Raw genomic sequence first — 72,089 nt, forward strand, 5'->3', positions numbered from 1 at the left:
CCTTTGGGACAACGACTCCCATTGTTAGGTCGGAGACGAGACCATCTCGCCATTATATATATATATATATATATATATATATATATATATATATATATATATATATATATATATATATATATATATATATATATAGAGTATCTCTTTTCCAGTCCATTAGGTTGCCACACTGATTAAAGGCAGGTGAGGCTACTTGAGGTGTGTTGGAGGAAGTCCCACCTCTATAGAGGTAGATTGGATTGGGCTAGGCCAGAGATCTGTATATAAAGACTAGATGCTCATGTCTCCGCCCAATGGGAGTCATTGTCCCAAAGGCGGGAAGGCAGGCGACAAGCTTAGGTCCAAAATAAGCCCATAGAAACACATTGGGCTTATTTTGGCGATGGGAAACCTCTCGCTTCCCCTCTTCCTCTCAGGACAGGCTAAGGGGAAATTCAGTCAGGAGGTGTACAGGGAATCTAATCAGTTGTTTGTTTTCCATCTCAGGGCATCACATACGACCATGTGGAGCTGAATCTCTATCTGAATGGGAAGAATATGCACTGTCCAGCTTCAGGGATCAGAGGCACCGTGTTCCCTGTGGTTTATGGTGAGTGTGTGTGTGTACACAGCTTCATGCGCAGGGACATACTTACTTTCTCAGGAGGGAAAACCACCAATATCAAACATGAGCAATTCTTATTTTATTCATATTTTCTTATTTCTCTTAACCTGTATCAACATAATATATGTTAACCCTTGCTCTCCCTTTTGTTAATTCCCAGTGGAAAAAACAGGCGCAAACGCCTAGTAAATCTGGGCCAATTTCTTTGGGGGTGGTTCTATTTTTCTGCCACAAGAGGGCAGTACGTACAAAGCTGAAACGGACAGCCTTCCTTTTGGTAGCATAAGATGTAATGGCAATTAAACACTACTGTTTTTTTGTTGTTGCTTGCACACCAGATTTCCCATGTGGTTACTAACGATGAAGTGCTAAATTGAGATCCAGTCAGTGAGTTATACCTGCTAAAGTACCCTCATGAAACACTGACTTGAACCCATGTTGATTTGATCTCTCTCTTCTGTTCCAGTGGATGACAGTGCCATCTTAGACTGCCAGTTCAGTGACTTCTACCATACGGCGCCGCAAGGCTTCGAGAAGATTCTGTTTGAGCAGCAGATTTTCTGAGCAGCACCTCCTTATACCTCCAGGCCTTTACACACACACACACACACAACCCTCAGCTCACAGTGCTCCTTGTTGCTCCGCAGAGATCTGTGACCCCCGCCCTTGTTCCGTCTGGTTTGAGTGTCCCTCTGTGTGTGTTATGTCCTGGTTACTCTCGCTTTAAAGCTGTTCTGGGTCCAGTTGGGTAGTTTAGCTCTTGGTTGATGCCAGCACTGGAGCAGTAAGAAAACGGATCCCAAGTCAGCGGTGAAGGGCATAGAGTTGCCAGTGTGGTGTGTGTGTGTGTGTGTGTGTGTGTGTGGTGTGCATTTGCAGCTGAAAGACAGTCAATTAGTCAATATTGCTTTGCTTCAGTTGTAATCATCCTGCATTGCCACGATCTGTTATGGTTGCTGCTGCTTTCTGAAAAGAGAGTTTAAACAATGTGTAGGTGTTGAGTCTGACAGTATCGTTGTGCAATCGCTACACATGTCCATTGGTCTGGACCAGAAGCCATGTTGAGTGTTCTTTACTGCTACCTATGTATGGTTTGATTATGGAATCTCAATAAACTCTTAATGCCATATTGATATATGGGGGCAAACACACCCATATATATATATATATATATATATATATATATATATATATATATAATTTCTCATTTTATTTGTTTATAGCTGACACTAATGTTCAATGTTTTGTTTCCCTGATAATTTACTTATAATTCTTGAGTTAGTTATTCATATTTTGATTTTTCTTATTTTGATTATGATATGTCATTTAAAGTAATTTGTCACAGCGCTGATGGTTATTCCAAATGTCAGCAAATTTGCGAAGCTCTTTGGTTTTATTCGGGTTGGGTAGGTTACTTTCTGAATGTAATCCGTTAGTTACTAGTTACCTGTCCAAAATTCTAATCAGTAGCATAACTTTTGTATTGCCCAAACTCAGTAACGTAATCTGATTACATTCCCCTAAAGAGGCGTTAGAAAGCAAAAATGATCCATTAAATACATGCATTTGGTTATTCATCATAATGGTCTCTGACTTGTGGTCAGAATCGCTCAGGTGGAACAAACTTAAACTTGCGCATTTTTTCCATGCTGAATTGAATGTCATTGAGAAAACAAAGGTGTCATAATGTATTTTTTTTCCCGCAAACACCCTTTCTAAATTGTAAAAGTAATCCAAGAAGGAATCTAGTTTTTCAAAAGTATCTGTAATCTTATTTTGCTGTTAACGTAACTGATTAGTATTTTTTTGGGTAATCAGATTACACGAAACTGATTACACGTAATCACTTACTCCCCAACCCTGTATTTGTGGATGTGACATTTTCCAACCCTACTGTATTTCAACTGTCAGATGAACACATATCTCCTTTTGAAGCGTGAAAACTGTCTTCAATTGTAAATGTTTTGTTTTGTTTGCACTAATGACATGTATGTTGAATATTAAACCAAATCGGAATACTTATTGTTGAATACAATAAAGAAACTGGAGTCTCTAGAAGCATTTAACTCTTTTGGAACTCATTGCTTTAATAGTATGTGGGTTTATTTGTGTTTGTTTTAGAAAAGGTTCAAAACATTTGGCTTAAACAAATTATGGCTAAGCTTTTCGCACAACAGGTAAGGGTGTTTTCACACTTGGTCCCTTTCAGACAATTTTTGTGAACTCAGTGCGGTTCGCTTATTTCTTTGTGCAGTGTGAACACTCCAAAGGAACTCAGACCCCTCAAAAGAGCCCCCGAAGCTAACCGAACTGAGACCATCACAAGAGGTGGTCTGAGTTCGGTTCGCTTGAATTCCGGGGTCCAGTTCCCTTTTTTTTTTTTTTGGAACAATGTGAACTCAAAGCTCCCCAAGTTCACTTGTCATTATTCCCGTACTACACACTAGACTACTGCAACACCGTTTCCCCTGCCATAAACCCTCACATTAGTGCCACAAACGAGAGAAGATGATGTGCAGGTTCGCAGATAAAAATGTGTGCTTTTATTGATTAGCAATTGTCAAGGCTTCAGATTATTTGTTTGCAATATGTGATCTATAGGTTAAGAGAGCTTCATAAGCTGTTTATTGATTGTAAGGTTAGAATAGTGTGAGAAGACAACATATTTGGTGAGAATCACAACAGGGTACAAAATCGATTCTAGCTCTTAAAGGGGCAGTAGCCTACCTTGGGTGTACAATTTTCAATTACAACATTATTTGTTCTGCAGTTATTCTATTGCTATTTATTCTGTTACCAATCAAATGTACATGTTAATTGTATCTTCTGATTACAATTATTATGACTCATATTTTAACTAAGTGCAATCTATTAGCTTCCAAAATGTAAGTAGGTGTATCGAGCTGTCCGATAATGCATTCTGATTGAATGGCTTGTCCTGCACTTTGTAAAAGAGGACTTGGTCCACAAAATAGTTGAAGTGAACTGGCAAAAGAGTAGAGTCCTCATTCAAAGGCAAGGTCAGTGTTAATACAAAGAGAACAGAGTTATTTTGCTTTTTCTTTACCCCAGAGTTCACTTTAAAGAGGACTATATGTGAAAACGCCCTAAGACTAAGTCATGCTTTGATAAAGGAATCATATAATTATAGAAACTACATATAGTAGACAAATATTTTCTATTGTTTTCCCCTTTTGACAATGTGATGTGAATAGTAAGCGAACAAACATTTCACAGGCCTCTCTTTCTGATGCCGTTTATGACACTCTTGATGGGAAAATCTTTATTGGTTAAGCCAAGGTACATGATTTGCTGAGGTGTCTGCAGATTTTCAAAATGTTTTAAATGAATGATATTTTTTAAATGTTTATTGACATGAACTTGAAGTGACATGTTGACATCTACTAGTAGCAAGCTAATGGTTTTAATAAGAACCATGGTGATGGCCATTGCTAAAACATCCCTTAAAAAATAGGACAGCCCGTCACGGAGCTCCTCCCTCATACTACCCCCTCTGCGTACGTCTAGCCGGCCCTTTCTGTACTCGGCAGTATATTTACCGTGGTCTGCCTTTCACCGGAGATCGAACGCCGGAGTACTCTCGAACCAAGCAAACAGCCATGGCAGAAAACGCCGGCTTGGATAACCACCGTATTAAGAGCTTCAAAAACAAGGGACGCGATGTCGAGGTAGGATGCATTTATGTAGGGTGATTTACCAATGATCCGTGTTGGATTTACTTTAGACACCGGCTATCTTCACCGGCCTTGTCTGACAATCTTTTGATGAAGCCTTGCTAGCTAGCCAACTAGCTTGCAAGCAAAGAATGGAACGTTAGCTAGCTAAGTGCTCAGCCGGCTTCGCTAACAACGAAAAACCGTTAGCTAGCTACGTTTGGTAGCTGATTACCTAACTAAGCTAACGACGTTAGCAGCTAATTTAGCTACGCTACCACCTGCTTTGAAAGCAGAATAGAGTTGACAGCCCAACTGGCCAAATCCAGAGACGGTAGTTAGCAAGAACATGTATTAACTACATAGATTCTCTATCTAACAAATTGAACCCTGTTCATGACTTACAGTAGCTCGCTATCTTTTAAGCTAGTACCCTTGTCCAACCATAATGAGCTAGCTAGCTAACTGAACAGCTAAAATAGGCATTTTTGAAGGACAGCCTGTGCAAAAAATATTCTTATAGCTAGTTATCTATATAAGCTAGTTAGCTGCTCGGTGAATATGTTGATTGAATTATTCTGTTAGGACTGCATGCTAACGTTAGCTTGAACCGCTTTCAAGGAGCGGGACTCTAACCCGGACGCTTCTAAGAAATCCCGCTATGCCCTCTGACAAACCATCAAACAGGCAAGAGTCAATATAGGACTAAGATTGAATCGTACTACACCGGCTCTGACGCCCGTCGGATGTGGCAGGGCTTGAAAACGATTACAGACTACAAAGGGAAGCACAGCCACGAGCTGCCCAGTGACACAAGCCTACCAGATGAGCTAAACCACTTCTATGCTCGCTTCGAGGCAAGCAACACTGAAGCATGCATGAGAGCACCAGCTGTTCCGGATGACTGTGATCACTGATTGTGGACTACAGGAAAAAAAAAAAAAAAAAAAGAGGACTGAGCACGCCCCCATTCTCATCGACGGGGCTGTAGTGGAACAGGTTGAGAGCTTCAAGTTCCTTGGTGTCCACATCCCCAACAAACTATCATGGTCCAAACACACCAAGACAGTTGTGAAGAGGGCACGACAAAGCCTATTCCCCCTCAGGAGACTGAAAAGATTTGGCATGGGTCCTCAGATCCTCAAAAAATTCTACAGCTGCACCATCGAGAGCATCCTGACTGGTTGCGTCACTGCCTGGTATGGCAACTGCTCGGCCTCCGACCGCAAGACACTACAAATGGTAGTGCGTACGGCCCAGTACATCACTGGGGCCAAGCTTCCTGCCATCCAGAACCTCTATACCAGGCGGTGTCAGAGGAAGGCCCTCAAAATTGTCAGACTCCAGCCACCCTAGTCATAGACTGTTCTCTCTGCTACCGCACGGCAAGCAGTACCGTAGCGCCAAGTCTAGGTCAAATTTGATTTGATTTGATTTACTTGCTAGTTCCACCACACCAGCTTGTTATCCGCTTGTTATTATATTAAGGTCGGTATCTTGTGGTGGAGTTGTCAATGTTAAACTATGGCATACTGACCTCAAATGTATTTATAGTGGTTAGCTGTGCTATCTTTGACAATAACGCGCACACACAGTTCTATGTCTTTACAGAGTTGTACAAAGATTCATCTTGCGGATATCCCCACTGTATGAAGGCTCCCCTTGGAATGGGTTTTCTAAATAGTAGATGAAGATAAGAGTTGATTTATCTTTGGAAGCCATCTAAAACCGTGGGATGTGGACCAGTCCCATAAGTGGTTGTTTTGAAACCGAGAACTAACGTTACAAACACATGGCTACTATGATGGACAGGCAGACATTGCAAAGTGCATTACTAGGGCTATTTCTGGCATCCTGGATGTCTAGCTTGGGTTCTCCCTGGAGGTACAACCCGATCTGGGGCATAGTGGAGGGGCCAGGAGGTAGAATAAGCCCTAAGCAGTACTGATCTGGGACCAGAGAGTTGTGTTCCAGAAACAATCTGGCGCCCACTCTATAGTAGTAGGGTGGGCAGTGGGAAAATCATTCATTGGGGTTTGGTCGAAGGTTAAAGTTTCCCATAGCCACAGATCTAGGATGAGTTTGGTTAACCCTGACCTTAACCGCTAGGATGATCTGACCCTGCCTCAGCAGAAGGGGCAACTTTGGCCAATTCCCCCCAGTTCAACCGTCTCTCACTAAACAGCCTTATGGGACATTATGTGAGATGCAGCCAGCATTATTTATCAGATATACAGTACCAGTCAAATGTTTGGACACATCTACTCATTCCAGGGTGTTCTCTATTTTTTTTACTATTTTCTACATTGTAGAATAATAGTGAAGACATCATTTGTGAAATTGCTTTCCTTAATGCGTTTGAGCCAATCAGTTGGGTTGTGACAAGGTGGGGGGGGGGGTGGTATACAGAAGATAGCCCTATTTGGTAAAAGACCAAGTCCATATTATGGCAAGAACAGCTCAAATAAGCAAAGAGAAACGACAGTCCATCATAACTTTAAGAAATGAAGGTCTGTCAATAAGGAACATTTCAAGAACTTTGAAAGATTCTTCAAGTGCAGTCGCAAAAACCATCAAGCGCTATGATGAAACTGGCTCTCATGAGGACCGCCACAGGAATGGAAGACCCAGAGTTACCTCTGCTGCAGAGGATAAGTTCATTAGAGTTACCAGCCTAAGAAATTGCAGCCCAAATAAATGCTTCACTGAGTTCAAGTAACAGACACATCTCAACATCAACTGAGGAATAGTCCCATGTAGCTCAGTTGGTAGAGCATGGCGCTTGCAACGCCAGGGTTGTGGGTTCGTTTCCCATGGGGGGCCAGTATGAAAATGTATGCACTCACTAACTGTAAGTCGCTCTGGATAAGAGCGTCTGCTAAATGACTAAAATGTAAATTAATGTCTGAGTCAGGCCTTCATGATCGAATTGCTGCAAAGAAACCACTACTAAAGGACACCAATACGAAGAAGAGACTTGCTTAGGCCAAGAAACACGAGCAATGGACATTAGACCGGTGGAAATTTGTCCTTTGGTCTGGAGTCCAAATTGGAGATTTTTAGTTCCAACCGCCGTGTCTCTGTGAGACGCGGTGTGTGTGTGAACGGATGATCTCCGCATGTGTATTTCCCACCGTAAAGCATGGAGGAGGGGGTGTGATGGTTTGGGGGTGCTATGCTGGTGACACTGTCTCTGATTTGATTTAGAATTCAAGGCACACTTAACCAGCATGGCTACCACAGCATTCTGTAGCAATACGCCATCCCATATTGTTTGCACTTAGTGGGACTATCATGTTTTTCAACAGGACAATGACCCAACACACCTCCAGGCTGTGTAAGGGCTATTTGACCAAGAAGGAGAGTGATGGAGTGCTGCATCAGATGACCTGGCCTCCACAATACCCCGACCTCAACCCAATTGAGATGGTTTAGGATGAGTTGGACCGCAGAGTGAAGGAAAAGCAGCCAACAAGTGCTGAGCATATGTGGGAACTCATTCAAGACTGTTGGAAAAGCATTCCTTATGAAGCTGATTTGAGAGAATGCCAAGAGTGTGCAAAGCTGTCATCAAGGCAAAAGGTGGCTATTTGAAGAATCTCAAATATAAAATATATTTTGATGTAACTTTTTTTTTTTTTTTTTTTTTTTTTTACATGATTCCATATGTGTTATTTCATAGTCTTCACTATTATTCTACAATGTAAAAATAAAGAAACCCTTGAATGATTAGGTGAGTCCAAACTTTTGACTGGTAGTGTATGTTTTGCTCTGTAAAGTCTACCGTGTTTGGACTTGCTCAGACAGTGTTCTGGCCTGGGACTTAATTGTTCATTCCAGGTCACCGTATCCAGGGGGAAACACTCACTGTTGGCTCAGGACACTGCCCGCTGGTCAAGCTATGTTTAGGCTACCGTCAAATATATGTATCAACTAATCATTGTCTTCAATCTGAATCAAGGTTAGATGAATCAGATGTTAGTGCTTGGCTAGAACAAAAGCCTGCACCGAACCACACCGGCCCTCTGCTGATTTAGTTGGTGCTCACACCGATGCTCTGACTTGGTCACTGTCTGGTTGTTAGAGAGAGGAGAGGGGGTCTCACTCAGGTTCTCTGCACCTCAGCCTCCCTAGACAGGGGCAAGACCAAACCAAGGCTGTGGATGATGTTACTGACCCACATGACGTAAGGGGCTATTTAGGATGGCAATATGAACCGCAGCGCACAGTCACCAGATCTGAGACCAGCTCACAGTCATGAGTGGACTACGAACACACCGGTTAGGGCTGAGAATTACCTGGGACCTCGCAATATGATATTATCACGATACTTAGGTGCCGAGACGATTCTATTTGTATTCCGATTCAATGTTTCGAACATATTGCTCCCCATATCTCTGCTGCAGAGGGACAAGATCACTAATACTGGTACACAAATGGATGAAACTGAACCGTAACCATATCCAGTGGTGTTACTGTTATGCTGTTAGCCTATAGCTTACATACGAGTCCCCTCAATTCCTAGTCCAGAGAGATGTTATGAATAACTCTACTTAAAAATGTGTTTATGAATGATTCTCTTTCTCATATTGCTTCCTCTGTGTTTGTGTTCCAGACTATGAGAAGACATCGAAATGACGTGACAGTCGAGCTGAGAAAGGTGAGCGAAGAAGCCTCATTTTAATTTGTGATGCAGGACTTTGCAGCGGTGCTTCTACCTCTCCCTATATTAATGTATTAGTATTCACCTCCCTGCTTACCGACACACACAGACCTGTAAACAGGCTGTTTCTTTCTCACCCTGTGTCTTGCCCCAGACAGACTGACTGGGTATTCCTCTCCATCCATACAGAATGACCCCCCTCTCTATAGAGCCTCTAACACCCTCTGTCTCCAACCATGACCTTTCACCTTTGGATTTACCTCTGACCCATGTAAACTGCCTCCTCACCGTGACCTCATAGGCGTGTCTTTGTTTGACCTACTGCAGTGATGTGCTGCAGGTAGAAATTGCTCTTAGGCACAGATCTAGGATCAGTTTACCCTCCCTAGATCCCATCCAATATTGGGATAATGCTAAACTGACCGTTAGACCAATCTAAGAGCAATTTAACCCCATTTCCAGTAGGGCTGGGAATTGCCAGGGACCTCACGATTTATATATGTATTGCGATTCGATACTGTGATTTTATTGCTATTCGATGTTGCAAACATATTGCTCACCATATGTCTGCTGCAGAGGGACTTGAGGGAGCCATGAGAAAACAAGTTTTGATCAGTCATGGAAATAAAAGTGAGAAAAAAAAAAGATTCCTATTTAAAAAGAAGATGGGGAACAAGCTATGAAGGTAAACGTTTTGGTGCAGGTACAGCAAACTAGCGCTAAAATAATATTACAATATTTTCAAAATGTATGATATATCGTCAAAAAATATCCTGATATGTAACTGTATACATCCCCATCACTAACTCCCAGGGATTTCATGGGAATCCCAGTTTGGATGGAGCCCTTGACCAAAACTGACCCCTGAAACTGTTAGCCCAATTCTTATTCACCTTAGTCATTCAGCCACTCCCTCCACATGCCACTACACTTCACCTTGATCTGCAGACCTGTGTACTGTATCTGTATCCTCTATCAGACTAACAGACTACCTCCTAGGGATTAACAGAGATTTAAAAGTATATTCAGATGTAATCTATCCTGAGATGCGTGGTGTGCTTGTCTGCTAAAAGGTGCTACATGGTCAATCCGACGCCTGCATTGGCCTTGCAGCGTTTACGGTGATACGGCCTCTGCAGAAGTCAGGGCATTCATACACTACATGACCAAAAGTATGTGGACACCTGCTTGTCGAACATCTAATTCCAAAATCACGGACATTAATATGGAGTTGCCCCCCCCCCCTTTGCTGCTATAACAGGCTCCACTCATCTGCTAAGGCTTTCCACCAGAACATCTGCTGCAGGGACTTGCTTCCATTCAGCCACAAGCATTTGTGAGGTCGGGCACTGATGTTGGGCGATTAGGCCTGGCTCGCAGTCTGCGTTTCAATTCATCCCGAAGGTATTCGATGTGGTTGTGGTCAGGGCTCTGTGCAGGCCAGTCAAGTTCTTTCACACCGGTCTCGACAAACCATTTCATGCTGAAACAGGAAAGGGCCTTCCCCAAACTGTTGCCACAAAGTTGGAAGCACAGAATCATCTAGGATGTCATTGTATGCTGTAGCGTTAAAGATTTCCATTCACTGGAACTAAGGTGCCTTGCCCAAACCATGAAAAACTGCCCCAGACCATTAATCCTCCTCCACCAAACTTTACAGTTGGCACTATGCATTCGGGCAGGTAGCGTTCTCCTGGCGTCCGCCAAACCCAGATTAGTCCGTCAGACTGCCAGATGGTGAGGCGTGATTCATCACTCCAGAGAACGCGTTTCCACTGCCCCAGAGTCCAATGGCGGTGAGCTTTACACCTCTCCAGTCGACGCTTGGCATTGTGTATGGCTTGTGTGTGGCTGCTCGGCCATCGAAACCCATTTCATGAAGCTCCCGACGAACAGTTCTTGTGCTGACGTTGCTTCCAGGGGCAGTTTGGAAGTCGGTCATGAGTGTTGCAACAGAAGACAGACAATTGTTACGCGCTTCAGCACTCGGTGGTCACGTTCTGTGAGCTTGTGTGGCCTACCACTTCGAGGCTGAGCCATTGTTGCTCCTAGACATTTCCACTTGACAATAACAGCACTTACAGTTGACCGTGACCGCTCTAGCAGGGCAGAAATTTGACAAACTGACTTGTTGGAAAGGTGGCATCCTATGACGGTGCCACGTTGAAAGTCACTGAGCTCTTCAGTAAAGCCATTCTACTGCCAATGTTTGTCTATGGAGATTGCTTGGCTGTGTGCTCGATTTTATACACCTGTCAGCAATGGGTGTGACTGAAGTAGCTGAAGCCACTAATTTGAGGTGGTGTCCACATACTTTTGTGTGTGTGTACATACTACTTGCGCTTCGCGGAGCAGTGCAGAGCTGTTGTAAAGGAAGTTGTCAAGGAAGTGAGTTTTTGTTTATAAAGGACTTACTGCCCCCACCTACCCGTCAACCAATCATGTCAATGCGGTGCTATACGGAGCCCTCCGCATTGTTAAAATATTTGGTACAGAGCTCAATTTGGCCTCTGCAGGCCTCCAGAGGCTCCGCAATTGCGTCAGACCCTCTATACGGTGATTCTGACCACGATTACGGATCAAGCATAAATTGGCTTTAATCTGAGTTGGATACAGTACACCCAATTAGTATGGTAGTCATGCAGCTGCTCTGCTTACACCTTTTGTAAAAGCCAGAGACTGAAGGGTTGCTCTGACCCTCTCCTGTGATTGGCAGCTATCCCTTTTCACTCAAACATCTAACAATCCGCTGCTCTCATGTTGACTCGGTGATCTGACGCAAAATAGTCTCGGCAGGTAGCCTGGCGAGTAGGGCTGTTGGGCCAGTAACTGAAAGGTTACTGGCTGACAAGGTAAAAATCTGTCGCCCCAGGCGCCGAAGACGTGGATTTCGATTTAAGGCAGCCCCCCGCACATCTCTGATTCAGAGGGGTTGGGTTAAATGCGGAAGACACATTTCAGTTTAATGCATTCAGTTGTACAACGGACTAGGTATCCCCCTTTCCTTACTGTTTGTAGGTCCATCTGAACACAGACATTATGACTCAACAACCACTCCTGGACCTGAATCCAAAAGGACAGTACCAAAAGAAATGATCTTTTGATTCTGTTTCTGCATAGTCTGCACAGGGCTGACTGTTCAATGCCCCATAAATTGAGCTTATTTTTATGGTGAGAATTTTATATAATAGCTTAAATTGAAAATAATGGATTGACGTGTCAATTGTTTTGTATATCAGCTCATAAACCCAATGCCATGGTATTGGGACATCAAAAATCTGTTCCCTTATAAATCTGTCCCCTTGTAAATTATGTGCACCCATTGATTCTTAAAGAATATAACATATAAATGCCCCCTGAGCTTAGTTCAACTGTCATACCCCATCAGAACCCAAAATATAAGCTTGTTTTATTCCAGTGTTTAGAAAGCAACATTATAATAATATTATTATTATTATTAACCCCTTTCCTTATTAAATCTTACTTCCTCCCCTCCCCCTGCTAGACCCCCTTCTGGGCTTTGACACACTTCACATTTATTTTCTTTCTCTGACATTAAAACAATCCCTTCAAGGCTTTTGAGTCTCCCACTCTGTCGTTCTACTTCATTTTTTTTTTATTTATGAAAGAGACTTCCTACACATGATGCTGATTGGGATTTGCTGAGTCACATGGTTGAGGGAGAGGGAGAGAAACTGAGGGAGAGAAACGAATGAAATTAGCTCTGGAAGTGAGTGTAGGGATTGCTAAGTTACCGCTGATACAGAGAGTGAGACATGGATAGAAATTGAGAGTTTAGGGTCTAATTCAGTGAGGGATCATAAAGTATGGAGGGATGGAAAGAGTGATGGAGACAGTAGGGCATGTTGGTATTCCGTTGTGCCAGAGCAGAGCGCAGAACAGGGCTGGTTAGTCACCAGCAGCGAGTCACAGCCCAGCACTGCAACACACACTAGAATGTAGGCCAAGGGAATCTCCTCCCTCCCTCCCTCCTACCACTGACTCACATGCCGACCGGCTGTGTGTGTGTCTTTCCCACTCTTGTCAACACCAGTGTGTCCGTCTGCTCCTCATCTTTGTGTGTTTCAATGTAGCCTAGGTGCGTTACAGTTGGTGTGTCTCTTAGTGCTTTTTGAGGTCGGTTCGATTATAAAAATAAAAAAAATTGCGGTGTTGTGTTTCAATATCATTTTAAAAAACATTAAATGCACTGTGCATCATGTGGGTTGAATTCTGTAACAACACATAATAAAACAATGAAAGTCCCATGATGGTAGTGACTGCCCATTACTGCTTATCACTTATTAACTGTAATTTATTTACATTACTTTAATAAAATATTTCAGTTGTGTACATTGCATTTTACTTTCATTCCAAGTCATCTCAATAGAGCTGCTGCCTATGCAGTCTGACAAAATCACTATTTTAGTAGTTCTTCAAAGTAAAAAGGCATACTTTTATGACTGCCGAATACCAACTATCAATCATTTAGATAATCTATTTTCAGGTAGAGATACCTCGCGAAGCAACTGCTCTCTATCCCTGTCGATCGTGCATTCTTCTCTCTCTGTGTCGGCCCCACGCTAAAATAACATGGCAGGCATAAAATAAAGAAGTAATTGAACCGACATGTTATAAAAAGCCTAAATACACTATATATACAAAAGTATATGGACACCCCTTCAATTAGTGGATTAGGCTGTTTTCAGCCACACCCATTGCTGACGGGTGTATAAAATCGAGCACACAGCCCTGCAGTCTCATAGATAAACATTGGCAGTAGAATGGCCTTACTGAAGAGCTCAGTGACTTTTAACATGACACCGTCATAGGATGCTACCTTTCCAACAAATCAGTTCATCAAATTTCTGCCCTGCTGGAGCTGCCCTGGTCAACTGTAAGTGCTGTTGTTGTGAAGTGGAAACGTCTAGGCGCAACAACGGCTCAGCCGCGAAGTGGTAGGCCACACAAGCTCACAGAACGGGACCGCTGAAGCGTGTAAAAATCGTCTGTCCTCGGTTTCAACACTCCCTATCGAGTTCCAAAAGGCCTCCGGAAGCAACGTCAGCACAATAACTGTTTGTTGGGAGCTTTTATGAAATGGGTTTCCATGGCCGAGCAGCCGCACACAAACCTAAGATCACCATGCACCAATGCCAAGCGTCGGCTGGAGTGGTGTAAAGCTCGCCGCCATTGGACTGGAGCAGTGGAAACGCGTTCTCGATGCGACGGCGCACGCAGAGACCTGGCCGTGTGGTGCCAAGACAACAACCTCCCCCCTCAACGTGATCAAGACAAAGGAGATGATTGTGGACTACAGGAAAAAGAAGAGGACCGAGCACGGGGCTGTAGTGGAACAGGTTGAGAGCTTCAAGTTCCTTGGTGTCCACATCACCAACAAACTAACATGGTCCAAGCACACCAAGACAGTCGTGAAGAGGGCACGACGAAACCTATTCCCCCTAAGGAGACTGAAAAGATTTGGCATGGGTCCTCAGATCCTCAAAAGGTTCTACAGCTGCACCATCGAGAGCATCCTGACTGGTTGCGTCACTGCCTGGTATGGCAACTGCTCGGCCTCCGACCGCAAGACACTACAAATGGTAGTGCGTACGGCCCAGTACATCACTGGGGCCAAGCTTCCTACCATCCAGGACCTCCATACCAGGCGGTGTCAGAGGAAGACCCTAAAAATTGTCAGACTCCAGCCACCCTAGTCATAGACTGTTCTCTCTGCTACCGCACGGCAAGCGGTACCGGAGCGCCAAGTCTAGGTCCAAGAGGCTTCTAAACAGCTTCTACCCCCAAGCCATAAGACTCCTGAACATCTTATCAAATGGCTACCCAGACTATTTGCATTGCCCCCCCACCCCTCTTTTACACTGCTGCTACTCTGTTTATTATCTATCACTTTAATAACTCTACCTACATTTTACATTTTAGTCATTTAGCAGACGCTCTTATCCAGAGCGACTTAGTTAGTGAGTGCATACAATTGTTTAAAAAAATAAATAAATGTATACTACATATTTCCTCGACTGACCGGTGCCCCCACACATTGACTTGGTACCGGTACCCCCTGTATATAGCATCGCTATTGTTATTTTTACTGCTGCTATTTAATTATTTGTTACTTTTTTTATTTTCGTATTATTTTATATATTGTGTATATGTATAAAACATTTTTTTGGGGGGGTATTCTTAACTGCATTGTTGGTTAAGGGCTTGTAAGTAAGCATTTCACTGTAAGGTCTACACCTGTTGTATTCGGCGCATGTGACAAATAACATTTGATTTGATGAATCACGCTTCACCATCTGGCAGTCCGTCGGACGAATCTGGGGTTTGCGGATGCCAGGAGAACACTACCTGCCCCAATGCATAGTGCCAACTGTAAAGTTTGGTGGAGGAGGAATAATGGTCTGGGGCTGTTTTTCATGGTTTGGGCTAGGCCCCTTAGTTCCAGTGAAGTGAAATCTTTAACACTACAGCATACAATAATATTCTAGACGATTCTGTGCTTCCAACTTTGTGGCAACAGTTTGGGGAAGGCCCTTTCCTGTTTCAGCATGGCAACGCCCCCCCGTGCACAAAGCGAGGTCCATACAGAAATTGTTTTTCGAGATCGGTGTGTAAGAACTTGAGTGGCCTGCACAGAGCCCTGACCTCAACCCCATCGAACACCTTTGGGATGAGTTGGCATTGTTCCAACATCTAGTGGAACGCCTTCACAGAAGAGTGGAGGCTGTTATAGCAGCGAAGGGGGGACCAACTCCATATTAATGCCCATGATTTTGGAATGAGATGTTTGACGAGCAGGTGTCGACGTACTTTTGGTAATGAAAGTTCAGGATTAAAAATGTGCTTTACAAGTCACATAAGTTGCATGGACTCACTCAGTGTGCTATAATAGTGTTTACCATGATTTTTAAATGACTACCTCATCTCTGCACCCCACACATCTGTCAGGTCTCTCAGTCGAGCAGTGAATTTCAAGCACAGACGCAAGGCTCTTAGACTCACAGCTGTAATCACTGCCTAAGGTGATTCTAACATGTATTGACTCAGGGGGTTGAATACTGATCTAATCAAGATGCAGTATATTAGTGTTAAAAACATTAATCCACTTTGACATAGTATTTTGTGTAGATAGTGGACAACAAATCCATTTTAATCTCACTTTGTAACAACAAAATGTGGAAAAGGTCAACGGGTGTGGATACTTTATGAAGGCACTGTAGGTTAAGTTGAGTAACCTTTATAGGGGACATCTCCATAGCGACACAGGGTTTGTACTTTGTACCCCAGATGTCTCTGGACAGACAGACTCAGGTCCCAGAGATGACACTGACACATGTACACACACATTCTAGGGATGCGAGGGTCAGCCGTTTTCCGACCGATATCCAGCTTGCAGTTAAGTGTTGGTGTTGTATGAGTTAGTGCTACTCTGTCGCATATTTCAGGATTCATCAATGTGTTAGTTTATTCTTTAATCTCTCTTTCTCTTCCGTCAGAACAAACGAGACGAGCATCTACTGAAGAAGAGGAACGTCCCACCGGAGGAGAGTCTGGAGGACTCAGACTTAGACTCAGACTTCAAAGGGGTGTGTGTGAGATGTCACTTTAGCAACTCATTTGCCATTGCGCTGGGCTGGCTATCTCTGAGACGAGAGACTTGTTCCAGATGGAAATGTACTGCCTAGATTATCTGTCAGGTAGGACCAGCCGGACAGGTGTGGCCAACCCTCCTGGAGTTGGATTGACATTAGACATTGTGTCCGCTCTATACAATACATTTCTATGTGTGATGTTGTAATCTAGACATGCGTCTTAACCCCCTGGTCTCCCCATGGCCTCCCTATGGTTTGTATGATGTATGGGGCTCCACAGTGGGATTTTAATGGTGAATTCAGAGAAGCATTTTCACCCTGCTGACTGGAGACCTGTCACTGAGCTAATGAAATGAGATGAGGAATAGGGTCTGGCTGGGATTAGCTGCTACCAGGTGATGTGTAAGCATGACATTCTCAGCCTGTGAGCTCACACGGCCTCAACCAGCCGGTCAACACACCAACTTGGCAGCAGCCACAGAGAAAACAGCACTCTAAAAACACTGCCGTGTAGAGGGAGCCAGAGAGTGTGTGTCTCCTCAGAATGATCCTGCTGCCATTCAATATTCAGTTAAATCGATGTGTATATGTGAATTGTATCCCCTCCCCCATTTTGTTTATCTGTAACCTGGTACTGATGTTGTCCCTTCCCTCTCTTTACAGCAAAACATCACACTAGAAGCCATCTTACAGGTAAGCCTCAACTTCAAGTACGCACATGTTGTCTACTCCTTAACTAAAAAAAACATTATCTCGTTCCTTCTCTCCCTCATCCTCTGTGAGAGTGTGGTGCTGTAATGTGCTCTCTCATTCTCTCTCTATCGCTGAAGAATGCCACCAGTGATAACGCCGTGGTCCAGCTCAATGCCGTACAGGCTGCCAGGTAAGAGTGTGTACACATTTTACTATACTTGTGAGTATCAGAAGTCCTCACAAGATTACTAAACCAACTACAACTCAGAAGTGAGGACATTCTGCCGGTCCTCACTTGTAAAAATGGCTACTTAAGGAGTAGGGATTAAGTGTTAAAATTGAGGTTAGGGTAAATAGGATTTTGAATGGGAATCGATTGTTGGTTCCCAGAAAGTCCTCAAGTGTAGTAAGACGTGTGATCACCATGTCCTTCTCTCTGCTTTGTATCTCTCAAACCCTGTTTTCTATTCCATGACTGAAACATAACACTTCCTGTTTTTGTGTCCGTCAGAAAACTCCTCTCCAGTGACAGAAATCCTCCCATTGATGACTTGATAAAGTCAGGCATCCTGCCCATCCTAGTCAAATGCCTGGAGAGAGATGACAAGTGAGTCTGCTGCTGCATCAGCCCAATGTCCTCCCTTGGACTATCTCTACTATTGCACTGTTGGGACATTTACTGGGAGGGAATCCTGTAGTCTGACATGTGTAATGGCTTGGAGATATGATGCAGATAAGCTGTGTGTGTGGCAGGCACAGGACAGTCCCTTGGCCCTTTTGTCTGGAGCCAACCCAAATAAAAAAAAATCCCCATTCCCAGGACCTTGTGTTCCGGGCAACACACACACACACACACACACACACAGGACCTTGTGGTCAGGAAGGGAGACAGACAAACACCCAGGACAGTAGGGGGCTTGAGGGGAGTTTGGGTGGTCGCCATAGTGATGTGTTGTGGCTGCACAGCTGTAAGGGTGACCACCACTGCAGTCTGTCAGGAGGAAGATATTAGTGGAAGGCCTCTCATTCTTTCTCACTCTCTCCCCCTCCTTTCTCTCCTCTAGTCCATCTCTCCAGTTCGAGGCAGCCTGGGCCCTGACCAACATAGCGTCTGGCACCTCACAACAGACCCAGGCTGTGGTCAAATCCAGTAAGTTCAACAGCTCACCCAGCGGTCGGTCACTCTGCCCTGCTCTTATTCTGACTGTCTGGGGTCGGTCGGTCACTCTGCCCTGCTCTTATTCTGACTGTCTGGGGTCGGTCACTGTTTCTGTTATGTTATATTTGTGTGTGAAATTGATCTGTCAATTTCTAACTCTGTGTGTGTACGTACAGATGCTGTTCCCCTGTTCCTGCGGCTTCTTCACTCTCCCCATCAGAATGTTTGTGAGCAGGCTGTATGGGCTGTAGGTAACATCATAGGTGAGTAAAGAGAGACTCACATGCTGACCACACCGGGCATGCGCATGTTGATTTTGTCCAATCACACCAGACGCAATCAGGACACGCAGGTTGAAATATCAAAACGAACTCTGAACCATCTATATTAATTTGGGGACAAGTTGAAATGCATGAAACATTCATGGACATTTAGCTTGCTGTTGCTAGCTAATTTGTCCTGGGATATAAACATTGGGTTGTTATTTTACCTGAAATGCACAAGGTCCTTTTTTTTCTGGATCTTTGTAGAATTTTGACCCATTTTGAGTCACAAAATCGTGTGTTCTCCACTCCGACAATTAATCCACCGATAAAAGGAGAAACCTAGTTAATTTCTAGTAATCTCTCCTCCTTCAGTCGTCTTCTGTGGACTTTAGATTGTGGTTGGTAACCAACTTTAAGGTGCATTACCACCACCAACTGGACTGGAGTGTGGACTTCAGTTCATCTTTCAATCACCCATGTGGGTGTATGCTCCTAAAAACCAATGAGGAGATGGGAGAGGCGGGACTTGCAGTGCGTCAAGCGTCACAAATAGAACCAAGTTCTATTTTAGCACCTGGCTACGCAGACGCTCGTTGACGCACGAGCAGTTTGGATGAAATGATTGAATAACATGTGTACATTTATTTAGCCACACTCTTGCACGTAACGCGAGTGGTGTGGTCAGCATGTCAGCGAAATGACGTTGCCATGACCTAATCAGTTGACTTGACCAGGAAAAACGCTGTACCCTAATGATGACCCCTGACCTTTAACCTGTGACGCTCCTCCCGCAGGAGATGGGCCACAGTGCAGGGATTATGTCATCTCCCTGGGTGTGGTCAAGCCCCTGCTGTCCTTTATCAACCCCTCCATCCCCATCACTTTCCTCCGCAACGTCACCTGGGTCATCGTCAACCTCTGTCGCAACAAGGACCCACCACCCCCCATGGATACAGTACAGGAGGTAGGTAGGTGTGGGTACCGTGTGTGTTTTGTGTGAGCAGTGTTCTAGTGGGCCTCTCCAGCCAGTCAGCCAAATGACACTTATCACTAGGAGGAATGTTTAGCTACAGAACTTACATGGCCACATTTTCCAGTCTGCTTTTGAAGCCTCATCTTTTCCTCTCCACCTCAAACTGTTTTCTCCTTCCCAGATTCTCCCAGCGCTGTGTGTTCTTCTATACCACACAGATATAAATGTAAGTATATGTTCATTACCCCTAAATGGTACAGTTGGCAGACCATCATTTTGACATCAGCAGCTCAAATAAAACAACACTTATTGGACTCCTTGATGACGTGTGTGTGTGTGTGTAGATCCTGGTGGACACGGTGTGGGCTCTGTCCTACCTGACAGACGGTGGGAACGAGCAAATTCAGATGGTGATAGACTCTGGCGTGGTCCCCTTCCTCGTCCCTCTGCTCAGCCACCAGGAGGTCAAAGTTCAGGTAAGAGGGCTCAACAGGGGGCACCATAGAATTGGGAACAATTACCATGGTAACTGATACAATTCAGACTTGGACCCGAACACACTGTGGTACAGATGGTGTGCATCATTTCCCTCTTTCCTTGAAAGAATCATTGATTGGATTGGTAAAAGCAACAAGTATGGAAACCTTGGCTTTACTGATCACGAGGGCTAGGAGTATTTTAGTAAAACTGCAGCCATATGTTCAAGAAAAAGTCCTAGCTCTACTTACAACATACAGATCAATGATCATTTCAAGGATGGGAGAAAACAATGCATTTTATAAGTAGTAAATCAGGGTGTTTTTTGTATTTTCTGATGTGTTGACATTGTGGGTCTTGACTTGCTGTGACATCACTTCCTGCAGACTGCTGCTCTGAGGGCAGTGGGGAACATTGTGACGGGGACAGACGAGCAGACGCAAGGGGTTCTCAACTGTGACGTCCTCTCCCACTTCCCCAACCTGCTTACACACCCCAAAGAGAAGATCAACAAGGTAGCACACACACACTCTCCCGGAGAGGGAACAGGAAGGGCAAGGGACATGGGGAGGAGGAGGGGAGAAGCTAATGTCCAGGCTTTTCTATGATTGGCCTGCTAATAGGAAACTTTTTGGTTTGACTGTGTGTGATTGGACTGTTAATAGGAAGTGTTGTGGCATAACTGTCTGTGATTGGTTCGTCTACAGGAAGCAGTGTGGTTCCTGTCCAATATCACGGCTGGTAACCAGCAGCAGGTTCAGGCTGTGATCGATGCAGGACTCATCCCCCTGATTATCCACCAGCTGGCCAAGGTGAGAGAGCTGTGGTGTGTGTCGGCATCCGTCTGTAGCGTAGCCAGACGTGTTATTTGGGTGGGCCATCAAAAAAAAAAACTTTCTACACTAACTGCACATTTTGCCATGGGGCAAAGAGAAAAATGTGCTGTTATCTAGCTAATCTCATGCTATTCTACACCTTTTGCCATGAGGCTGAGAGAAAATGTTACTGTTTTTAAAGCAGATTTCTGGCAATTCTACACTTTGTCATGGGGCAGAGAGGAAAAACTGTAGTTGTGTAGCTAATCTCATTAGTGTTGCACGGTACCACGGTACTCTCGCCTGTTATAAAATGTTTATTAAGTCAGTTTTGTTTATAAACTATTTGAATTTTTTAAGCAACAGTAACAATTCGCTTGTATGCGCCAGTCCAATAATGTCAGCGGATCACGTGTGGCAGCTGTAATCAGCCAGCCATATCCAATTCCAGCCATCACTCACCTGCTTCTCTCTGTCTGCTCATCCTGCATCAGTTTATAAAATGTAATTTAGCCATGATGTCGAGGGGGGATGCAGACCCTAATCAGTATTCTGTTACATTTGTAATAATAATTTGTACATTTGATACATTGGAGCAGCGTGCAGAGTGAGCAAAGTTGATACACTGAATCATTTCATCCCTGGTATAACCAAGAGCACAGGCCAGTCTGAGTAGGCCTTGCAAGTTCGCTGTCACGCAGCAGTGCCAGAGAGGAAAAATTGTTTCGCAACAAGCATGCAGCTTTACAGCAAAGAAACCGGCTTGTCTCTAGCTCAAACGGGTTTAAAAAAATGTTTTTTTTTCTGCGCGATGTCGCGCACATTTGATATAATTTCACAAACCATGTCACTGGCCGATTTAAACTAATACCGGATTTTGCATTTTTAAAGCTTCTTTTTTTGTGTGTGTGTATTAGGGGAGAGGCGTTGTGCCGTGAGGTGTTGCTTTATGTTTTTTTTAAACCAGGTTTGCTGTTCATTTGAACAATATGAGATGGAACGAAATTCCATGCAATAATGGCTCTATATAATACTGTACGCTTTCTTGAATTTGTTCTGGATTTGGGGACTGTGAAAAGACATCTGGTGGGGTAAGTTTGTAAGTTGCAAACAATTTAGAATTTTCAATACATTGTTTCTTATAAAAATAAGTGATGCAGTCAGTCTCTCCTAAACTCTCAGCCAAGAGAGACTGGCATGCATAGTATTTATATCAGCCCTCTGATTACAATGAAGAGCAAGACGTGCCCCTCTGTTTTGGGCCAGCTGTGGCTTAACTAGGTCTTTCTTTGCAGCACTGGACCACACGACTGGACAATAATCAAGATTAGACTAAACTAGAGCCTGCAGGACTTGCTTTTTGGAGTGTGGTGTCAAAAAAGTAGAGCATCTCTTTATTACGGACAGACCTCTCCCCATCTTTTACAACTGTTTAACTTTTTTGTTTGGATCCCGCGACATAGTTGGCATCAGTTGCTGGGATTGCTAGTCTCTGTCCAGTGATCCTGCCGACCAAGGACGGGTCTGAGGAGCTATTTGGCGTTGCAGCTAGCCTAGCTGCTAGCTAGCAGCATATCAAGCTAGCAGGGTTTTCTAGTTGAGGGCTTAAACGCAGCCCGCGACGCTGTAAGCCATTGTGGCTGAGACCGCGGATTGTCCTGGGTTTGTGGCTGTCTAGATCCCTGCTGTTTGTTGTTTTCAATCTTCCCTGTGACCTGCCCTGTCGAACTGCGAGGAGTAACAACGTAACCTACGTTGCTAGCTACCATGACAAAGACCAAAGCTGGCGGGAGTACCGTTGTCGAGGACAGTGGTATCTCTATCACACGTGAAGGATCTTTTAAACGAACAAAAATAGTTCTACAAGCAGTTGTTACAACAAGAAAATAGCTTCAAGTGCTTTGTCCAAATACTGGTGGATTCGACTAATAAAAGAATGGACGACCTGACCAGAGAGGTCCAGGGCCTAAAGAACAGTTTGCAGTTCTCCCAAGGTCAGCTCGATGAGTTGAAACAGGAGAACGGCAAGATTACAGCAATCTGTAAGTCATTGAGAGAGGACATCAGTTCTGTGTGTGAATCCATGATAACAATGATGGATAAATCTCAAGGGACATTCAAGGTGTAACAACATGGTTGTGGACGGAATTGCAGAATCTCCACATTACATTTTACATTTACGTCATTTAGCAGACGCTCTTATCCAGAGCGACTTACAAATTGGTGCATTCACCTTATAGCCAGTGGGATAACCACTTTTATATATATATAGATAGATAGATAATATTTTTTTTCTTTCTTTGTGGTGGGGTAAGGGGGGGTAGAAGGATTACTTTATCCTATCCCAGGTATTCCTTAAAGAGGTGGGGTTTCAAGTGTCTCTGGAAGGTGGTGAGTGACTCCGCTGTCCTGGCGTCGTGAGGGAGCTTGTTCCACCATTGGGGTGCCAGAGCAGCGAACGTATTTGACTGGGCTGAGCGGGAACTGTGCTTCTGCAGAGGTAGGGGGGCCAGCAGGCCAGAGGTGGATGAACGCAATGCCCTCGTTTGGGTGTAGGGACTGATCAGAGCCTGAAGGTACGGAGGTGCCGTTCCCCTCACAGCTCCGTAGGCAAGCACCATGGTCTTGTAGCAGATGCGAGCTTCAACTGGAAGCCAGTGGAGTGTGCGGAGGAGCAGGGTGACATGAGAGAACTTGGGAAGGTTGAACACCAGACGGGCTGCAGCATTCTGGATGAGTTGTAGGGGTTTAATGGCACAGGCAGGGAGCCCAGCCAACAGCGAGTTGCAGTAATCCAGATGGGAGATGACAAGTGCCTGGATTAGGACCTGTGCCGCTTCCTGTGTAAGGCAGGGTCGTACTCTCCGAATGTTGTAGAGCATGAACCTACAGGATCGGGTCACCGCCTTGATGTTAGCGGAGAACGACAGGGTGTTGTCCAGGGTCACGCCAAGGCTCTTCGCACTCTGGGAGGAGGACACAACGGAGTTGTCAACCGTGATGGCGAGATCATGGAACGGGCAGTCCTTCCCCGGGAGGAAGAGCAGCTCCGTCTTGCCGAGGTTCAGCTTGAGGTGGTGATCCGTCATCCACACTGATATGTCTGCCAGACATGCAGAGATGCGATTCGCCACCTGGTTATCAGAAGGGGGAAAGGAGAAGATTAGTTGTGTGTCGTCTGCGTAACAATTATAGGAGAGGCCATGTGAGGATATGACAGAGCCAAGTGACTTGGTGTATAGCGAGAATAGGAGAGGGCCTAGAACTGAGCCCTGGGGGACACCAGTGGTGAGAGCACGTGGTGCGGAGACAGATTCTCGCCACGCCACTTGGTAGGAGCGACCGGTCAGGTAGGACGCAATCCAAGAGTGAGCCGCACCAGAGATGCGCAACTCGGAGAGGGTGGAGAGGAGGATCTGATGGTTCACAGTATCAAAGGCAGCAGACAGGTCTAGAAGGACAAGAGCAGAGGAGAGCGAGTTAGCTTTAGCAGTGCGGAGAGCCTCCGTGACACAGAGAAGAGCAGTCTCAGTTGAATGACCAGTCTTGAAACCTGACTGGTTTGGATCAAGAAAGTCATTCTGAGAGAGAGAGCAAGAGAGTTGGCTAGAGATGGCACGCTCAAGAGTTTTGGAGAGAAAAGAAAGAAGAGATACTGGTCTGTAGTTGTTGACATCGGAGGGATCAAGTGTTGGTTTTTTGAGGAGGGGTGCAACTCTCGCTCTCTTGAAGACGGAAGGGACATAGCCAGCGGGCTATGAGTTGATGAGCGAAGTGAGGTAAGGGAGAAGGTCACCGGAGATGGTCTGGAGAAGAGAGGAGGGGATAGGGTCAAGCGGGCAGGTTGTTGGGCGGCTGGCCGTCGCAAGATTTCATCTGGAGAGAGAGGGGAGAAGGAGGTCAAAGCATAGGGTAGGGCAGTGTGAGCAGGACCAGCAGTGTCATTTGACTTAACAAACGAGGATCGGATGTCGTCAACCTTCTTTTCAAAATGGTTGACGAAGTCATCCACAGAGAGGGGGGAGGGGGAGGAGGATTCAGCAGGGAGGAGAAGGTGGCAAATAGCTTCCTAGGGTTAGAGGCAGATGCTTGGAATTTAGTGGTAGAAAGTGGCTTTAGCAGCAGAAACAGATGAAGAAAATGTAGAGAGGAGGGAGTGAAAAGATGCCAGGTCTGCAGGGAGTCTAGTTTTCCTCCATTTCCGCTCGGCTGCCCGGAGCCCTGTTCCGTGAGTTCGCAATGAGTCGTCAAACCACGGAGCAGGAGGGGAGGACCGAGCCAGCCGGGAGGATAGGGGACATAGAGAGTCACAGGATGCAGAAAGGGAGGAGAGGAGGCAGAATCAGGAGATTGGAGGGAGAAGAATTGAGCAGAGGGAAGAGATGATGGGATGGAAGAGGAGAGAGTAGCGGGAGAGAGAGCGAAGGTTGCGACGGCGCATTACCATCTGAGTAGGGGCAGAGTGAGTAGTGTTGGAGGAGAGCGAGAGAGAAAAGGATACAAAGTAGTGGTCGGAGACATGGAGGGGAGTTGCAGTGAGATTAGTAGAAGAACAGCATCTAGTAAAGATGAGGTCAAGCGTATTGCCTGCCTTGTGAGTAGGGGGGGACGGTGAGAGGGTGAGGTCAAAAGAGGAGAGGAGTGGAAAGAAGGAGGCAGAGAGAAATGAGTCAAAGGTAGACGTAGGGAGGTTGAAGTCACCCAGAACTGTGAGGGGTGAGCCATCCTCAGGAAAGGAACTTATCAAGGTGTCAAGCTCATTGATGAACTCTCCAAGGGAACCTGGAGGGCGATAAATGACAAGGATGTTAAGCTTGAATGGGCTAGTGACTGTGACAGCATGGAATTCAAATGAGGAGATCGACAGATGGGTCAGGGGAAAAAGAGAGAATGTCCACTTGGGAGGGATGAGGATTCCTGTGCCACCGCCGCGCTGACCAGATGCTCTCGGGGTATGCGAGAACACATGATCAGACGAGGAAAGAGCAGTAGGAGTAGTAGTGTTTTCTGTGGTAATCCATATTTCCGTCAGCGCCAAGAAGTCGAGGGACTGGAGGGTGGCATAGGCTAAGATGAACTCTGCCTTGTTGGCCGCAGAACAGCAGTTCCACAGGCTACCGGAGACCTGGAACGCCACGTGGGTCGTGCGTGCAGGGACCACCAGATTAGTGGCCGCAGCCACGCCGTGTGAAGCGTTTGTATGGCCTTTGCGGAGAGAAGAGAACAGGGATAGACAGACACATAGTTGACAGGCTACAGAAAAGGCTACAATAATGCAAAGGAGATTGGAATGAAATTAACTAAGCATCTGGGAAAGCGAGAGAGCGGGGCCTCCCTCACGTTTCACTGAAACACTCAAATATAACTCTCCCAACTTCCACTTTAGATTAATAGACTTTAGTTAGTGTCTGGTCTATTAGCGATGTTACCAAACAGTAGTTCTGTCTCTTGCCTCTAGTTAGCGTCTGGTCTATTAGCGATGTTACCAACAGACTAGTTCTGTCTCAAACAAAATCCGTAGACTGTACAGTTTAAACAGCTTGGAAAATTCCAGAAAATGATGTCATGGCTTTAGAAGCTTCTGATAGACTAATTGACATAATTTGAGTCAATTGGAGGTGTACCTGTGGATGTATTTCAAGGCCTACCTTCAAACTCAGTGCCTCTTTGCTTGACATAATGGGAAAATCAAAAGAAATCAGCCATGACCTCAGAATAAACATTGTAGACCTCCACAAGTCTGGTTAATCCTTGGGAGTTATTTCCAAACGCCTGAAGGTACCACGTTCATCTGTACAAACAATAGTACGCAAGTATAAACACCACGGGACCACGCAGCCGTCATACCGCTCAGGAAGGATACGCGTTCTGTCTCCTAGAGATTAACGTACTTTGGTGCGAAAAGTGCATATCAATCCCAGAACAACAGCAAAGGACCTTGTGAAGATGCTGGAGGAAACAGGTACAAAAGTATCTACAGTTGAAGTCGGAAGTTTACATACACCTTAGCAAAAATACATTTATACTCAGTTTTTCACAATTCTTGACATTTAATCCTAGTAAAAATGCTCTGTTTTAGGTCAGTTAGGATCACCACTTTAAGAATGTGAAATGTCAGAATAATAGTAGTGATTTATTTCAGCTTTTATTTCTTTCATCACATTCCCAGTGGGTCAGAAGTTTACATACACTCAATTAGTATTTGGTAGCATTGCCTTTAAATTGTTTAACTTGGGTCAAATGTTTTGAGTAGCCTTCCACAAGCTTCTCACAATAAGTTGGGTGAATTTTGGCCCATACCTCCTGACAGAGCTGGTGTAACTGAGTCAGGTTTGTAGGCCTCCTTGCTCGCACACGCCTTTTCAGTTCTGCCCACACATTTTCTATAGGATTGAGGTCAGGGTTTTGTGATGGCCACTCCAATACCTTGACTTTGTTGTCCTTAAGCCATTTTGCCACAACTTTGGAAGTATGCTTGGGGTCACTGTCCATTTGGAAGACCCATTTGCGACCAAGCTTTAACTTCCTGACAGATGTCTTGATGTTGCTTCAATATATCCACATAATTTTCCTTCCTCATGATGCCATCTATTTTGTGAAGTGCACCAGTCCCTTCTGCAGCAAAGCACCCCCACAGCATGATGCTGCCACCCCCGTGCTTCACGGTTGGGATGGTGATCTTTTCCTCCAAACATAACAATGGTCATTATGGCCAAACAAATCTATTTGTGTTTCATCAGACCAGAGGACATTTCTCCAAAAAGTAAGATCTTTGGCCCCATGTGCAGTTGCAAACAATAGTCTGGCTTTTTTATGGCGGTTTTGGAGCAGTGGCTTCTTCCTTGATGAGCGGCCTTTCAGGTTGGCCCTCCTGTAGCTCAGTTGGTAGAGCATGGCGTTTGCAACGCAAGGGTTGTGGCGTCGTTTCCCACGGGAGGCCAGTATGAAAAATGTATGCACTCACGAATTGTAAGTCGCTCCGGATAAGAGCGTCTGCTAAATGACTAAAATGTAAATGTGAAAATAGGACTTGTTTTACTGTGGATATAGATACTTTTGTACCTGTTTCCTCCAGCATCTTCACAAGGTCCTTTGCTGTTGTTCTGTGATTGATTTGCACTTTTCGCACCAAAGTACGTTAATCTCTAGGAGACAGAACGCGTCTCCTTCCTGAGCGGTATGATGGCTGCGTGGTCCCATGGTGTTTATACTTGCGTACTATTGTTTGTACAGATGAACGTGGTACCTTCAGGCATTTGGAAATTGCTCCCAAGGATGAACCAGACTTGTGGAGGTCTACAATTCTTTTTCTGAGGTCTTGGCTGATTTTCTTTTGATTTTCCTATGTCAAGCAAGGAGGCACTGAGTTTGAAGGTAGGCCTTGAAATTCATCCACAGGTACACCTCCAATTGACTCAAACAATGTCAATTATCCTATCAGAAGCTTCTAAAGCCATGACATCATTTTCTGGAATTTTCCAAGCTGTTTAAAGGCACAGTCAACTTGGTGTATGTAAACTTCTGACCCACTGGAATGTTGATATAGTGAAATAATCTGTCTGTAAACAATTGTTGGAAAAATTACTTGTCATGCACAAAGTAGATGTCCTAACCGACTTGCCAAAACTATAGTTTGTTAACAAGACATTTGTGGAGTGGTTGAAAAATGAGTTTTAATGACTCCAACCTAAGTGTATTTAAACTTCCGACTTCAACTGTATATCCACAGTAAAAACGAGTCCTATATCGACAACTTGAATGGCCGCTCAGCAAGGATGAAGCAATTGCTCCAAAACCGCCATAAAAAAGCCAGACTACGGTTTGCAACTGCACATGAGAACAAAGATCGTACTTTTTGGAGAAATGTCCTCTGGTCTGATGAAACAAAAATAGAACTGTTTGGCCATAATGACCATTGTTATGTTTGGAGGAAAAAGGGGATGCTTGCAAGCCGAAGAACACCATCCCAACCGTGAAGCACGGAGGTGGCAGCATCATGCACTTCACAAAATAGATGGCATCATAAGGAAGGAAAATGATGTGGATCAAGACATCAGTCAGGAAGTTAAAGCTTGGTCCCCAAGCATACTTCCAAAGTTGTGGCAAAATTGCTTAAGGACAACAAAGCCAAGGTATTGGAGTGGCCATCACAAAGCCCTGACCTCAATCCTATAGAAAATTTGTGGGCTGAACTGAAAAAGCGTGTGCGAGCAAGGAGGCCTACAAACCTGACTCAGTTACACCAGCTCTGTCAGGAGGAAGGGGCCAAAATTCACCCAACTTATTGTGGGAAGCTTGTGGAAGGCTACCCCAAACGTTTGACCCAAGTTAAACAATTTTAAAGGCAATGCTACCAAATACTAATTGAGTGTATGTAAACTTCTGACCCATTTGGGAATGTGATTAAATAAATAAAAGCTGAAATAAATTATTCTCCCTACTATTATTCTGACATTTCACATTCTTTAAAATAAAGTGGTGATCCTAACTGACCTAAGACAGGGGATTTTTACTAGGATTAAATGTCAGGAATTGTGAAGAACTGAGTTGAAATATATTTGGCTAAGGTGTATGTAAACTTCTGACTTCAACTGTAAATAATAAATAATCAACCAGTGCAGATATGAATTGCCGTAGTCAATTCAATCATCTTTTTCTTGCCAAGGTAGGATTTACCCTCCGTCGTCCTCTTCCAAACCTCTCCTCTCCACTTTGAATGACCTTTTCTTGACTGGCTGGCCATTTCTCCTCCCCCTCGGTTGTGCCTCTACAAGCAAAAATGTACTTAAGTACATATAACTCATTACTTTTAGCGTGTTACTACCCACCTCTGCCCGTTTGGAACACTGACAAGTAGAGATAATAAAGGATATATCTGATTGGGTGGGCCTGGCTCCGCCGTACGTACATGGCTGGTGTCTGTGTGAGCCTGAGAGAGATTATATTCCTGTCATTGCTGTGTAGTGATATGTTACGTAGTGCTGACAGCCTGTGTGTCTGCAGGGGGACTTTGGGACTCAGAAGGAGGCAGCATGGGCCATCAGCAACCTCACCATCAGTGGCAGGAAAGACCAGGTGAGTCTTACACACACACACACACACACACACACTGCAACCTCTATCAGCCATAGGAGAGACTACTGACTTAGACATGGACCGGTACGGGGCTGCACTGCCATGCCAGGGCCTCTAGAGCTGGAGCATTCATACTAGTGAGTTTATTAACTAGTCTAATGCCAGTGACTGAACCTGCTTACACAATCATAAGTGTCAGCAGTTATTTGTCAGAAATGCTTACTGCTGTCTTTTCTGTGTGTAGGTGGAGTACCTGGTGCAGCAGAATGTGGTCCCTCCGTTCTGCAGCCTGCTGTCAGTGAAGGACTCCCAGGTGGTCCAGGTGCTCCTAGACGGCCTCAAGAACGTCCTCATCATGGCCGGGGACGAGGCCAGCACCGTCACTGAGATCATAGAGGAGTGTGGAGGTGTGTGTGCCTGCATATTCTCATGATGGGTAGAGGAGGTACTGTGTGTCTGAAGTGAATTGATGCTTTCTGACTGTTCCTCCCTCTGATCTGCTCAGGTCTGGAGAAGATTGAGAATCTGCAGCAACATGAGAATGAGGACATCTACAAACTAGCCTTCGAGATTATTGACCAGTACTTCTCAGGCGACGATGTGAGTTAGAAATCACACACAGTCCAGGGTTTCCTTTAGGAAAATGTGGCGCCAGACATTTGACCTGAAGCATTTTCATTAACCCGACCCATATGCATTGGGTGCGTAACCTGATTAGGGCGTCCACCCACGGTGCTCAGATTGACAAATCACATTTAGATTAAGGTAATTAATCTTAACAGAACATGCAACTCGAGGATGCAACGGCGTGCGTCCTTACCGAATTCCGATGTGCACTTTGAAAATGTTAGAATAACTGTCCACATTTTACTTTTCCTCAGCCAGTAGAAAAGTTGACCTAATCTATTGGTCAGCTTGTTCTCTACGAGAAATAAATAGCCTTTTCAAAACACTGTGACAGTTGTGGGAAGATAGATCCCAAATTCATCCAACCAGTAGGCCTAGGCTACATAAAATCCAATAAAAAAAACTTAAAAAGCAATAAGGCTGATGCGACAGATGAGAACACTTAGCTTAAAATGTTGATAAACTATTTCTTCACATTATTATAGCAATGTGCACAAGGCAGTAGACTATACACAAATGTTTCTTTCACAATGCAATTAGCGGTAAAACACCGTTGTCAAAAGTGCACCGCACTTGTGAGCAGTTTCATGTCACAGAGATGACTAGGATTGTGACATTGGCCATTGCCTACTGGACAATGAAAGAAAGTTGATTTGAAAACCAAAAGAACATCAGTGAAATAGGCTAGCCTACTGGTTTCAGTGGCAAATTGAAGTATTTTTAAAATAATTGCCTCCACGGATATGGTCGGATTTTGGCTAGGCTACTTTGAAGCAAGGTGCTTCATAATATGTAGTAAAAGGTTCTGGTTTCAAACAATTAAAGCTGCAATATGTAACTTTTTGGGCGACCTGACCAAATTCACATAGAAACGTGAGTTATAGATCTGTCATTCTCATTGAAGAAAGTCTAAAAAGCAGATCTGTTCTATGTGTACTATTTCTATGCTTCCTGTTCTTTAAGTTTCATTTTTGCGATTTTTACTTTCGGTTTTGTACACCAGCTTCAAACAGCTGAAAATACAATATTTTTGGTTATGGATAAGATGCACTACATTACCAAAAGTATGTGGACACCTGCTCGTCAAACATCTCATTCCAAAATCATGGGCGTTAATTTGAAGTTCGTCCCCCCCTTTGCTGCTATAACAGCCTTCACTCTTCTGGGAAGGCGTTCCACTAGATGTTGGAACATTGCTGCGGGGACTTGCTTCCATTCAGCCACGAGCATTCGTGAGGTCGGGCAATGATGTTGGCCAATTAGGAATGGCTCGCGGTCGGCGTTCCAATTCATCCCAAAGGTGTTAGATGGGGTCGAGGTCAGGGCTCTGTGCAGGCCAGTGAAAAGTCAAGTTCTTCCACACCGACCTACAGTGGGGGGGGGGGAAAGTATTTAGTCATCCACCAATTGTGCAAGTTCTCCCACTTAAAAAGATGAGAGAGGCCTGTAATTTTCATCATAGGTACACGTCAACTATGACAGACAAATTGAGAGAAAAAATCCAGAAAATCACATTGTAGGATTTTTAATGAATTTATTTGCAAATTATGGTGGAAAATAAGTATTTGGTCTCCTACAAACAAGCAAGATTTCTGACTCTCACAGACCTGTAACTTCTTCTTTGAGGCTCCTCTGTCCTCCACTCGTTACCTGTATTAATGGCACCTGTTTGAACTTGTTATCAGTATAAAAGACACCTGTCCACAACCTCAAACAGTCACACTCCAAACTCCACTATGGCCAAGACCAAAGAGCTGTCAAAGGATACCAGAAACAAAATTGTAGACCTGCACCAGGCTGGGAAGACTGAATCTGCAATAGGTAAGCAGCTTGGTTTGAAGAAATCAACTGTGGGAGCAATTATTAGGAAATGGAAGACATACAAGACCACTGATAATCTCCCTCGATCTGGGGCTCCACGCAAGATCTCACCCGTGGGGTCAAAATGATCACAAGAACGGTGAGCAAAAATCCCAGAACCACACGGGGGACCTAGTGAATGACCTGCAGAGAGCTGGGACCAAAGTAACAAAGCCTACCATCAGTAACACACTACGCCGCCAGGGACTCAAATCCTGCAGTGCTAGACGTGTCCCCCTGCTTAAGCCAGTACATGTCCAGGCCCGTCTGAAGTTTGCTAGAGTGCATTTGGATGATGATCCAGAAGAGGATTGGGAGAATGTCATATGGTCAGATGAAACCAAAATATAACTTTTTGGTAAAAACTCAACTCGTCGTGTTTGGAGGACAAAGAATGCTGAGTTGCATCCAAAGAACACCATACCTACTGTGAAGCATGGGGGTGGAAACATCATGCTTTGGGGCTGTTTTTCTGCAAAGGGACCAGGACGACTGATCCGTGTAAAGGAAAGAATGAATGGGGCCATGTATCGTGAGATTTTGAGTGAAAACCTCCTTCCATCAGCAAGGGAATTGAAGATGAAACGTGGCTGGGTCTTTCAGCATGACAATGATCCCAAACACACCGCCCGGACAACGAAGGAGTGGCTTCGTAAGAAGCATTTCAAGGTCCTGGAGTGGCCTAGCCAGTCTCCAGATCTCAACCCCATAGAAAATCTTTGGAGGGAGTTGAAAGTCCGTGTTGCCCAGCGACAGCCCCAAAACATCACTGCTCTAGAGGAGATCTGCATGGAGGAATGGGCCAAAATACCAGCAACAGTGTGTGAAAACCTTGTGAAGACTTACAGAAAACGTTTCACCTGTGTCATTGCCAACAAAGGGTATATAACAAAGTATTGAGAAACTTTTGTTATTGACCAAATACTTATTTTCCACCATAATTTGCAAATAAATTCATAAAAAATCCTACAATGTGATTTTCTGGATTTTTTTTCTCATTTTGTCTGTCATAGTTGACATGTACCTATGATGAAAATTACAGGCCTCATCTTTTTAAGTGGGAGAACTTGCACAATTGGTGGCTGACTAAATACTTTTTTCCCCCACTGTAGATGCCATTTCTGTATGGACCTCACTTTGTGCACGGGGTCATTGTCATGCTGAAACAGGAAAGGGCCTTCCCCAAACTGTTGCCACAAAGTTGGAAGCACAGAATCGTCTAGAATGTAATTGTATAATGTAGCATTAAGATTTCCCTTCACTGGAACTAAGGGGCCTTGCCTGAACCATGAAAAACAGCCCCAGACCATTATTCCTCCTCCACCAAAGTGTACAGTTAGCGCTATGCATTCGGGCAGGTAGCGTTCTCCTGGCATCCGCCAAACCCAGATTTGTCCATCAGACTGCCAGATGATGAAGCGCGATTCATCACTCCATTGAACGCGTTCCCACTGCTCCAGAGTCCAATGGCGGCAAGCTTTGCAGCACTCCAGCCAACGCTTGGCATTGTGCATGGTGATCTTATGCTTGTGTGTGCGGCTTCTTGGCAATGGAAACCCATTTCATGAAGCTCCCGACGAACAGTTATTGTGCTGAAGTTGCTTCCAGATGCAGTTTGGACCTCGGTAGTGAGTGTTGAAACTGAGGACAGACATTTTTACGCACTTCAGCACTCAGTGGTCCCGTTGTGTCAGCAATGGGTGTAGCTGAAATAGCCGAATCCACTCATTTGTGTCCACTTACTTTTGTGTGTATATAGTGCATTTCACAGCAGTTTTAAATGGTACAATGATTCTCTACACTATACTTGCTTGCTTTGTGACATAAACTGAAGTTAGGAAGGCTATTTGAATTTTAGCAACCAGGAAATGGCGGAGCGATTTCTGCGTAGTGCATCTTTTTTAAGGATATGTTTTCAAAATGCATACTGTCCCCAGCTCACTGCAAAGTGATGTGATGCGCTGAAGCCTGCCTACCGTTGCCAGCTTCTGGAATTGTGTACAGATCCTTGCGACGTGGGGCCGTGCATTATCATGCTGAAACGTGGTGGCAGCAGATGAGTGGCACGACAATGGGCCTCAGGATCTCGTCACGGTATCTCTGTGCATTCAAATTGCCATCGATAAAATGCAATTGTATTTGTTGTCCGTAGCTTATGCCAGCCCTAACCCCATCGCCACCATGGGGCACTCTGTTCACAACGCTGACATCAGCAAACCGCTTGCCCACACGTGGTCTGCGGTTGTGAGGCCGGTTGGACGTAATGCCACATTTTCTAAAATGATGTTGGCTTATGGTAGAGAAATTAACATTAAGTTATTTGGCAACAGCTCTGGTGGACATGCCAATTGCACGCTCCCTCTGTGGCGTTGTGACAACTGCACATTTCAAGTGGCCTTTTATTGTCCCCAGCACAAAGTGCACCTGTGTAATGATCATGCTTCTTGATATGCCACACCTGTCAGGTGGATGGATTATCTTGGCAAAAGAGAAATGTTCACTAACAGGGATGTAAACAAATGTGTGCACAATTTGAGATAAATAAGCTTTTTGTGCATATGGAACATTTCTGGGATATTTTATTTCAGCTCATGAAACATGGAACCAACACTTTACATGTTGAATTTATTTTTGTTCAGTATAAAAATACTAGCTATTTTTAATTGTGGCCATCAAAACAGTTTAACATGTGAGTGCATTTAGAATTGTTGGGCAATGATTGGACTTGAATGAGCTTGTTGTGGAAATTCTTCACCAGGGACACGAAGTCAAATTTAAATGAATCATAGTTTTATTAAAAGTTAACTGGAGAGTTTCCAACCAACTCATTGCACCAAGTACACATGTCGATTAGGAGCTCCTCCGGGGCAGTCCCGTTAGAGCTCTTATATACAGACAAGTTATATTTGCATGATTTAGCTTATTCATTCCTAATTAATTCCTAATTAACGTTTGCTTCATGACAGACCAATCAATACCTCACGAGGCTTCTTCTCTCTAAGCTGAGACCTTGAAACTGAGATCTTTCATCCTCTAAACAAGGGTGTGGCCGTACTGCATAATTACAGATACTGATAGTGAGGATTTGTTCAATGAGTCAGTTGCATGAACACATAAATTGTTAAATAGAAGAGCACCAACACAACATTTTCCATCACAAGCTGTTTGAGGAGCTGTAGCAGCAGCTCTCGAGCTGTCAGACAGACTTCCCGCTCAAACTAGGCTCTGTATGCTGTGTGATAAATATTAAGACACATAACGACTAACACAAATACACACGTGCCAATTTAGTCCCACTAAATTATGCAAATGAGCCTATAGATTTTTAAGCATGACCGGTGAAATGTATTTACATAAGAATAGTATTTCCATCAATGAATAGGCTAAAAAGCATTATTTTGCAATGGGATTTTTCTTCTTCTCCTGGACAATTGGCCGGCATAAATGTTATTTATCGTCTTTTACTGGCTGACAAACACTGACCCTTCGTCTTCTTTCTCTCTCCCTCTCAGATTGATGAGGATCCCAGTTTGATTCCTGAAGCCACCCAAGGAGGGACCTTCAACTTTGACGCCGCCTCCAGCCTGCAGACAAAGGAGTTCAAGTTCTAGGAGCCGGTCCATCCGGCTTCACTTGTACAGTCTAACCCACCCCAGACATTCATCCATCTATCTATCCTCCTATCTGGCAACCTGCTATAGAAGGATTGAACCCACCTACCATCACTATTACTCCAACATGGCCACCCACCTTGCGATGGAAGGATTCACCAACCATCACCACCACCACAATACTCCACCTCTGCACTGAAGGGTTACTGAAAACGACCACCTTCCACCACAACCTGGCAACCCAATACAAATGGGTCCAGCTCATTCATCCAGCACCAGTACAATCTGGCCACCCGCGAGGGGAGGATCTCAGGCAGTCTTAGCCAATGCTTTGAAATGTCATGTGAAATCACAAGGAAGGAAGAAAAAGCCTTTTGGGGCAATATTTTTGAATTGCCAAATGTCACCATCTACACACACGCACAAAAACACACAGTTGAAGACACTTGGAAATCATTTCTGTGCATACTTGTTTTAGAAAACATCATCACAGATGGGGAAAGGATACTGCTGTTTATTTGCGGTTTATTTTTGTGCATCACCCCCGGATTGTCCCCTGGTCGTGGACACTCGCACTCTCTTGCTATCGCTCTCTCTCGATGGCCGAGTGCCCCCAATTAAAGATGTTAACCCCAGAGCGAAGCCATGAACAGGCATGGACCCTGCCCCCCTCCCCAAAGTCCTAGGACAGGAAGGGGCGGGATTTAGGCAGGAAGAGCATTTTAGGCAGACTGACTGACAGACATTTTGAGTCACTTTTTGTTATTTTTGAGACTTCTCTTTAATCATGATGTGGAGTTATGGATTTTTATTTATTAAATGAAAGGTAATTTTATAAAAAAAAAAAAATATATATATATATATATATATATATATAATGCTGCAAAACTGGTTCATAGAAGTATATAATTGTTTAGCAATTTTGCTCTAATTCAGGGGAGAGCAAAATAAAAAAGCTTCATTTTTTTCAGATCTGGCAACCTGAGGTTGGAGGAAAACCATAGAGAATGATCGAGGACTATAGGGCCCAAAAGCTCATTTTAGCATGGGCAGCGCCATTGAGGGCTTCCACCATTTTAATGTAGTCAACTGTGGGACTTCCAACTTGTTGGAGTAATGTCCAACCGGGTCATCAGGAGGGTTCAGCCAATCGTGAAAAATAAAATTGACTACTTTAAAATGGAGATTGCCTCAATGCCGCTGCCCATGCTGTCACAGACACTATATAATGGCACAGATACAAAGATGATTCCTCTATCCATCTCTATGGGTCCAGGATGTGGAGCTTCCAGGTTTGCCATTTTTACTTTTATATTTTCTTCAGCCTCATGCACACGTCTGAGTATTTATTTTTTTCTCTCTTCCTGCGGAAAGAAGACTGGACTAACAGAGGATAGAACACGACCTCTGACCTATACAGAACTTTACACTTTATTTTTTATTCTTTTTAATGAAGAGGTCATAAGCATCCTGAATAATGTGCATCTCTTAAACTCGTCTCTTGAGAATGTATAAGTATATATTTCCATAATGCCTGTACAAAGCTGGTGCAGCTGAACAGTCATTGTTGAAACTGACTCACTCTACAGAACGATAACATTGGCTACTTATTGTCAAAGACGGATGGGGAGGTTGTTCCGTTGACATTTTTCATTTTAGATTTTCATAATGTATTGTGATGACATGCTGATGAATCTGAGAACAGTCTTGTCTATCTGTAGGGACCGACTGTGTCATTGTACCGTCCCAGAGCCGGTCCCAGTTGGTCTCCAGGACCTAGGTGGTGTGAGGTCTCGCCCACGAAAAGTAGGTCCAGTTGTCCGGTCACTACTGTAGAGGTACACTACCGGTCCAAAGTTTTAGAACACCTACTCATTCAAGGGTTTTTCTTTATTTTTACTATTTTCTACGTTGTAGAATAATAGTGAAGACATCAAAATGATGAAATTACACATATGGAATCATGCAGTAACCTAAAAAGTGTTAAACAAATCAAAATATATTTTATATTTGAGATTCTTCAAATAGCCACCCTTTGCCTTGATGACAGCTTTGCACACTCTTGGCATTCTCTCAACCAGCTTCATGAGGTAGTCATCTGCACTTCATCACTCTCCTTCTTGGTAAAATAACCCTTACACAGCCTGGAGGTGTGTTGGGTCATTGTCCTGTTGAAAAACATATGATAGTCCCACTAAGGCCAAACCAGATGGGATGGCGTATCGCTGCAGAATGCTGTGGTAGTCATGCTGGTTAAGTGTGCCTTGAATTCTAAATAAATCATAGACAGTGTCACCAGCAAAGCACCCCCACACCATAACACCACCTCCTCCATGCTTTACGGTGGGAAATACACATGCGGAGATCATCCGTTCACCCACACCGCGTCTCACAAAGACACGGCGGTTGGAACCAAAGATCTCCAATTTGGACTCCAGACCAAAGGACAAATTTCCACCGGTCTAATGTCCATTGCTCGTGTTTCTTGGCCCAAGCAAGTTTCTTCTTCTTATTGGTGTCCTTTAGTAGTGGTTTCATTGCAGCAATTCGACCATGAAGGCCTGATTCACAGTCTCCTCTGAAAAGTAGATGTTGAGATGTGTCTGTTACTTGAACTCTGAAGCATTTATTTGGGCTGCAATTTCTGAGGCTGGTAACTCTAATGAACTTATCCTCTGCAGCAGAGGTAACTCTGGGTCTTCTATTCCTGTGGTGGTCCTCATGAGAGCCAGTTTCATCATAGCGCTTGATGGTTTTTGCGACTGCACGTGAAGAAACGTTCCCCCCCCCCCCCCCCCCACCTTGTCACAACACAACTGATTGTCTCAAACGCATTAAGAAGGAAAGAAATTCCACAAATTAACTTTTAAGAAGGCACACCTGTTAATTGAAATGCATTCCAGGTGACTACCTCATGAAGCTGGTTGAGAGAATGCCAAGAGTGCAAAGCTGTCATCAAGGCAAAGGGTGGCTATTTGAAGAATCTCAAAGATATAAAATATATTTTGATTCGTTTTAACATTTGTTTTGGTTACTACATGATTCCATATGTGTTATTTCATAGTTTTGATGTCTTCACTATTATTCTACAATGTAGAAAATAGTAAAAATAAAGAAAAACCCTTGAATGAGTTGGTGTTCTAAAACTTTTGATAGGTAGTGTACAAGACATTGGCTACTCTGCTACCACAAGGCATGATACTCTTTGCAGCAGTATGTTTGAACAGGCCATTAGGCTGCTAACTACTGATTGACAGTGGGGAGTGTGGGGTGGAGGAGTGGGTTTGGAATAGGGGGGTGTTAAAAGCAGCCCAGGCTTGTTTTGGAACTAGTTGTTTATTACTGATGAACCAAACCTTAGAGGGTGTCATGAACTATCCCCCTAGACAGACCGAGCCACTTTAAAGAATTACAATTTCTTTGGCTTGCTTTAAAGAATTACAATTTCTTTGGCTTGCTTTAAAGAATTACAATTTCTTTGGCTTGCTTTAAAGAATTACAATTTCTTTGGCTCGCTTTAAAGAATTACAATTTATTTGGCTTGTATCAGAAAACGATACAAGCTTATGTTTGTTGCAAGATTTTTACTTGCTGGAGAAAAGTTGTTTTAAAAAAGAGAAAGAAATGACAGCGTTTTGGCCTCATTTGTTTATCTTTTCTACATTTTAGATGGAATTATTCTCTTTAAGGTGGCTCGCTGATGCTTTCAACTCTTGTGCATATTAAAGACGAGAGCGAGTTGAAATTCATTGTGCCTTTTTTGTTTTTAATTTATACTTAACTACATTTTTTTTCCTTTAGAAAAGACAAATGTACTAATGAAAAAAGCACCAAAAAGCTAGAAGCTGTTGGAGCATCTGAAACGGGAGACGTTTGTGTGGTGTCTCCCATGTTGCTGGAGTGTGCTACGAGTAGTCAACGCTGCTCTCTGCTGTAGAGAGCGATTGTTCTATTTTGTTGTCTGAGGATTGTAACCCATTATGACATATCACACCTCCTTCCACCTATACCAACATTGTCTTCAGAAAGTATTCATACCCGTTGTGTAGCTCGGTTGGTAGAGCATGGCGCTTGCAACGCCAGGGTTGTGGGTTTCAATTCCCACGGGGGACCAGTATGAAAAAAATAAAAATAAAGTATGCACTCACTAACTGTAAGTCGCTCTGGATAAGGGTGTCTGCTAAATGACGTAAATGTAAAAATGTTTCAAAATGGATTAAATAGATATATTTTTTATCACCCATCTACACACACTAACCCGTAATGACCAAGTGAGTCATGTTTTTTGAAATTTTAGCAAAGTTATTGAAAAGGAAATACAGAAGTCTAATTTACAGAAGTATTCACACCCCTGAGTCAATACATGTTAGAATCACCTGTGGCAGCGATTTACAGCTGTGAGTCTTTCTGGGTAAGTCTCTAAGAGCTTTGCACACCTGGATAGTGCAACATTTCCCCATTTTATTATTTTCAAAATTCTTCATTCTCTGTCAAATTGTTTGGTGATCATTGCTAGATGACAAACATTTTCAGGTAGATGTAAGTCAAAACTGTAACTCAGCCACTCAGGAACATTCACTGTCTTCTTGGTAAGCAACTCCAGTGTAGATTTGCTGCTTGGAATGGCAACTGCTTGGCATCCGAAAATATAACACAAATACACTATACATACAAAAGTATGTGGACACCCCTTCAAATTAGTGTATTCGGCTATTTCAGACACACCCGTTGCTGACGGGTGTATAAAATCGAGCACACCGCCATGCAATCTCCATAGACAAACATTGGCAGTAGAATGTCCTTACTGAAGAGCTCAGTGACTTTCAACGTGGCACAGTCATAGGATGCCACCTTTCCAACAAGTTAGTCAAATTTCTGCCCTGCTAGAGCTGCCCCTGTCAACTATAAGTGCTGTTATTATGAAGTGGAAACGTCTAGGAGCATCAATGGCTCAGCCGCGAAGTGGTAGGCCACACAAACTCACTGAATGGGACCACCGAATGCTGAAGTGCATAGCGCGTAAAAATGTCTGTCCTCGGTTGCAACACTCACTACCGAGTTCCAAACTGCCTCTGGAAGCAACGTCGGCACAAGAACTGTTCATCGTGAGCTTCATGAAATAAGTTTCCATGGCCGAACAGCCATACACAAGCCTAAGATCACCATGCGCAATGCCAAGCATCGGCTGGAGTGGTATAAAGCTCGCTGTCTTTGGACTCCGGAGCAGTGGAAACGCGTTCTCTGGAGTGATCATTCACGCTTCACCATCTGGCAGTCCGACGGACAAATCTGAGGTTGGCGGATGCCAGGAGAACACTACCTGCCCCAATGCATAGTGCCAACTGTAAAGTTTGGTGGAGGAGGAATAATGGTCTGGGGCTGTTTTTCATGGTTCGGGCTAGGCCCCTTAGTTCCAGTGAAGGGGAATCTTAAAGCTACAGCATACAAAGACATTCTAGACGATTCTGTGCTTCCAACTTTGTCAACAGTTTGGGAAAGGCCCTTTCCTGTTTCAGCATGACAATGCCCCACTGCACAAAGCGAGGTCCATACAGAAATGGTTTGTCAAGATCGGTGTGTAAGAGCTTGACTGGCCTGTACAGAGCCCTGACCTCAACCCCATTGAACACCTTTGGGATGAATTGGAACGCAGACTGCGAGCCAGGCCTAATCGCCCGACCTCACTAATGCTCTTGTGGCTGAATGGAAGCAAGTCCCTGCAGCAATGTTCCAACATCCTAGTGGAAAGCCTACATATTAATGCCCATGATTTTGGAATGAGATGTTTGACGAGCAGGTGTCCACATACTTTTGGTCATATTGTGTATCTTCATTAGATAAGTATTCAACCACCTGAGTCGCTACACTTTTTAGAAAAACCTTTGGCAGTGATTATAGCTGTGAGTGTTTCTGGGTAAGTCTCTAAGAGCTTTGCACACCTGGATTGCACAATATTTGCCCATGCAATATTTTTTAAAATTCTTCAAGCTCTGTCAAGTTGGTTGTTGATCATTGCTAAACAGCCATTTTCAAGTCTTGCCATAGATTTTCAAGCTGATTTAAGTCAAAACTGTAAGTAGGTCACTCAGGAACATTCAATGTCGTCTTGGTAAGCTACTCCAGTGTAGATTTGGTCATGTGTTTTAGGTTGTTGTCCTGCTGAAAGGTGAATTAGTCTCCCAGTGTCTGTTGTAAAGCAGACGGAACCAGGTTTTCCTCTAGGAATTTGCCTGTGCTTAGCTCTATTCCATTTCATTTTTATTCCCCCCCCCAAAAATCTCCCTGTTCTTGCTGATGACAAGCATACCCATAATATGATGCAGCCACCACCATGCTCAGTGACGTGTTGGATTTGCCCCAAACATTATGCTTTTATTCAGGACATAAAGTTGATTTCTTTGCCCCTTTCTCACAGTTTTACTTTAGTGCCTTATTGCAAACAGGATGCATGTTTTGGAATATTTTTATTCTGTACAAGCATCCTTCTTTTCACTGTCATTTAGGGCAGTATTGTGGAGTAACTACAATGTTGATCCATCCTTAGTTTTCTCCTATCACTGCCATTAAACTGTGTAACTGTGTAAATGTCACGATTGGCGTAATGGTGAAATCCCTGAGCGCCTGTATCTTTGTAGTGACTGGGTGTATTGATTCTCCATCCAAAGTGTAATTAATAACTTCTTCATGCTCAAAGGGATATTACATTTCTGCTTCTTTTTTTATACCCATCTACCAATAGGTGCCCTTCTTTGCGAGGCACTAGAAAACCTCCCTGGTATTTGTGGTTGAATCTGTGTTTGAAATTCACTGCCCGACTGAGGTACCTTACAATTATCTGTATGTGTGGGGTACAGAGATGGGGCAGTCATTCAAAAATCATGTTAAACACTATTATAGCACACAGAATGAGTCCATGCAACTTATGCGACTTGTTAAGCACATTTTTACTCCTGGACTTACTTAGGCTTGCCATGACAAAGGGTTTGAATACTTATTGACTTGACATTTTAGCTTTTCATTTTTAATGAATTTGTAAGAATGTCTAAACATAATTCCACTTTGACATTATGGGGTATTGTGTCTAGGCCAGTATCACAAAATCCCAATTTAATCAATTTTATATTCAGGCTGTAACACAACAAAATGTGGAAAATACCAAGGGGTGAGAATACTTTCTGAAGGCACCTCACCACAAACAAACCCATCAACGCCACATTCTGCTAATCAATCAGGGGATTATGATTATGACATCACTTCCTCTCATCTCATCCTCAGGACATGGTCTCTGTACTACTGATCCTAACCAAAATAAACTTGCTGTTATCCATTGGATCCTCACTGCTGCAAGCTTTCTGATTGATACACTAACATCAAGGTATGTTGTCTGGGAAAAAATGGGGAGAGATATTCTGAAAGAAGGGACAAAGTGACTATGCTCTCATGTCTGTGATTTAGAGTTGCTGTCCATGGTACCTGGAGAAATATACCTGATGCATTTGCTCTTAAACGCTTAAAAATACCAGTCAATAATCATCAGCTTTACAGAATGTACGACTAAAGGTTTTGTTATTTTAATGTAACTGTATATCACCAATCCCTTCAGTCTGGTAGTGTCAACACTTCAATCTGTAGTAGTAACCTTCATTGATTTAACTTCCAGGGAGAAACTACTGTATAACCAGCCGGACTGCTGTCGTAGCCGGCCGCGACCGGGAGACCCATGGGGCGGCGCACAATTGGCCCAGCGTCGTCCAGGGTAGGGGAGGGAATGGCCGGCAGGGGATGTAGCTCAGTTGGTAGAGCATGGCGTTTGCAACGCCAGGGTTGTGGGTTCGATAAAATAATGTATGTGCTAACTGTAAGTCGCTCTGGATAAGAGCGTCTGCTAAATGACGTAAATGTAATGTAATGTAAATGGCTGAACTAATGAGACCACCCTGTGGTGTAGAAGGGTACTGCATCTTCTGGAAATGGTCAAAATGAGTGGCGCTCGTGACATTGCTATAGGGAGATTAGTTTAATGTATAATACATGTAATTGTTACAGTGAGTGTAAAAACAGGTGGATGATCCCATTGGGGTTTTGTCCTTTTGATAAAAGTAGCCATTTAACTCCAATCTGCGCTGCAAATCATTCTCAAGACCCATTGAATAGTTTCCTTCAGAGAGAAAGTCACAACTGTTTCTATACTCAAATAACCTACTGGCCTGATACATTCTCTGAGGCATGGAGCTAGTTAGTGATGGGAGCACAGTTAGCTTATGAAAAGCTTCACAGGTTCCCTTTTGTCCTCCTGTTGTGTGTGTGTGCCTATTCTTTACCTGTGTGTGTGTGTATGAGAGCCCATGCCTTGTCCATTGTTCTATGTATTTACAGAAGTTTTCCATAAATCCCTGTGTGTGTGTCTGCTATGTCTGAGTTACCCCTCAGCGCTGTCTGATGAGTGTGGCCAGAGAGCCCAGGGCCTCTTGGAGCCCCAGCCCGTTGCGAGTGCTGCACCCCTGCACCTCCCAGTCTCTGTCCCAGCACTGCTCCAGCCCCAGCCCTTCCATCACTTCCTGGAGCCCCATCGTCTCGGGGAGGTCCATCTTATTAACCAGCACCATTAGGGGAACCCCCCTCACCCTCTCATCCCCCAGCACTCTTCCCAACGCCCCCCTGGCCTCCCCGATCCGTCCCCGGTCTTCCCCGTCCACCATGAACAGCAGGGCATCGCAGTCCTCCATGTGGTCTCCCCACTGGGCTCGCATGCCCCTCTGGCCCCCTATGTCCCACACGGTGAGCTCTGGGCCAGAGTCCAGCACCAGCGAGCCCACGTTGAAGCCCACGGTGGGGGTGGTGTGCGCCAGCTCGCCCCTCTGAAGGTGGTGGAGGAGGGTGGACTTCCCCGCCCCATCCAGGCCCACTAGAACCACTTTGGCCATGTGGCTGTGAGACTGTCTGCACAGGGCCAGGCCCATGACAGACAGGACGTTGAGGTTTTTATGAAGGTTTCTGCAGATCTGTGATGGTTGGAGTCCATCCAAGCTTTTCCTTTAATAGTCCAATGAGTGGAGCAGATCAGTTAAGCATCCAAGGCATAGAAATTAATAATCACATCTTCAGTTATCAGCAAGGTCCTGATTCCTCTTCCTGTTGGTTGGTGAGGATGTAATCCAGCTGCTTGCCATTACACCTTTGTGCTGAAATGGATGCTCCTACAGCACAGCTGAATACCACTGAACAGTCATAACCAAATTAGATATCATCTAGTTATTTTCATGTGTTTGCATGCAGCTTTCTAAACCAGCGCTAGCTCCCATTGGACTGATCAACCCAGGTGACTGGGATCTCAATCACTGGGAATGGTAACCATGGCAGTGGCTTCATCTGGGTTACACCTGTGGCAGTTAAATAATTCAATAAGTTGATGAGAAATTGGTTGTGTGGGTAGTTTATTTTCAGAGCTACTAAAATCAGAAATGGGAGGTGGAGGAACAACAACGAGGGGTAAAACAAGCTTGTTAATCAAACAAACAGACAAACTGACCAAGGATATGGATCAAATGAACTTCTGCTCTGACCCTAGATTTCGAGTATGTAGAAATTAATAATCACATCTTCAGTTATCAGCAAGGTCCTGATTCCTCTTCCTGTTGGTTGGTGAGGATGTAATCCAGCTGCTTGCCATTACACCTTTGTGCTGAAATGGATGCTCCTACAGCACAGCTGAATACCACTGAACAGTCATAACCAAATTAGATATCATCTAGTTATTTTCATGTGTTTGCATGCAGCTTTCTAAACCAGCGCTAGCTCCCATTGGACTGATCAACCCAGGTGACTGGGATCTCAATCACTGGGAATGGTAACCATGGCAGTGGCTTCATCTGGGTTACACCTGTGGCAGTTAAATAATTCAATAAGTTGATGAGAAATTGGTTGTGTGGGTAGTTTATTTTCAGAGCTACTAAAATCAGAAATGGGAGGTGGAGGAACAACAACGAGGGGTAAAACAAGCTTGTTAATCAAACAGACAAACTGACCAAGGATATGGATCAAATGAACTTCTGCTCTGACCCTAGATTTAGAGTGAATGAAACACCCACTGAATCAACTGGGCTGCGTTCAGTACGTTTTTACATTCTGGTGCGTTCAATTGAACGGAAACTGCTGTACTAAACTACAGTTGAAAAACGGGGAGGTTGTGGGTTGGGGAGCACTCAACATGGCCACTGCCCTTTTTTAAATACATCACTCATCGCTTCAAGCCACGCCTTGCCACAGCCACCAAACGGGAGCAAACGTACCTTAAAGTCTGTTCGAGTATGTACGAGAACGTTTTGAGGAAATGTGTCATTCAGTACAAAACATTCCACAACGTAACAAATGTTAAAGCAAACTGAACGAAACTTTGAACCCCCCCCCATGATTAACTGAGGGTTCAGGAGCAACTGGATCAGGAGAGAGATCAGGCTTCTTGCAAAACCTGACTTATGAGAATTATTTCATCATTCATGTTTGGGGGGGGGTTTATGGTCACTGCGTGGCTGCGCACGACTCCAACACCATAATTAAGTTTGCTGACGGCACGACGGTGGTAGGCCTGATCACCGACTACAATGAGACAGTCTATAGGGAGGTCGTCAGAGACCTCTCCCTCAATGGCAATAAGACAAAGGAGCTGATTGTCAAGTTCCTCGGCGTCAACATCATTAAGGATCTATCATGGTCTACACACACCAACACAGTCGTGAAGAGGGTACGTCAACGCCTCTTCCCCCTCAGGAGGTTAGTGGCACCTTAATTGGGGAGGATGGACTCGTGGTAATGGCTGGAGCGGAATAGGTAGAATGGTATCAAACATGTTTTCAATGTGTTTGATGCCATTCGCTCCATTCCAGACATTATTATGAGCCATCCTCCCCTCAGCAGCCTCCACTGCTCAGGAGGCTGAAAATATTTGGCATGGGCTCTCAGATCCTCAAAAAGATCTACATTTGCACCACTGAGAGCATCTTGACTGGCTTCATCACGGCTTGGTATAGTAACTGCTTGGCATCCGACTGCAAGGCACTACAGTGGGTAGTGCGTACGGCCCAGTACATCACTGGGGCCGAGCTCCCTGCCATTCAGGACCTCAATACCATGCTGTGTCAGAGGAAGACCCTAAAAATTGTCAGACTCCAGCTACCCAAGTCATAAACTGTTTTGTCTGCTACCGCATGGCAAGCGGTACCGAGGCACCGAGTCTGGAACCAGCAAGACCCTGAACAGCTTCTAACCCCAAAACATAAGACTGCTAAATAGTTAGTCCGGGTAGCTAATGGATAACTATTTAACTATCTGCATTGACCCTTTATGCTGCTGCTACAGTTTATTATCTCTCCTGTTGCCTAGTCACATTATCCCTACCTATACAGTAGGTACATATCTACCTCAACTACCTCGTACCCCTGCACATCTACTAGGTACTGGTACCCTGTGTATAAAGCCAAGTTATCGCTACTCATTGTGTATTAATTATTACTTTTATTATTGCATGTTGATACTTTTGTATTATTCCTCTATTTTCTCTCTCTCTGCATTGTTGGGAAGGGCCGTAAGTAAACATTTCACTGTTAGTCTACACACCTGTTGTTTACGAAGCCAATTATTTTTTAAATATTTTTTTTTAGATATTGTGGTGGCCGAACAACGATGCTGATATGCTGTGTTGACAAGGAATCCGCTGACACTGTACTTTGATTATAAAGGTTTATTATATCAAAAGATTTCAGCGTCAATTTACAGATTTCTGCAGAATCTGGAGAACAACTAACCCAATCTCAAATATGATTATTCTCCCCGTCCTTTGTTGAAAACCTGGTATATATCCTATGTAACATAAGATGGGTGTTTTGAATAGACCAATCCCTGGCTTCCACATATCCAAGTCTCCTCTGTTTCAGGGGGCCCCTATAGTAATGCTTTCCAGATGTTTCAGCAAGGCAGAGTAAAGATCATCTAACACACCATTTGCAAATGTCAGCCAAAATTATAAACTGTTCAGATACTACATATTTCCCCCCTTCGAGACTAATTAAGTCTCGAAAACTAAAAGAATAGGATTATGACAAATAACAATTTTTATTACATCAGAATTCTTGAGTAACTTTAGCAATAAACCAACATTTATGGAGAATAAACACCTTTTTTATGTAAACACATTTTCGTGGAGCGTAAACACATTTTTATGGAGTGTGAGAGCGAAAAACCTGTCTGGCAGCTTTCATTCCAAATATCCATCAATCAATCAAGACAGGAACATTCTCTCACGGCCCCTCTGCCCCAGGCAACCACCTAAGTACTCCAGATCAATTTATAAATCTTTATCAATGCATTTTAAGCTATGATGCAATTGAATACACATTAAAACCTCAGAAAACAAAATACAATCAAAAATGTCCACATTCAAGCTGGTCGACCCATCGGACCCTCCTGTGGATTCTCTCTGTCCCTGCCTAGTCCCAATATTCCTAAGCATCCACGAAAAAAACTAAAACATCTGAGGTCCCCACATGTACCAAACAACAGAAAACATCATTCTTCAAAAAATTAATACAGAAAGAATATGACGCGAATTATGTATTACACATGCAAATATGTATATAAATCATTGCAGACACTGAAATGTAGTCCCCTGCACTGCATCTCCTCAGCAGTGTCGACTTTCAATGCAACGTCAATGATGGAATCTGAACATTTCCACACCGTCCTTGTTCAACTTCCTCCAGTCCATTCATATTGTCCATGTTTGAGTATTTGAATCCCACTCTACACATTCCCCCATATGCTTCTGGAAGAAAAGAAAACGCCAACCAGTGTCTTTTGCAAAGCAACACATGCAAATTAAAACATCAATATCAACAATAATATAAAAATGATATATAAAATGAATCACATTCCATTTCCCCCCTTTGATTCATAAGAAAATACTAAATATCACAATAATATTTAAAGAAATGTGAAAAATTATTACACAATCAGATATTCAAAATGGATATCTATCATCAATACTCCATCCAGTCCCACTTGTTCATCTCCATCTAGATCAGTAACAGTTAACTACGGCATCTGAGTGCATCACAACTCCAACCCATCTCAATATCATAGCCTTCGCAAAAGTCAATAACAAAAGCAAAACATCACACACAGCACTACAAGGGTCGCTACTAAAATCTGAACCATCACTGCTCCCACTGGGCCTAACTGATCTTGCAACCAAGCCTTCGCTGACCATCCAGCTCCTTCAGATTGACCAAACGCATCCCTTATACTCTTCAATGCATCTATAACACTAGTGATATTATCGGAACTATCGGGGATCAAAGTATAACAATCGTCCCCCGTCAAGTTCATAGCCACACATAAGCCACCCTGTTTGGCTAAAATATAGTCAAGAGCCATGTCATGTTTCAACAGCGTCAGTCTGTGACTTCTTTGAGTATTTGACAGAAGGTTAAACCCTCGTATCGTTTCGTTTGCAAAACCCTGCAAAGTATAGGTAATATTATCAATGTGATCTGCCAAAGTCCACACTTCTCTCCTAGACTTATCCTCCAATGGTAGGATTCCAGATTATGAAATTGCGCCATTTCCCTTTTCACCCTATTTCCAGACCTAGAATCAGATTGAGCTGTGTCCGGTGCTTCCCCCTTTTGAATGGTATAAACCTCATATGGAAGCTTCAACGTCAACATGTAACAACATCCTGTCCATCCATAGGGTAAGAATATATAGGCTTTATCACCACAAACCCACCAAATATCTCAAATTCCCTATAGTCACATTACCAGGCAAAAGCTGATCTTTTACCATCAAAGTCCTTCTCTTCTTACTAAATGGAACAGAAAAAGTTACTTTATATATCTCATCACTAACCTTACGTTCATGCATACCCAAAGTCATCATATCATCACAATCTGATATTCCCATAAACATACCCGGTCCATCATATGTTTTATTTGAACAAAAACAGCTTTTAGCCCTCACAGGTTTTACCTCCAGTGCTTCAGGAATCGCTGTTAACTTATTTTCTTTCCGATCTAACAAATTCACATAGGGTAATTCATTTAACCAAGAACAATTAAACCTAGGCCTAAACAAGTGCTTCGACAACGACATCATTATATCTGTTAATGATTGTTGCTGATACAACAGCCATGATAAAGCATACGATTGACACGCAGTTGATAGAGTTTGAGCCACCGTCTCTAAGATTGAACCCCATGTGCCTGGTGCTGGAATTCTCAACAGACATGGACCCTCCAGATTCCTCACTGATCTTACAGAATGAGTTAACTGCTGGAACCATAGATTCCTACCTGCCCATCCATCTTTAATTTGCAAAACAGAAGAATCAAATCCATATGCCTTCCATTTAGTTTCTCTCTTCCCTAACGAGCGGTATTGATCAGATATATCTTCTGGTGTTCCATCAAAATTAAAGAACTCCTCCTGTACCTCCGGGATAGAATTCTGCACTATTTCAGATGAATCTTCATCATTCTCTGCTCTCCTATTTCAACACTGTCCTTACTACCATTTAACCAATCTCCATCTGTATCATAGACTTCTGAGTCACATTTACTACATCCTTTAATTTCAGAAAAGTTGTTGTTGGTGTCTGTGTCACATTTCCGAAATGTGTTATCGCCGTCGTAACATTAATCTCTTTCAGAGTTACTGTTAAAATAGTGGCTTTAGTTGATGTATTAAAACTCTTAATTATTTCCAAGGGCAAAGTGGCAGATATCCTCTGTGTATTATTTACTATTGGAGTGACTACTGTAATATACTGCTCCTGAACTCCTTTGGTGACTGTGGAAACTTCAACAGACTTTAATTCTTTCATCATAAGCGTCACCTTACGAGTTACAGTGGGGAGAACAAGTATTTGATACACTGCCGATTTTGCAGGTTTTCCTACTTACAAAGCATGTAGAGGTCTGTCATTTCTCTCATAGGTACACTTCAACTGTGAGAGACGGAATCTAAAACAAAAATCCAGAAAATCACATTGTATGATTTTTAAGTAATTAATTTGCATTTTATTGCATGACATAAGTATTTGATACATCAGAAAATCAGAACTTAATATTTGGTACAGAAACCTTTGTTTGCAATTACAGAGATCATACATTTCCTGTAGGTCTTGACCAGGTTTGCACACACTGCAGCAGGGATTTTGGCCCACTCCTCCATACAGACCTTCTCCAGATCCTTCAGGTTTCGGGGCTGTCGCTGGGCAATACGGACTTTCAGCTCCCTCCAAAGATGTTCTATTTGGTTCAGGTCTGGAGACTGGCTAGGCCACTCCAGGACCTTGAGATGCTTCTTACGGAGCCACTCCTTAGTTGCCCTGGCTGTGTGTTTCGGGTCGTTGTCATGCTGGAAGACCCAGCCACGACCCATCTTCAATGCTCTTACTGAGGGAAGGAGGTTGTTGGCCAAGATCTCGCGATACATGGCCCCATCCATCCTCCCCTCAATACGGTGCAGTCGTCCTGTCCCCTTTGCAGAAAAGCATCCCCAAAAAATGATGTTTCCACCTCCATGCTTCACGGTTGGGATGGTGTTCTTGGGGTTGTACTCATCCTTCTTCTTCCTCCAAACACGGCGAGTGGAGTTTAGACCAAAAAGCTCTATTTTTGTCTCATCAGACCACATGACCTTCTCCCATTCCTCCTCTGGATCATCCAGATGGTCATTGGCAAACTTCAGACGGGCCTGGACATGCGCTGGCTTGAGCAGGGGGACCTTGCGTGCGCTGCAGGATTTTAATCCATGACGGCGTAGTGTGTTACTGATGGTTTTCTTTGAGGCTGTGGTCCCAGCTCTCTTCAGGTCATTGACCAGGTCCTGACGTGTAGTTCTGGGCTGATCCCTCACCTTCCTCATGATCATTGATGCTCCACGAGGTGAGATCTTGCATGGAGCCCCAGACCGAGGGTGATTGACCGTCATCTTGAACTTCTTCCATTTTCTAATAATTGCACCAACAGTTGTTGCCTTCTCACCAAGCTGCTTGCCTATTGTCTTGTAGCCCATCCCAGCCTTGTGCAGGTCTACAATTTTATCCCTGATGTCCTTACACAGCTCTCTGGTCTTGGCCATTGTGGAGAGGTTGGAGTCTGTTTGATTGAGTGTGTGGACAGGTGTCTTTTATACAGGTAACGAGTTCAAACAGGTGCAGTTAATACAGGTAATGAGTGGAGAACAGGAGGTCTTCTTAAAGAAAAACTAACAGGTCTGTGAGAGCCGGAATTCTTACTGGTTGGTAGGTGATCAAATACTTATGTCATGCAATAAAATGCAAATTAATTACTTAAAAATCATACAATGTGATTTTCTGGATTTTTGTTTTAGATTCCGTCTCTCACAGTTGAAGTGTACCTATGATAAAAATTACAGACCTCTACATGCTTTGTAAGTAGGAAAAATCGGCAGTGTATCAAATACTTGTTCTCCCCACTGTACATAGCCTTCTAACCAGTAATTCTTAACCGGAACAAATTTGAACGCTGGCTCTAAATAAGTACAAGTATATTCTCCCTGATCTTCCCATGTAACATTATGCAAAAGAAGTGAGCAATCACTCATAACCCTCTTCCACTTCATATCGTTGTACAAAATATATTTCCTTTGACTAGGGGGCACAGCTTCTACTTCTGGTCCTGATAACAACACTTCTTCTCCATAATTATCTCTCCACGTGGGAGGAATGTCACCACCCCCACTCCGTCTCTCACATCTACAAGGAAGATGAGCTGTACCACCCATCCTAACCCTAATCACAGTCTTTTCTAAAATTGGTGTTGGAGTGATTTTCTGAGGTGCCATTGTAATCAAATGTGATACATTTATAGCTTTAATAACTGTCAACGTTAAAAGAGTTGAATTGCTTCTCATTGTTGTTGTATTAGGCTGAAGTGTTGATGTCATTGTTGTTGATTCATCTATTATCCCTACAGCTTGGAGCTCTTTACTTGTATTTCCATCTATCACCACTAGTGTCACTACATTAACTCTTAGTCCCGACTCTAATCCCTCACTTTCAAACTGTGGATTATAAAAAATACATTTATAATCACTTTGATCCTCCTGCTGGGAATTGTACACATTGAGACTGCAATCACCCTCAATCTTCAGTCTTCTTTTATCATTCAGCAACGCATACTTCCTCAATGCAACTGCTCCTAACAGATCTAAACTCCTGCCATAGCTATCTTCCCACTGAACTCTAAATTTCCCTTCACCACTGTTCTCTCTCGTACACTGACATGGAAGCTGAGCTGACTTTCCTAGAGTTACTTCAACCCTAGTTTTCGTAACGTTTTGGTCTGACTTTTTTCCTAACTGGTCTGGGGCTACTTTGTCTAACCGAATCACCAGCTTCTCTTGTAACAGAGTTGCCCTTGGTGATCTCTGCAGTTTCACATTCCACTGAAATATGCCCTGTTGTTTCTGGGACGCATTGAAAATCAATGTCCCCAAATCTCCTTTCCTGTCCATCCATTGCAGAGTCATCTCTGGCATCATCAGAAGTGTACACATGATCATCAATGTTCTCCACAGCATGGACAATCTCTCCTTCTGGGTTTTGACTCTGGATATTGTCATGCATCTCTCCTTCTGCCTGTTCTTCCCTATTTTCATCCTGCTCTCTTGAGCCTTCAACATCCTGTCTCTCTGCGCGTGACACCTCTTCTCTAGGCGCTTTAACACAATATGACAAATGATACCACGTTGGAGACCCTTTAACCTGGACAGCCGTTCCAGTTCTACAAACAACTTCAAATGGTCCTTCACGACGTTCGTTATACCACTTCCTTCTAAATACCTTCACGAACACCTTGTCCCCAGGTTGCACTGTACTCCTTTTTTGCTCATCGAGCTTCTCCTGCACCTCTTCTTTTCTTTGCCTGTCAGAAACATATGTGGACAACTTTTTATGAAAATTGGCCATATATGTAACGTACACTCTCATTTCATCTTCCAAAAGAGCCAAACTTGGACCCTTTCCGCTTGTTCGCAAACAAGGCGTAGGCATCCTTCTTCCTGTGATCAGTTCATGGGGTGTCATACGTAGATCACGCAACTCACTTGAGCGACACACCATTAATGCTAAAGGAAGCGCCGCTATCCAGTTTATACCCGTATGCTGGCAAATTTTGACAATGCGATTTTTCAAAACACGTTCATTTCTTCACAAATCCCTTGATTTTGTGGGTGATAAACTGCTCCAAGACGTTGCTTAATTCCCAATTTTTGCAACATCAATTTCACTGATTTATACACATTCTTTCCCATTATCTGAGGATATTTGATCAGGAAGTCCCCACCTGCTTATGACTTCTTTACACAAGAACTCGGCAACCGATTGAGCGTCTTTTCGCTTAGTCGGACAGGCCTCCGGCCATCGTGAAAATCTATCCACAACCACCAGCATATATATTTTCCCTTCAACTGGTTTTATCATATCAACAAAGTCGATAACCAACTCAGGCATAGGACCTCTCGGTGTAGGAATGTAACCAAGAAGAACAGTCACACCTCTGCGAACATTATTTTTCATACAGATTGTGCACCTGCCTATGACATAGTCAACCTTTTCAAGCAAATATGGTGCCCAAAAACCATACTCCTTTGTGATCTTTCTCCTAACCTCCCCCCTTGCAACATCTGTCGTAGAAATATTTGACTCAAAAAGTAGTCAACTTAAAAATATTTCTCAAGAGACTGGAACTTGTGAATTTAGACTTTTATTATTTGCATAACAAAGCCGAGCTTGCTCCATGGAGCAACAACTGTCTCTCTTTGGCTTAGAGCTCCCTTTTATACACACAAATGCATAATCATGTTACATAGCATATACAGTCCCTCCCCTTAGGGCAAATGATTAACTTATTTTAGTGCCACTCTACCCTTATCTTTCAACGTCCAAATGTCACATGTGGTTTACTCCAAAAGGTCATGGGCGCTTTTCCACAGGAAGCCTCTTCCCTAATCTCATTATATTGGTAGGAGACCCTTTCCCTAATCTCATTATATGGTTGCAGACCCTTTCTTTACAAATAATACACGTACATACATTAAGGCATTTATCATTTACCATCCTCCCTGGCCCTTGAGATTATGTGCATGTGGCCATGTGTCAGGTCATAGGGTCATAAGCAAAACAAATGATAACACTAGGTCCATTGTTACTCCAATCTCCACACAGCCATCACGTCATTGACATACCCAGACCAGCTGCAGGGAGTTTATGAAAAACACATAAATGTCTCTGCTCTGTATTAACCCTTCAACTGGTTCTCAATCCATAAACATTTTAAGGCATATAGGTGTTTAATTCTACAACATTTTTTATTTTATTTTTATTTCACCTTTATTTAACCAGGTAAGCCAGTTGAGAACAGGTTCTCATTTACAACTGCGATCTGGCCAAGATAAAGCAAAGTAGTGCAATAAAAACAACACAGAGTTACATATGGGGTAAAAAAAACATAAAGTCAGAAATACAACAGAAAATATATATACAGTGTGTGCAAATGTAGCAAGTTATGGAGGTAAGGCAATAAATAGGCTATAGTGCAGAATAATTACAATAGTATTAACACTGGAATGCTAGATGTGCAAGAGATTATGTGCAAATAGAGATACTGGGGTGCAAAAGAGCAAAATAAATAACAATATAGGGATGAGGTAGTTGGGTGGGCTAATTTCAGATGGGCTGTGTACAGGTGCAGTGATCGGTAAGGTGCTCTGACAACTGATGCTTAAAGTTATTGAGGGAGATAAGAGTCTCCAGCTTCAGAGATTTTTGCAATTCGTTACAGTCATTGGCAGCAGAGAACTGGAAGGAATGGCGGCCAAAGGAGGTGTTGGCTTTGGGAATGACCAGTGAGATATACCTGCTGGAGCGCAGACTACGGGTGGGTGCTGCTATGGTGACCAATGAGCTAAGATAAGGCGGGGATTTGCCTAGCAGTGATTTATAGATGGCCTGGAGCCAGTGGGTTTGACGACGAACATGTAGTGAGGACTAGCCAACAAGAGCGTACAGGTCACAGTGGTGGGTAGTGTATGGGGCTTTGGAGACAAAACGGATGGCACTGTGATAGACTACATCCAATTTGCTGAGTAGAGTGTTGGAGGCTATTTTGTAAATGACATCGCCGAAGTCAAGGATCGGTAGGATAGTCAGTTTTACGAGGGCATGTTTGGCAGCATGAGTGAAGGAGGTGTTGGTGAACACATAATTCAGGAAAGGAAGTACAAAACCAATGACGCTAGACAGAGAGGAATTTGCTTAAGCGAAAGGCAGTTTATTAAAACAGAGATAGCTGGTGCTGTTCAAGCTACATGCATGGACCCATTCAATTGCCTCTTATGGAGACAGTTGAGAAGGGATGATTAAAAAGAGTTTACAGCATTACTTTATACAATGTAACATAAAGGAAGGGGTCCTTCTTCTAGTCCCTTGATTGGTTCCCGAGGCGTAGGAGGCGGGTCTGCTCTGTCCAGAGTAGAAGCCCCATTGGTGCACGGCAGAGTCCTCTGCCCTTGGCACCCGACCAGTAGACAGGGGAGTTGAGAATGAGTGTGCGTGCAGTGAAATGTCTGTGTGTCCAGGGAACTCTTTAGAGGAGTATCTGTTGGTTTATGGCCGGAGGTGGGGGTGTTGTCCTATTATCGCATTCCTAGGCCATCTGGTGAGAAGATAAGGCGCTCTCCTCTGTCCCTTGATCTCTGACCTGGAACAGCATTTATTGAAAACAGGCTCCAAATGGGTCTTACAGAACATTTTAGTCAGACCAATCTATAACAAATTATATTTACTACGACAAATCCCCCTCTTCACGTCTCCCAGACGTGATCCATTATAAATGGTGGCATGAAGCATAGTTGAATCAGTCTTAAAAGAAAAACAATAATGCAGAAAGAAAACAACACATGATAACGCATAATGCAATTGTAAAAAAATTCAACCATCCCCTCTAGCATACTAATTATATGGCCAGTTAATTAAACAATGTTAGTCCCCCTCTAGTGAGTGAATACAACAATCAGAGTTGGTCTTCGAAATCGCTAACCTCCAATTGTCGCTGTTCAGGTTTGTAATCATGACAGGCCCATCCACCCCCAGGGACAACACCATACAGACATTCAGGATTCCCCAAAGGACAATCAAGAGGTCCACCTTTAATATTATATAAGGGAGGATAGTCACTTTCAAAATCGTCCAGTTCCAAATCATTAGTTCCCAAAAGCGGATACATCTGGGCTTGGTCATTGTGAATTGGTGCAATAGCAGTGGTTTATATACGGTTAATCAGAGTGCGGGCACAGGGAATACAACAACATCCACACAACGTAAGAATTGATACAAAAACAGCAATAGAAATTAATACAGATGAAATAAGGGTTTTATATTTACCAAAAACATCCATCCAGGAATCCCACATAGAGGTATCAACCCCAGAATGATCTTTCATTTTACCATTAAGAGTCCTCAAATCTTCTAGAGCAATTGTCAAACTTCCATCTGCAGCAGTATTGTTTGGAGATGAAAGTACAGCACATATATCCAAACAGAACACAAACCCCGTCCCGCTCAGCCAAAAGCATATCTAAAGCTATTCTATTCTGCCATGTCATTAAGCTAGTTGCCGCTGTCTGCTCAGCTAATCCCTTTATTGCATCACGAGTGTGGTTTATAAATATTTTGCTGGTTATATTAAATATAATTTATCCAATCTACATTTTTATTAATTGTTGACCACCAGAAAATATTTGATTCAAACCCAGCTGCGATCTGATTGTGGATCCCATCAATATATATCCTTTCATCAAAGGATCCCGGGAGGAGGTCCTACTTTCTATGTGACAACTCACCAGTCTCTGACACGTTTGATTGTTTGCGTATGTAGGTGAGTTCACAATCAGTTATCACCACACATCCATCAGATGTCAGCACGGGTCTGGTTTTTGGCTCCTAAAATCCTCTGGCTGCAACAAAGAGGAGAGATTAGTCATGGTCTCTTTAGGTGTGACATTCTCTGTGTGGGAGCAGGAGCTAAAAGGCCCTACCCTGTATCCTGTCTTACTAGTCCTAGAAAAACAATTAGAATCCCCTGTGACTTCAAACTGAGGCAACCCAGGTCGGAATGACTTTGTTATCGGGGGAAACAGATAGTGCAAGTTACCATAAGACTCTCCAGTTGAAGAAGATATCTCACTTGTCAGGTCTGTAATCTATTTTAGCATAATTCAGACTTTCAGACAGTACCTACCCTCATATGGGTCGCACTGCCATTTTCTGATAATTCCCTACTTTCACAACCCTAAACTGTGTATGGAGATTGGTGATGTCCTTCCCTAAAGTCCCTAGTATTTCCCCTTTCCCTACGTCTAGCTGTCTCCTATGCCTTTTCAACTTGTGTTAGGTTAACTACCACTTCTGGCTGAAACAGGAGGGTCCGTGTGTGTTAGGAATATGGCCCCCACAATCAGACAGCTACCTACCGTCGGGAGACCTGTGAATCCCCACCCTTGCCCTGAGAACATGTCAGATGCCAGAGGCCAACCCATTGCTTTACCTTCTATCGAACTCACACAGGGATGATCAGACAGGGTAAGGGAATCTTCGTTAAGGAGGCAACCCCCGAACCCTAGTGGTGATCGGATCTTTCTCCTAACTCTGTGTTTGTTCGTCAGGTGTAGCTGGTTTTGCCTTTTTACAGTGTGTGACATGCACCCAGATGGATCTCTCAGCTATTCTGCTGGCAAAGGCAGTACTTGGTAGGGCCCTTCCCGCCAGGCCTGCTTCAGTCTCCTGGTTAGATGGAGTGGGTCACCTTCTCCTTTAGTTCACCTGTGGGGCACAAAACCTCTGACATACAGGTGTGGTTAATAAACTATCATACATGTTTTTCTGTTTATTTTTGTAAAAGTATTTTGTCCTCTCCTTCGTATATATTTAATATTTAATCCATCCATCCCCCTTTTTGACACATGATTTGGCCATGTGTCAATATTGCCACCTACCTAAACAATCACTTTGGTAATATTGGTAATTCATTATCCAATTGCCATTCCTCCACTCTCTCTTCTGTTATTTTATGGTTCAAATCAAATATACTATTACCAAACTATAATCTTCTTCACAATTTGCACAGTATTACAAATTACCCTCAACTTAGTAAAATAAACTATCTTAAAGTCCTCCTCTCATGCCTTTAGAATTTACTAGTGTGGATGATTAATTAACACCAGAATGTTAAAACAGAGTTCAGAGGCAATTGAAATCATTTAACGAACTGTTTAATCCCATAGTATACTAAACATTACCATTATTCTAAATATTTCATAAATGTTAGTTATCCCAAGTGTTCATTAAGTCCTCATGACATTCATTCTCATAAGAAATCATATATACCCCAAACTCAGCCAAAAGCTAAAAAACTCCATAAAATTCACTGTGTGCTCCTCTAAGACCTATCACCCTTGACCTGCTGAAAACCCTCCAAAATTGAAACAACAAGGCTTTATAAACATCATACTAGGTGTGTTGTTTTCTATTTGAAAACCCCAATTAAAAAACAACAACCAAACAGCCAGGTCATGAGGACTCCTGATTTTCTCTCTTCCCCTTCTGCCTACAGTTTCTTAACTGGTGCCCTTTCCTTGCAGTAACTACACGGTTCCTCACATTCTCTAGCAAAATGTCCCGTTTTGTCACAATTGTAACACTTCCACTCACTCCTGTCTGACTTTCTCTCATGATGGATTGCATGTCTCTCTGAGGCTATTACACAATTCAGTTATTTTCCCAACATACTCTCCGTAATCAGCCCATGGCAAAAGTGTCCTCTGGCTATCCCCTGCAACCCACTGCCCTCTAACGGCAGCCCAAACCTTACTATTCCTGTTTTGGGGTGGGTCATTCTTTCTACCGCTCTGGCCACGTCCTCTGTGTTCATGGCCTGTCTGCTAAATGGCATATTATTATTATTACTGTATACATCTAAGGTTGCTGGGGCCCCTTTCATTCCCCGCCAATAGATTAGGTAAGGCTATCAGTGGGTACTGGCCCCCTCCTACTCTCTCTCTCTCTCACTGCTTATTTCTCCTTTACACACCTTATGTATCTGTTTTAAGCATGGATTCGAGTTTATCTGCGTCCAGACGTCCCTCAAAACCATACCTCTCCCTCCACCTGGTTATATAATGGAGATTTCTTCTATCCCTGGATTCCATTTTAATTACATCAAGCATTTCTCGTCCCCAGTAAATTCTGGGACCTCTTGTGAGGATTTGCCCCCCCCATGGTTGGTACTGTTAAAAATCCTTTAGCCACCTCTTCTATATTACAAGTCAATTTAACAAGTAATTCAAAATAGCTTCACACAACAACACCTCATAAGGAGTGCCCAGCAGGAGTCCAATTCCTATCAGAAAACATACATACAAACATTCAGACACTCCCAATCTCTCCCAGGGGGAAAAAGTTATCCTTCTCCCTGAGTGAGATTGTTGTTCCCATAAGGGTTTCTTCATTGTGTTGTCAGGATTGGTTCTCGCTGCTCAAATCAGCTCTTACTTCAGACAATGGTCTGGAAGGAGTGGGGGCTGGAGTGCAATGTGTTAGATGGTGCCAGGGTGCTCCTGATTTACCTCTGACCTGGACTGAGTGTGAAGTAACCTCCTTCACTTCGTACGGTCCAGTCCACCTGGGTTCCAGCCACTTTCTCTTGTGGACTTTTACCCTCACCCAGTCTCCCACTTTTACCTTCAGTGGCAGCGTACTTCCCGACAGCTCCCCCTCTTGGGCCTTCTGCACCTGAGAAGAGAGTGCTGCAGAAAATTCCGTCAATTTCTTCACATAATCAGTCATTTCTATCTGTTGTACATCAAGGGCGGGCATATGACCTCCCTCCCTTGGTGTACCTGGCATTACTCTCCCTGTCATTCGTTGTTCTAAGTATTCATTGAATTTGGGTTTGGTTGGGTTTGGCCCTGCCATTTTGCTTTACTATCTTTATACACTTATCCCGTCCCTGGTGTTTTATCTCCAGGAATGTATTATCGGTATCCATACAGATTTATCTCATGTATGACACCCTCGTATATAAAGAGGCTGATTTTATATAATTTGTAATGCAATTATTATCATAAAAAATTAGAATTCCAGTCACATATGCCAATGCAGTAATTCCTCCACAGCACACAACACGCTTCAATTGTCTCAGTTCTTGTTCAAGAATATGCACAGATCCAATATCAGTCCCCCCAATCCCTGGTTCCTGAAAGCCTAGGTCAAATTCACTCAATTCCACAGTTTGGTATTCAGTCTCATAAGTCTCACTATAACTTCCCATCATCCATTACACGTTTAAGATATAACACAGACACGTTAAAATATAAACACAGACACATTAAAATATAAACACAGCAAAACAAAACTGCCAATTAGAATTCAATACCTTAAAAAATTTAGGTTACCAGAGCGTCCTAAAACATAGTCTCAGTTCGACTGCTACCCTTCACACAACCTTATACTTATGTGAAGTCACAGAAGCAACTGGATCCCTATCAAATGATTTTTTTTTTTTTTTTAGACAACTCGATCACTAGGAAGGACTTAGTCTCAGCTTAATTGTACCTTTCACACAACCATTTATATGGAACGTTTTAAGTGTGAAATCACAGAGATAACTGGCATCCCCGGGAATTTAGTACCTCTGGTCAATTTCGGTGATTCTCCCCCACCTAATGATGGGTCAAATCTCATCCACTCATACGTCAAAACACATCCCCCACACAACCTATCTAAAAATAGGACCTTTTAAATTGTGAAAACTTATACGTGTGACCACACACTTCCACACAACCTATCTAAAATAGGACCTTTTAAATGTGAAAACTTATACGTAAATCACAGTACCAGATATCTCACTTATGCCTTAAATCCTTTAGGATGGAAATTATTTAACAAGTATTCATACTCACGCTCAGTACTACTGATCAAAATTTGGTATTGGTCTATAATACAATATGCAAGATTTCGTTTTAACAGGCTCTGCATACCTTTTTAGAAGAGCGCTCTGGTTCCTGAGGCAAGACGAATAGTTGATGTCTCCTGGATTTCAGGTCACTCTTCCGTCTGTTTTTAGATCGATGATTTGCCTTTTCCTCTCGCACCAACTCTTTAGATCGAATTAAAACCATCCTCTGCTACCAATTTGTTGGTGAACACATAATTCAGGAAAGGAAGTACAAAACCAACGACGCTAGACAGAGAGGAATTTGCTTAAGCGAAAGGCAGTTTATTAAAACAGAGATAGCTGGTGCTGTTCAAGCTACATGCATGGACCCATTCAATTGCCTCTTATGGAGACAGTTGAGAAGGGATGATTAAAAAGAGTTTACAGCATTACTTTATACAATGTAACATAAAGGAAGGGGTCCTTCTTCTAGTCCCTTGATTGGTTCCCGAGGCGTAGGAGGCGGGTCTGCTCTGTCCAGAGTAGAAGCCCCATTGGTGCACGGCAGAGTCCTCTGCCCTTGGCACCCGACCAGTAGACAGGGGAGTTGAGAATGAGTGTGCGTGCAGTGAAATGTCTGTGTGTGTCCAGGGAACTCTTTAGAGGAGTATCTGTTGGTTTATGGCCGGAGGTGGGGGTGTTGTCCTATTATCGCATTCCTAGGCCATCTGGTGAGAAGATAAGGCGCTCTCCTCTGTCCCTTGATCTCTGACCTGGAACAGCATTTATTGAAAACAGGCTCCAAATGGGTCTTACAGAACATTTTAGTCAGACCAATCTATAACAAATTATATTTACTACGACAGAGGCTTTGTTGCGAAATAGGAAGCCGATTCTAGATTTAACTTTGGATTGGAGATTCTTTATGTGAGTCTGGAAGTTGAGTTTACAGTCTAACCAGACACCTAGATATTTGTAGTTGTCCACATACTCTAGGTCAGACCCGTCGAGAGTGGTGATTCTAGTCGGGTGGGCGGGTGCTAGCAGCGTTCGATTGAAAAGCATGCATTTAGTTTTACTAGTGTTTAAGAGCAGTTGAAGGCTACTGAAGGATTGTTGTATGGCATTGAAGCTCGTTTGGAGGTTTGTTAACACAGTGTCCAATGAAGGGCCAGATGTATACAAAATGGTGTCGTCTGCGTAGAGGTGGATCTGAGAGTCACCAGCAGCAAGAGCGACATCATTGATATACACGGAGAAAAGTGTCGGCCCAAGAATTGAACCCTGTGGCACCCCCATAGAGACTGCCATAGGTCCAGACAACAGGCCCTCCAATTTGACACACTGAACTCTATCTGAGAAGTAGTTGGTGAACCAGGCGAGGCAGTCATTTGAGAAACCAAGGCTATTTAGTCTGCCAATAAGAATGCGGTGGTTGACAGAGTCGAAAGCCTTGGCCAGGTCGATGAAGACGGCTGCACAGTACTGTCTATTATCAATCGCGGTTATAATATCGTTTAGGACCTTGAGCGTGGCTGAAGTGCACCCGTGACCAGCTCGGAAACCGGATTGCATAGCGGAGAAGGTACGGTGGTATTCGAAATGGTCGATGATCTTTTTGTTAACTTGGCTTTCGAATACTTTCGAAAGGCAGGGCAGGATGGATATAGGTCTGTAGCAGTTTGGATCTAGAGTGTCACCCCCTTTGAAGAGGGGGATGACCGCGGCAGCTTTCCAATCTCTGGGGATCTCAGACGTTATGAAAGAGAGGTTGAACAGACTAGTAATAGGGGTTGCGACAATTTCGGCGGCTAGTTTTAGAAAGAAAGGGTCCAGATTGTCTAGCCCAGCTGATTTGTAGGGGTCCAGATTTTGCAGCGCTTTCAAAACATCAGCTGTCTGAATTTGTATGAAGGAGAAGCGGGGGGGGCATGGGCAAGTTGCAGCAGAGGGTGCAGAGTTGGTGGCCGGGTTAGTGGTAGCCAGATGGAAAGCATGGCCAGCTGTAGCAAAATGCTTGTTGAAATTCTCGATTATTGTAGATTTATCGGTGGTGATAGTGTTTCCTAGCCTCAGTGCAGTGGGCAGCTGGGAGGAAGTGCTCTTATTCTCCATGGACTTTACAGTGTCCCAAAACTTTTTGGAGTTAGTGCTACAGGATGCAAATTTCTGTTTGAAAAAGTTAGCCTTTGCTTTCCTGACTGCTTGTGTATATTGGTTCCAAACTTCCCTCAAAAGTTGCATATCGCGGGGGCTATTTGATGCTAATGCTGTACGCCACAGGATGTTTTTGTGCTGGTCAAGGGCAGTCAAGTCTGAGGAGAACCAGGGGCTATATCTGTTCTTAGTTCTGTATTTTTTGAATGGGGCATGTTTATTTAAGATTGAGAGGAAATTACTTTTAAGGAACAACCAGGCATCCTCTACTGACGGAATGAGATCTATATCCATCCAGGATACCTGGGCCAGGTCAATTAGGAAGGCCTCCTCGCTAAAGTGTTTTAGGGAGCGTTTGACAGTGATGAGGGGTGGTCGTTTGACCGCGGACCCGTTACGGACGCAGGCAATAAGGCAGTGATCGCTGAGATCCTGGTTGAAGACAGCTGAGGTGTATTTAGAGGGTATGTTAGTCAGGATGATATCTATGAGGGTACCCATGTTTACGGATTTAGGGTTGTACCTGGTAGGTTCGTTGATAATTTGCGTGAGGTTGAGGGCATCTAGCTTGGATTGTAGGATGGCTGGGGTATTAAGCATATCCCAATTTAGGTCACCAAGCAGTACAAACTCTGAGGATAAATGGGGGGCAATCAATTCACATATGGTGTCCAGGGCACAGCTGGGGACTGAGGGGGGTCTGTAGCAAGCGGCAACAGTGAGAGACTTATTTCTGGAAAGGTGGATTTTTAGAAGTAGAAGCTCAAACTGTTTGGGCACAGACCTGGATAGTATGATAGAGCTCTGCAGTCTATCTCTACAGTAGATTGCAACTCCACCCCCTTTGGCAGTTCTATCTAGACGGAAAATGTTATAGTTGGGGATGGAAATTTCAGAATTTTTGGTGGCCTTCCTGAGCCAGGATTCAGACACTGCTAGAACATCAGGGTTGGCAGAGTGTGCTAACGCAGTGAATAACTCAAACTTAGGAAGTAGACTTCTGATATTTATGTGCAAGTAACCAAGACTTTTGCGATTACAGAAGTCAACAAATGATAGCTCCTGGGGAGTAGGAGTGATACTGGGGGCTACAGGGCCTGGGTTAGCCTCTACATCACCAGAGGAACAGAGGAGGACTAGAATAAGGATACGGCTAAAGGCTTTAAGAACTGGTCTTCTAGTGCGTTGGGTACATAGAATAAAGGGGGCAGATTTCCGGGTGTTATAGAAAAGATTCAGGGCATTATGTACAGACAAGGATATGGAAGGATATGAGTAAAGTGGAGGTAAACCTAAGCGTTGGGTAACAATGAAAGAGATAGTATCTCTAGAGGCATCAATTGAGTCGGTCTCTGAGTGTATGGGGGGAGGGACAAAGGAGCTATCTAAGGCAGGTTTAGCTAGGCTGGGGGGTCTACAGTGATATAGTACAATTAGAAATAACCGAAACAACAATAAACTAACCATGTTTGGGCTGAGGCTAAACATAAACAGGATGTAGTACCGTAAAAAGGAACAGTCCAGCAGATATCAGCTGTATAGCGGAGTTATCATAAGGTCCGGTGGTGAAGCGCTAGTGAGTAAGAGGCCACGGCTAGCGTGTGCTAGCGGGCCAGGGCTAGCAGATGGATGGAATCTTCGTGGTTAACGTCGTAACCACATCAGACGATTTCGTCGGCAGACCAGTCGTGTAGGATCGGCGGGGCTTCGTGTCAACACTAGGTGGTCCCGTCCGGTTGACAGAGAGGTAGATAGCCGGGAGATGGGCCTAGCTCAGGATGATTAGCCAGACCACAGCGTCCGTTTTGTTGTAGCCAGCTGGTAGCGATGAATCCGGAGTTAAAGGTCCAGTGATTCAGTGATTCCGGCGGAAAAACTGATATGTTCTGGGTCGATAACGCGCTGTGCAGACTGGCCGAATATCCGGTGATCAATGTCCAGTGATTAAAATTAATCCAGCGCAAAAAAAATCCAATGTTCTGGGTGAAACACCGCTAGCTGTGGCTAATAGCAAGTAGCTAGTTCAGTAGCTAGTTCAGTTTAGTGAGTAAGAGGCCACGGATAGCGTGTGCTAACGGGCCAGGGCTAGCAGATGGATGGAATCTTCGTGGTTAACGTCGTAACCACATCAGACAATTTCGTCGGCAGACCAGTCGTGTAGGATCGGCGGGGCTCCGTGTCAACACTAGGTGGTCCCGTCCGGTTGACAGAGAGGTAGATAGCCGGGAGATGGGCCTAGCTCAGGATGATTAGCCAGACCACAGCGTCCGTTTTGTTGTAGCCAGCTGGTAGCGATGAATCCGGAGTTAAAGGTCCAGTGATTCAGTGATTCCGGCGGAAAAACTGATATGTTCTGGGTCGATAACGCGCTGTGCAGACTGGCCGAATATCCGGTGATCAATGTCCAGTGATTAAAATTAATCCAGCGCAAAAAAAATCCAATGTTCTGGGTGAAACACCGCTAGCTGTGGCTAATAGCAAGTAGCTAGTTCAGTAGCTAGTTCAGTTTAGTGAGTAAGAGGCCACGGATAGCGTGTGCTAACGGGCCAGGGCTAGCAGATGGATGGAATCTTCGTGGTTAACGTTGTAACCACATCAGACAATTTCGTCGGCAGACCAGTCGTGTAGGATCGGCGGGGCTCCGTGTCAACACTAGGTGGTCCCGTCCGGTTGACAGAGAGGTAGATAGCCGGGAGATGGGCCTAGCTCAGGATGATTAGCCAGACCACAGCGTCCGTTTTGTTGTAGCCAGCTGGTAGCGATGAATCCGGAGTTAAAGGTCCAGTGATTCAGTGATTCCGGCGGAAAAACTGATATGTTCTGGGTCGATAACGCGCTGTGCAGACTGGCCGAATATCCGGTGATCAATGTCCAGTGATTAAAATTAATCCCGCGGAAAAAATCCAATGTTCTGGGTGAAACACCGCTAGCTGTGGCTAATAGCAAGTAGCTAGTTAGCTGGCTAGCTAGTTTCAACTGGAGATTCTAGATTCTAGATAAAAGGTAAGTCAATAATAGAATCCGTTCCACATTGAGTGAGGCGGGTTGCAGGAAAGTATATTTTGTAGAAGGATGAAAAGTCTGATAGGGAAATATGTACGAAAAATACAAAAACAGGGTATTTACAGGCTATTTACAGACACACGACAGAAACAGGACTGCACTACTTCGCCATCTTGGATGCACTTAGCAACATATGTACTTGAAAATCATCCATAACCAATGTGCTTCCTGAATCATCAGGCCTAATAGGTCTAGAGGTGCTACTATCAACCCCTCATGGTTTCTCCAAAGACCAGTAGCATCTTTGATGGCACCTCGGTCTAGCCATAATTGTTTGTCAATCGTAGAAGCAGCTTCCTGCATCAAAATCACATCCTTAAGCGTAATTTTGTCTTCCAAGTCCACTCCATGAGTGACCAGAAAAACCTTGCCCAATTTGTCCGCTCCTGTGACGGCTTTTGCAGCTTCATCAGCAGCTTTGTTCCCTTGTGTGACTTTTGACACATCGGTTTTATGAGCTGCACACTTAGCTATCGCTATCTCTACCACGCAGGCTGTGGTATTACTTCAGCCTTTTCAACAACAAATCCAGTTCCTTGGGCTTTAACTACCGCATAGCCAGCACACAATTTATCTCCCACACGATAACAAGACCCATCAGTCCAATACTCCAGGTCTGCCTCACGTAATGGAAAGGCTTGTAAATCTGATCTAAGCCTTGAGTATTTCTCTGCTTCTTGAACACAATCATGTGGCTCACCATCCTCTGAAGTTGGCAAATTCTCAGCTGGCTTCACCGTATCACACCTCACTAGGGTGACATCTTCCTGCTCTAAGAGCCTATGATAGTCTCTGAGCCTAGGCATAGTCAATGTATATTTTCCATAGTTCAGAAGATTTCTGAGACTATGATGGGTAAGAATTGTTACTGGGTAACCCATCGTAACAGATGATGCTTTGTCATACATTGAATATACTCCCACCATTGCTCTGTAGCACAGTGGTAGCCCTAGTTCTACTTCTGAATAGGCAGTAGAGTAGTAGGAAATAGGTTGAGGATTCGTCCCTGTACCTGTCGGCTGACAAAGAACTGCACATGCATATTTACCTCCAGTAGAAGTAAACACATATAGCAAGAAATTCTTTGGGTAGTCTGGTAGTGTGAGTGGAGGTGCCTCCTGTAACCTCTGTTTGATCGTTTCAAATGCCACAAGGCCTTCTTGTGTCCAGGAAAGATTGCTATGGAGTTGACCACTCCCAGTATTTTTAACCATAGCTCTCAAAGGTCCCGTCAAACTAGCATAGCTCTCAACCCAAGCTGAATAATAACCAGCAATACCAAGAAATGTCATCATCTCTCTGACAGTTCTAGGCTTCGGAGCCTTACGAATAGCTTCCAATTGACTGTCCGAAATGCTTCTGTGTCCATGCGTTATTTTCTGACCCAAATAAACAACCTTCTCCTGGCAATATTGCAACTTTTTCTGTGAAACCTTATGCCCCTTTTCTGCCAATACCTGTAGCAATTTAATTGAGTCTTTATGACATGTTTCCTCATTCTGTGAGCAGATAATTATATCATCCACGTACTGAATGACAGTGCTTTGCAATATCTGGTCTATCCCTACCAAATCTTCCTTCAGTACTTTATTGAAAATGTGAGGGCTATGCTTGTACCCCTGTGGCAATCTACTGTACTCATAGAACTGTCCCTTATATGTGAACCCAAATAAACCCTGACTTTCTACACTAAGTGGAACACAAAAAAATGCACCACATAAGTCTAACACTGTGAAATGTGTCGCATCAGGAGGAATTTGGGCTAACAAGGTATGCGGGTCTGGCACTTCAGCTGGAAAATCAGTCACTACCTCATTCACCGCTCTCAAATCATGAACCACACGATAAGTTTAATCGGGTTTCTTCACAGGCAACAAAGGCGTGTTACTCTGAGGATTTTTTGTTGTCCTCAAAACACCTGCTTTCGAAAGTCCTTCAATTTGTGGTTCGATCCCTTGGATTGCTTCATCTTTCAATGGATACTGAATCTTCCAAGGAGGTCTGGCTCCTGGTCGAAGTTCAACTTTCACCGGTTGGGCTGATTTCACAAGTCCAATATCGGCACTGTGTTGAGACCACAAACCTTCTGGAAATTGTTGCAACATCTCCTCTTTCATAGGGTCTGAATCCTTCTTCGCACTGCAAATAGATTCATGTGTCATCCGTACAGCTTGTGGCTGTCCTTGTCCTTGAGCCGAAATCATGATTTTGAGAAATCGCTGATCTTCACTCCTCCAAATTGCCAAATTCTCTTTCATTGGTACGAAAACAGCTTTCTCTGCTTCTGTCATCATTTCTCCTATATGCTTCTGCTCATAGTCTTCAGAAACCAACAAGGTCACATGTGGCACACTCTTCTCAATCTCAAATTCTTTATCCAGATAATCGTCTGTGTTTATCTTCATAGCTGCTCCTTGTGGTCCTAAAATTATGCAACATGAGCTGAGTTTAACTTTCTTTGGTTGATGACTCAACCATTCCTCTGAGTTCAATTGGGCAGCATTCTTGAAATACTTGAGCGTACAATGAAATGGATATTCCGGAAGCCTCGCATCTGGCATGTTTGCCACAATGAATTTCTCCCATATCTTAGCCTGCTTCAAAAAATCTGCACTGAGATTTCCAATCCAAAATACTGAAGAAGAATCCATCTCTGTCGTCATCAACAATTGGTAAACCTTTTCTTTTGGCACTTCTACCAGACAGCCGTCTCGCGTACATTTTATTGTACAATTCAATCTACACAATGCATCTCTTCCCAACAATGCAATAGGTGTATGTTCCGATACCAGTATGGGTATTGTAATTTTCGGATTTTTATAGCAGAGCTCAATTGGTTCCGTAAGAGGAATCAGCTGTTTCACTCCCTCAAATCCGATTTGTCCTAATTAGTTGATTGGACATGGGAAGATGTGTAGCATCTTCAGGCCGAACACAGGTGAAAGCAGCTCCGCTATCCGCCATCACTTCCAATGGTCGATTGTTTACTTTCACCTCAATTGTTGGATCTTTTTCCGGTCCTGATGCTACCAGCTGACACCCCCCTTTTGGATCTTCTGGGCACCTCTAGAATCCTTGCTCCGGGCCCCTATAAGGGTTCACCGGTCCTCCAAATGATCTTGACTGGCCCCTGTATCTTCCTCTGAAATTCCCTCTGGTGTTTCCTCCTGGCCCATTACACTCACGGGCAAAGTGACCAACCTGTCCACAATTATAACACACTTCTGAAGATTGCTGGAAGTATGGCTTAAATCTTCCCCCTCTTCCTCTTCCTAAGCCTTCTCGTCCTCTTCCTCTCCAATTCTGTGTCTGTCCAGAAACTGGCTGTGGATATGAAACAACTGGTCCCACTAATGGTGGCTGGTACAATTGCGTTGGACCTGGTTCGGTTGACGCTGTGGCAGTGATTGTTGATTTGGTGAACACTGATTCTGCATAACCAAAGCCTGTTTCTTCTCCTTCTTCTTATTCTCCACCAATTGTATTTGATTGAGTATTCTGAGAGTTTCTTGGTCCTGTTCTTTCTGGTTGTGTTCCTTTTTCCGGTACAGATCCACTTGATGGGCTATATGATCTGTATAGACACCTTTTGTCATGCTTCCAAGTCCAACCACCTCTGCCAGTTTGCTCCTTACTGGTGAGGGCAGCGCCATCTGCAGTTTAGCTCGCAAAATTGACTGCTCTATTTGACTCACATCTGGATCATTTCAGGTAATATTTCTCCACACTTGATGAACTCTTGACACATAGGCTCTCGGATTTTCTTGTTGTCCTAGTGGGTCAATCAGAATGTTGTCAGGATGCACATTTGTTGGAAATGTATCTTTTAGTGCTCTCCACAGCCGATTTCTACTTGCAGCTAACAACTCTGGATCATTCACTGCAGTCCCCACATATCGATTAAGTCCAGCTCTCTGAAAAATTTCTTCCATTCCTGGAATCCCAAGGAGATTAGCCAAAAGTATCTTAATGTCTCCTATGGCAGACTGTGTTCCCACCGTAATTTCTTCCAACTTAGAAATCCAAGGATATAGTCCATCTTGAAGAGTAGGCAGCTTCTCAAGTATATCTGACATATCGGTATTCTGCAAAGGCTTATACTCCAGGTTCTGTCCTCGAATTATCACTGGCATCATCTTCTTACTTGTGCTCCCTTCATCCTCTTGAACATGAAGCACCTTTAATCTCCAAATCTTCATCGCTGTCTCCATCTTCACTTTCATCAGAGATCAAATCTCTTGTATCCTTCTTCTTCCAACTTCCATCACCCCTTCTTTCCGCTCTAGCCAACCTCCGTCTGATCACAGGGTCATATCCACCCATGATCTCTTCTGAATCACTCTGATCATCATCATCATCTTCAAATTCCATCCTCCTGAACCTCACTCTACCCTTAGTTTCCAGACATGTCGTTTTCTTCTTACTTTTGGAGTTCGGATTCATCTTAATGGTCGTTTCTGCTTGTCCTCTCTCTATTATTCGTTCATCTTCACCTCTGATGCAATAATCACCCTCCTGAATGATCATTGGAAGCTGAGGATAGACGTCCTTAAACTCTACTTCTCCCTCGTAAGGTGGGGGCCTTTTTGCTGAATCCGTATGTGAGAAAGGTGTATTGACTTCTGCCATTAGTTTTTCTGTTATCTTCGCCTCTTTTGCCATTTTCTCTATATCTCTGTCTCTTTTATCTTTTGTATCTTTTATCAGTTTTTGTCCCTCATTTTCAAACAACTTAAGAACACCCAGC

The 72,089-nt window shown here is 43.7% G+C and overlaps 2 protein-coding genes and 1 pseudogene across 3 annotated transcripts in view; 2 read left to right on the top strand and 1 right to left on the bottom strand.

Annotated features, from left to right (window-relative positions):
* LOC311143664 (SPRY domain-containing protein 7) overlaps window positions 1–1,260 on the top strand; it is a 7,226-nt gene extending 5,966 nt beyond the window's left edge. The window contains exons 4-5 of the mRNA XM_084179535.1: window positions 487–589; window positions 1,071–1,260. Of these exons, the coding sequence (XP_084035661.1) occupies window positions 487–589; window positions 1,071–1,168 (201 nt within the window). The 3' untranslated portion in view covers window positions 1,169–1,260. The remainder of the gene's footprint in view (window positions 1–486; window positions 590–1,070) is intronic.
* A 2,881-nt stretch (window positions 1,261–4,141) lies between these two features.
* On the top strand, window positions 4,142–36,946 carry LOC311144048 (importin subunit alpha-4-like). Its single transcript, XM_084179984.1, has 17 exons — window positions 4,142–4,293; window positions 8,894–8,938; window positions 16,459–16,548; window positions 17,218–17,247; window positions 17,385–17,437; window positions 17,759–17,854; window positions 18,312–18,397; window positions 18,583–18,669; window positions 19,467–19,636; window positions 19,827–19,871; window positions 19,990–20,121; window positions 20,509–20,637; window positions 20,830–20,934; window positions 29,941–30,012; window positions 30,257–30,419; window positions 30,518–30,612; window positions 36,012–36,946. The coding sequence occupies exons 1-17, from the start codon at window positions 4,225–4,227 to the stop codon at window positions 36,108–36,110; spliced, it is 1,566 nt and encodes a 521-aa protein (XP_084036110.1). The 5' UTR covers window positions 4,142–4,224; the 3' UTR covers window positions 36,111–36,946.
* Window positions 36,947–44,536: 7,590 nt separating this feature from the next.
* Window positions 44,537–45,132, bottom strand: LOC311143591 (ADP-ribosylation factor-like protein 11; annotated as a pseudogene). The gene has a single exon. The product of its transcript is annotated as an ADP-ribosylation factor-like protein 11 (transcript).
* Window positions 45,133–72,089: the final 26,957 nt, after the last annotated feature.

This window comes from Coregonus lavaretus (assembly GCF_964263955.1).
Source record: "Coregonus lavaretus genome assembly, chromosome: 16".
NCBI classification, from domain to species: domain Eukaryota; kingdom Metazoa; phylum Chordata; class Actinopteri; order Salmoniformes; family Salmonidae; genus Coregonus; species Coregonus lavaretus.

Excerpts from the sequence above, each read along its gene's own strand:
- LOC311144048 (XM_084179984.1), top strand. The coding sequence starts at position 4,225 with ATGGCAGAAAACGCCGGCTTGGATAACCACCGTATTAAGAGCTTCAAA. Across the intron at positions 19,872-19,989 it reads TATACCACACAGATATAAAT|ATCCTGGTGGACACGGTGTG; the intron begins GTAAGTATATGT and ends GTGTGTGTGTAG. Across the intron at positions 30,613-36,011 it reads AGTACTTCTCAGGCGACGAT|ATTGATGAGGATCCCAGTTT; the intron begins GTGAGTTAGAAA and ends TCTCCCTCTCAG.